This window comes from Marmota flaviventris, chromosome 1 (assembly GCF_047511675.1).
Source record: "Marmota flaviventris isolate mMarFla1 chromosome 1, mMarFla1.hap1, whole genome shotgun sequence".
In the NCBI taxonomy this organism is placed as follows: Eukaryota; Metazoa; Chordata; class Mammalia; order Rodentia; family Sciuridae; genus Marmota; species Marmota flaviventris.
In genome coordinates this window covers 212,799,956-212,872,044 of record NC_092498.1, presented here as the reverse complement: position 1 = coordinate 212,872,044, position 72,089 = coordinate 212,799,956, and the positions used below count along the sequence as shown (strand labels likewise).

The window sequence follows — 72,089 nt, the reverse complement described above, 5'->3', positions numbered from 1 at the left end:
TGGTACTGGTACCAAAACAGGCGGGTGGACCAATGGTACAGAATAGAGGACACAGAGACCAATCCACAAAATTACAACTATCTTATATTTGATAAAGGGGCTAAAAGCATGCAATGGAGGAAGGATAGCATCTTCAACAAATGGTGCTGGGAAAACTGGAAATCCATATGCAACAAAATGACACTGAATCCCTTTCTCTCACCATGCACAAAAGTTAACTCAAAATGGATCAAGGAGCTTGATATCAAATCAGAGACTCTGCGTCTGATAAAAGAAAAAGTTAGCTCCGATCTACATATTGTGGGGTCGGGCTCCAAATTCCTCAATAGGACACCCATAGTACAAGAGTTAATAAATAGAATCAACAAATGGGACTTACTCAAACTAAAAAGTTTTTTCTCAGCAAGAGAAACAATAAGAGAGGTAAATAGGGAGCCTACATCCTGGGAACAAATTTTTACTCATCACACTTCAGATAAAGCTCTAATATCAAGAGTATACAAAGAACTCAAAAAATTAAGCAACAAGAAAACAAATAACCCAAACAACAAATGGGCCAAGGACCTGAACAGAAACTTCTCAGAGGAGGACATACAATCAATCAACAAATACATGAAAAAATGCTCACCATCTCTAGCTGTCAGAGAAATGCAAATCAAAACCACCCTAAGATACCATCTCACTCCAGTAAGATTGGCAGCCATTATGAAGTCAAACAACAAGTGCTGGCGAGGATGTGGGGAAAAGGGTACACTTGTACATTGCTGGTGGGAGTGCAAATTGGTGCGACCAATTTGGAAAGCAGTATGGAGATTTCTTGGAAAGCTGGGAATGGAACCACCATTTGACCCAGCTATCCCCCTTCTCGGTCTATTACCTAAAGACCTAAAAAGAGCATACTACAGGGACACTGCTACATTAATGTTCATAGCAGCACAATTCACAATAGCTAGACTGTGGAACCAATCTAGATGCCCTTCAATAGATGAATGGATAAAAAAAATGTGGCATTTATACACAATGGAGTATTACTCTGCACTAAAGGATGAAAAAATCATGGAATTTGCAGGGAAATGGATGGCATTAGAGCAGATTATGCTAAGTGAAGCTAGCCAATCCCTAAAAAACAAATGCCAAATGTTTTCTTTGATATAAGGAGAGCAACTAAGAACAGAGTAGGGAGGAAGATCATGAGAAGAAGATTAACATTAAACAGGGACGAGAGGGAGGAGGGAAAGGGAGAGAGAAGGGTAATTGCATGGAAATGGAAGGAGACCCTCACCATTATACAAAATTACATACAAGAGGAAGTGAGGGGAAAGGGGAGAAAAAAAAAACAAGGGGGAGATGAATTACAGTAGATGGGGTAGAGAGAGAAGATGGGAGGGGAGGGGAGGGGAGGGGGGATAGTAGAGGATAGGAAAGGCAGCAGAATACAACATACACTAGTATGGCAATATGTAAAACAGTGGATGTGTAACCGATGTGATTCTGCAATCTGTAAAAATGGGAGTTCATAACCCACTTAAATCAAATGTGTGAAATATGATATGTCAAGAACTATGTAATGTATTGAACAAACAATAATAATTTTTAAAAAAAAAAAAGGTCAACTTACAACATTCAAAAGTTTTCCAAGTTATATTGCTAAACTTTCCAAAATTCCTCCTACAGATTCTAAAAAGCTTCAAAAACTTCTGAACCATACAGTCAGGTTAGTCTCAGTAATGACCAACTTCTTGTGCCAATTTCTGTTTTAGTTAGCTTTTTCCTGCTCTGACCAACAAACCTAACAAAATGATTTTAAGGAAAATGTATTTGTTATCCCAAGCCATAACAACTGCCTTAGAATATGTCTTGGCATTTACAAATTTTATAATAAATTAAAAAGACATAAATCATGATCAAGTTGGTTTCATTCCAGAAATACAAAGGTGGTTCACATATGCAAATCAATAAATGTAATACACCACATAAATATAATCAAGGATAAAAAGCAGTCATCTCAATATATATGGGGAAATCTATTGACAAAACTCAATATCCCTTTATGGTAAAATTTCTGAAGAAATTATATAGAAGTATTTTACCATATCATTATAAAACATACATGTGAAAAACCTATAGCCAACAGCATACTAAATGGGAAAAAAACTGAAAACATTTCCTCTAAAATTAGGAATGAGATAAGGATGTCCACTCTTACTACTTCCTATTTGATATGGTTAAGACATGAGGTGTCCCCCCCAAAAGATCATGTGTGAGAAAATACAAGAAAGTTTAGAGGCCAAATCATTGGGTTATGAGAGCCTTAACCTAACCACTAATATGGATTAAGTGGATAGTAACTGTAGTCAGGAAGGGTGTGGCTGAAGGAGGTAGGTCACTGGGGTGTACCTCTGGGGTACATATTTTGTCCCTGGTGAGCAGAATTCTCTCTGTTTCATGGGGCCATGCCCAGAACTGCCTTCTTCTTCCACACGCTTCCACCATGATGTTCTACCTCACCTCAAGCCCAAAGCAATGGAGTTGGCCATGTATGGACTAAGACCTCTGAACCCATGAGTGCCAGATAAATTTTTCCTCCTCTAAAAATGTTCTTGTGAGATATTGGTCACAGTAGTGAAAAGCTAACTGAAACACCATTCAATATAGCACTTGAATTTTAGCCGGAGCATTTAGGCAAGATAGAGAAATAAAATGGATACTAGTAGGAAAGGGAAAAATCAAACTATACCTCTTTTTAGATGATATGATCTTATATTTAGGATATCCTAAAGACTACACTAGAAGACTTTTAGAGATTATAAACAAATTCATCAAAATAACAGGATACAAAACAAACATTAAAAAATTTATAGTTTTTGTATACACCAATAACAAATCTGCTGAGAAAGAAATCAGCAAAATGATTCTATTTGCAATGACTTCAAAAAAATAAAATAAAATACCTAAGAATAAACCGAACCAAAGAAGTGAAAAGACCTGTACAGTGAAAATTACATAACACTGAAGAAAGAGATTAAAGAAGACACTAGATGATGGTAAGTCTTCCCATGTTCATGGATAGGCAGAATTAATATTGTTAAAATTGCCATATTAACCAAAAATGATCTACACATTCAATACAATCTCCATAAAAATACAAATGACATTTTCACAGAACTAGAAAAAACAATCCTAAAATTCATATGGAAATACAGAAAGATCCCAAATAGCTAGGGTAATCCTGAGCAAAAAGAACAATTCTAAAAGCATTACAATAAGCGATTTCAAAATACACATAGCAACAAAAACAGCATGGTACTGACATAAAAACAGACACATAAATCAATGGAATACAATAGTGGACCCAGAGACAGACCCCTAACAATATAGTCATCGGATCCTTGACAATGGCACAAAAAACATACCTTGAAGAAAAGACAGACTCTTCAACAAGATGCTGGGGAAACTGGATATTCATATGTAGAAGAATGAAACTTGAATCCCTATCTCTCACACTATATAAAAGTTAACTCAGAATTAATAAAAGACTTAACTATAGACCCAAAGTGTAAATGTTATAAAAAAAAGAAACACAGGGTAAATGTCAAGACATTGGCATAAGCAATGAGTTCCTGATAATTCAGAAAATAATAAGAAAAATCAACAAATGGGACTGTTTCAAATTAAAAAGTTTCCACATAGCAAAGGAACCAACAGAGTGAAGAAATAGCCTATAGAATGGGAGAAACATTTTATGGGCTACTCTTCCAAAAGGGATTAACATACATACTATATAAAGAACTCAAAAAACTTAATATCAAAAACAGAAACAACCCAATAAATAAATTGGCAAATGCAATGTACACATACTTCTCAATGGAAAAAGTATGTATAGCCAACAATTATGTGAAAAAAAAATGTTCAACACCTTAGCCATGAGGGAAATATAAATCACAACTACACTAATATTTCATCTCATCCCAGTCAGAATAGCTATCACCAAAAATACAAAAAAATAAAAATGCTGGCTAGAACATGAGGATAAAAGTAATCCCTATTCACAGTTTTGGGAATGTAAATTAGTTCAGCTACTTGGAAATCAGTGTGCAATTTCCTCAAAAAACTAAAAATAGAAATACCATGTAATCCATCTATAAGATTTGGGGCATATAACCAAAGAAATTAAAGTCAGCATACTATAAACACATCTGCATACCCATATATATCATGGCACAACTCATAATATCCAATTTATGGGATGAGCCTAAGGGCCTATCAACAGATGACTGGATTAAGAAAATGTGGCATATATACACAGTAAAGAATCATTCAGCCATAAAAAAGAATAAAATCATGTTATTTTGGGTAAAATGGATAAAAGTGTAGATCATAATGTTAACCAAAATAAGCCAGACTCCGAACGGCAAGCGGTATATGTTTTCCCTCCTATGTGGAATCAAGGGTGGGGGACATATGAAAGTAGCAGAGTGATCATTAGAGAAAAGGGAGAGGGAGAAGTGCAAGGGAGGTTAATGAGGAGGTGGGTATTATCAAAGTATGTTATTTGCATGTATGAATATCACACAATGAAGCCATTTATTCTACATAATTAAATGTACTAATAAAAAGAGAAAAGAAGGTATGCCTAAAAAATAAGAAAAGAGAGTGCTGTTGATATTACTATTAATTCACCCTTCTCTTTCCCCAGGTCCAATACAAGTTCAAGACAAAAAAAAACATGGAAAATATTACTTATTTCTACTGTGAATAATACACACCTCTTTATTAAAGTTCAAAAATTTAGCAACATTTGCTTCATACCTAATATTTTATACTGATTTGATAACTGTGTGGGAAATTTGAATTCTGGGCATCTCTGCATGATTAAATTCTTCTACACACCTGTCCCCAAAGGGCAACCACTGTCATGGAATTGATAGGAAGATTTTCCCATCAGTGTTTCCATGTCACTATTGAAATTCACAGTGAATTTCATCTTTATGTATATCTATAAAATACTAATTTAAAAAAGGAACTGTAAATAAATACAAGAAAGACCAGTAGAATAGAGAAGGGGAATGGGGGAGGGAGGAGGAAAGAAAAAGGGAAGCAATGGGGACTGAAGTAGAGCACATTGTAATCCATGCTTATATGATTATGTAAAAGTGAACTCCAATATTACATATATGTCTAATACACTAATAAAGCAGTCATTATGAAAAGAGCAAGTTTATTGATGAATACAATTGTCAAAAGGGACTGGAGCAACTAAACAGACACTTCACAGAAGAAATACAATCAATAAATATATGGAAGAATGTTCAACATCTCTAGCAATTAGAGAAATGCAAATCAAAACTACACTGAGATTCATCTCACTCCAGTCAGAATGGCAATCATCAGGAATACAAGAAACAATAAATGTTGGCAAGGATGTGAGGAAAAAAGGTACACTCCCACACTGTTGGTGGGACTGAAAATTGGTCCAACCACTCTGGAAAGCAGTATGGAGATTCCTCAGAAAACTTGCAATGGAACCACCATTTGACCCAGTTATCCCACTCCTCAGTTTATACCTAAATAACTTAAAATCAGCATACTACAGTAATGCAGCCACATCAACATTTATAGCAGCTCAATCTACAATAGCTAAACTATGAATTAACCTAGATGCCCTTCAACAGATGAATGGATAAAGAAAATGTGGTGTATATACACACAATGGAATATTACTCTGCTTAAAAAAGAATGAAATTATGGCATTTGTGGGTAAATGGATAGAACTGGAGAATATTATGATAAGCAAAATAAGCCAATCCCAAAGAACCAAAGGCTTAATGTTTTCTCTGATATACAAATGCTAATTCACAATAAGGTGCAGGGGGCACAATAGTGGTATTTTGGACTAAACAAAGGGAAGTGAAGGGAGGGGAGGGGACATGGGGGTAGTAATGATAGTTGAATGAATTGGACATTATTACCTTCGGTGCATATGTGACTACATGATCTGTGTAACTCTATATCATGTGCAACCAGACAAATTAGAAGTTATACTCCATTTAAGTATGATGTGTCAAATTCTACTGATATGTATAACTAATTAGAACAAATAAATTTAAAAATATATAAAATAAATAGGCTTAAAGCACACACACAAAAAGGAACTGGAGCCAGAATTATGTGAAAGTCTAAAATGTCTCTAAGTTCAAGAAATAAAATGTACCTGACCCCTTCACTTTCTGCTTGATTTTTTTATATCCCATGAAGATTTCTGCAATGGTCTTGAATAACTGAATGTTACCAATACAATTAAGTGGGATCACAGGCACTGTGTCTCAAATTCTATGGGATATTCCTGAAAGGAAGGAAAGTATAGACAGTCTGGAAAGTGCTCAGTGTACAGAAGCCACACTGATTATGGCCACTGTTTGAACCAAGGAAGGGTATATTCAATGTTTAACAGAGATTTTTATGTTTGATGCCTTCTCTGTGGCAAGTGAAGTGACAGTTCTTGGAAATCAGAAATGAAAGAACCAGTGTGGAAGGAAAGAAACAGTTTGAGTGAGATTTCTGGGACTCCATGACAACCACAACATAAATATTGCAGTCCTCACAGTTGAAATTTCATGTATTTGTATCCTGCCACCTGACCACACAAGCTGCCATTTTTGTCCTGATGATGATTAATAAACATGCCCCTGGCTATCTCCTCTATGCATTCTCTCTCTCAGCATTTACTGGGTTAAGCAGGGACTCTGTGTTTCAAGGACTGCAGGTACCATGTCCCTTGGCTGTATGATGCCCAAAGAAGGTTCAGGCTCCATCCTCAGGGTTGATATTATCAATGTCACAAAAGACTTTCATAATGCAGACAACTAAGAGAGGAGAAGGCACAGGCTTGGAATTCATGGGACTGGAGCCATCAGACCAAAAGTCCCATAGCATAGACTCGTTATTGAATATTATATACCCCTAGAGGCTCAATGCACAGAGTTCATCTTTACCCAGTTTGGCCTAATTTATCCTAAGAATTAAGGACTTGATAATATTAGTGAAGGAAACAGAAGAAGAAGAAGAAGAAGAAGAAGAAGAAGAAGAAGAAGAAGAAGAGGAGGAGGAGGAGGAGGAGGAGGAGGAGGAGGAGGAGGAGGAGGAAGAGGAGGAGGAGGAGGAGAGAGGAGAGGAGGAGGAGGAGGAGGAGGAGGAGAATCAATGACCATGAAAGAATTCGGACTCCTCTACTAATGAGTAAGATCATGCATAATATTTATTCTTTTCTTTCATTTCTTTTTATTTCAAATACCAGTGTGCCTTTTATTGTCATTGTTTGTAACTGTCAAATATACAGAACAAAAAATTGAACATTTTAACCACTGTTAACTATGGAGTTCAGTGGCAAGAATTACACTCATGTGGTTGTGCAACCATCACCACCATCCATCTCCAGAAATTTCTCATCTTCACAAACAGAAAATGTAAAACCCATTTTAAAATCTCTCCTTCCTGTTTTCCACCACTTGTAGCAACTACTATTCTATTATGAAATGTGATAATTAGTCATTAAAGTATAAAAATTTATATATCCAAGGAGGTAGAATCTGCAGACCTAGATATTTGGCTTTGTTGCATTTTCCAAATAAGATTAAAAAATGGATGTCAGAGGTCCTGAGTATAGACTGATCTGCTGTGGATCCTCCTCTGTGAGCTTTTAATGTCCCTGTTCCACAGGCTGTAGATGAAGTGGTTCAGCATAGGGCTGACCACAGTGTACATCATTGAGGCCACTGTGTTGTTTTAGAGGGACTGTGACACAGCTGATCCAAGGTACACTCCAATGCCTGTCCCATAAAATAAGCAAACAACTGACAGATGAGATCCACAGGTGGAGAAGGCTATGTACTTCCCACCTGTTGATGGGATTCCCATAATAGAAGAAATAAGAGAAGAAATTTTTTACAGTAATTTTACAGTAAGAGAAGAAAATTCCAGAGACAGGAAGAAAACCAGACATGGCACCAACAAAATAGATGACTATGTTATTGGTGAAAGTGTCAGAACATGCCAGATTAAGAACTTGAGAAGGATCACAGAAGAAATTGGAAATTTCTACATCCTTGTTGTGGGTAGATTGCAAGGCAATCAAATTATGCAGTTGGGAGTCTAAAAGGCTAAGTTAAAAAGACACCAAAACAAAGAGGGCACAGAGGCGAGGGTTCATAATGACTGAATAGTGCAGGGGGTGACAGATGGCCACAAACTGATCATAGGCCATCACAGTCAGCAGCATACCATCCATACATCCAAAAAGGATAAAAAAGGACATCTGAGTCAGGCACCCCACATAGGAGATGACTCTGCTGTGAGTTAGGATGTTCATAATCATCTTTGGGACCCTGGTGGAGACGAAACCGATGTCAGCAAGGACAGGTTAGAGAGGAAGAAGTACATGGGGGTGTGGAGGTGGGAGTCAGAGCTGATGGCCAGGTTAATGAGCAGGTTCCTAAGTACTGTGACCAAGTACATGGATAGGAACAGTCCAAGGAGAATGGGCTGCAGGTCCAAGATAATCTGAGAGGCCCATGAGATGAAATTCTGAGACATGTGTTAGATTTTGTAGTTCTATGTTGTTTGGACAGCTTTTGAAAATGAAAAGTTAGAGGAAATGAAATAAGTATGTCATCTAGTATTGTGTCTATATTTTGGACAAAGCAATATACAATATACAGACCTTATACCTCTTATACAGACCTCACATTTGACCATACACATTTGACCATAAATCCCATATCCTGGTTTTTCATTTGTTGGGTGTGTGTGTGTGTGTGTGTGTGTGTGTGTGTGTGTCATACCAGGGATTGAACCCACAGGAGTTTAACCACTGAGTCACATCCCCAGCTGTTTTGGAGTTTTTTTTATTTTTATTTTCAATACAGACAGAGTCTCACTGAGTTGCTTAGGGCCTCACTAAGTTGCTGAGGCTGGGTTTGAACTCACAATTCTCCTGCTTCAGACTCCGAGTCACTGGGATTACAAGAGTACGCCACTCCACAAACACTTCATTTTTACATAAAATACAACCAACTCTTTTCAGATTAAAAAAAACGATGTTTACAGCAGCACAGTTCACAATAGCTAAGATATGGAGACAATCTAGGTACCCTTCAACAGATGAATGGATAAAGAAATTACTCAGCCATAAGGAGAAGGATTTTATGACATTTGCCAGTAAATGGATAGATATGAGAACCATCATGTAAGTGAAATAAGCCAATCCCAAAAAACTAAAGGTGGAATGTTTTTGCTGATAGGTGGAAGCTAAACCACAATAAAGTCAGGGAGAAGAAGAGAACTTTAATAGATTAGACAAAGGGGAATGAAGGGAAAGGAGGAGGGATAGGAATAGGAAAGACAGTGCAATCAATCTAACATAATTTTCCTATGTATACATATGAAAATACCTAAGTGAATCCCACCATCATGTATACCCACAAGAATGGGGTCCTAATTAGAATAAGCTATATTCCATCTATATTTAAATAATTATATCATAATGGATTCTACTGTCATAACAAAAAAGAACCAATAAAAATAAATAAATAAATAAAATGGAAAACAAAAATACCCTTCCTTCATTGAGAAAAAAAATCATTCTAATTAAAGGTAATTATCAAACAGTCAAACATGGATTATTTTATTCTAAGACAAAGATATGAATTTCCTGGATGCAGAATATTTATAAAAACTCTGTGAGAGCTAAGACCATGTTATTGGAATTCAAATAAAGTTGAAAGTTCATAATCACACTTTTATTTGCCAGTTAAATTCATGGATTTTCATAATTCTTTTACATTAACATTTCATTCTTTCACAGAAAGAGGGTTTCATTCAAATATGTACATTACCTTTTTTAACTCATTTTATAATCCTACCCTTGGCTTTAGTGGACTTCAAATTTTGATGAATATGCACATAATCATGAAGCATCACTGATCACACACCAGCGTACAGTGCATCTGTCAATAATTCAACAATAAAGAATTTTAATAAACACTTCTGAAATGTTTTGTTTTATACAGTGTTATCTGTATCAACCCCATACAAATATAAGGAAACATCTTATACATAAGAACACTTTTGCTATTTTCCATTTTGGCAGGGTTTTTTGTTTTTAGGTTTTGCTCTTTATTTGTTGTTGTTACTTGGTTTTGCTTTGTTTATTTGTATTCCATAGTGTCCTGGTAATATCAGTTCTTTTTATCATAAATTCTATTATTTACAAATAAAGAATTTAGCACCTCAAGATACGTCTCCATCAGGTTTGAAACTCAGCCTTCTTAACCTAGTTAAAAGAATTTCATGCTAATCTTTCCCATGAAGGCAAGATTCATTGACTAGTACCATGAGGGAGAGGCCTACAGAAGCTAGAATTAGTGTAGGAGAAAAACAGAACTTTGTGAATTCCTGGACTCCATCCCAGAACCAAAACATAAACTTAGTCCTCTAAGCTGAAACTTTGCATATTGATATCATCCCAACTGACATGGTTGCCCCAGTGTTGAGGAAACAATGATGCTGATAGTTCCTCCTCTTTATACCATCTCCCACATAACTTACTGGGTAGTACTTCATTTCTACTGGGGCATTACCAAGGAGTATGGATCCAGTGCTCCTCTCCTGCTTAGTGTGTGATGAAACCTCAGGCTCTGTCCTCAGGACTTGAAAAATGGCTCAAGTTTATGAAGATGCCAATGAAGACAGTAGACAATGCTGTGGAGCCACTGCACTGGAACTGGCAAAGTAAAGGGCTAGAAGCACAGGCTAATTAGTTCAGTTGCGCAACCTTGGAGGCTCAATGCACAAAGTGCCTAATTAGCCAATAGATCCATGATAATTCAATCTATGAGGACTTGTTAATATTAAAGGAAACAGAAAAAGAGAAAAGTAAAAGTACTTGGTTGGACTTCCAAGTTGTTGGATCTTTATGTAAAACTCAGACTACTTTTTCTTCACTATAACAATCAAATATGGGATTTGGTATCTGTCAATTCATTGTATTAATCTGAAAATATATGGAGAATTAGATTTCTTGTTTCAAGAATCTCACACTATTTGCATTCCTATATATTTCTAAGGAGAACTTCATATTTCAATTTATTTTTACCTTTGCTTGGTTTGGTGCTTTACATACTGAAGATATATGGGTTTTTTACTAGTCCAACTGAATCTTGGTTCTTTTTTCTCTAGTGAAAATGCATTGATACATTATAAAACCACTCATGGTTACATAGGTTTTTGATAATATACTGTATTTAAATACTCCAGGAGCAGGGCTTGGGCTGTAGTTCAGTGGCAGAGTGCTTGCCTAGCATGTATTTGATCCTTAGCACCACATAAAACAAATAAAGATACCTGTCCATCTAGAACTACAAAAAATATTTAATAAAATTAAATAAATAAACAAATACTCCAGGAGCAGCAGGAGGAAATTATATTTTAATATTTATTTCTCTTTTTTAACCAATACATAATAATTGTACATATTTAAAATGCCATGTAATATTTGGAATCAGGTACACATTATGTAATGTCAAATCATAGTGAATATATCTCTTCAAACATCTGTCATTTCTTTATGGTGAAAACATTTAAAATTCTTTCCTGTAACTTTAAAAAATTAGAGTATATATTTTATTTGCTATTCTCAAACTAGAAAACTCTGTAATTAATCCTTCCCCATCACTCCCTCCTAATCTTCAAGGCCTCTGATAACTATCATGCTACTGTCAACTTCTGAGACCACCTTTCTGAAAGATATCAGGTAGTACTTGTCTTCACAGTCTGGCTTATGTAATGTCTTCCCCTTCCATCCATTTTGTCTCAAATGGTAGAATGGCATCCTTTTATGGCTGAATAGTATTCATTGTGTGTATGTCCAACATTTTCTGTATCCATTAATCCATTGATGGACAGTTAGTTTATTTCCATTCCTTGGCTAGTATGAATTGTGCTTCAGTAAAAATGGGAGTTCAGATGTCTCTTCAACAGATGTATTTCATTTCCTTTGGGTACATACACAGCAAATGGATTGCAGAATAATACGGTGGTTCCCATCACTTCTTCCATGTTCTCATTGCTGAAAGGGAGTCACTAGCCTCTCCCCACCTCATCTTCTATCAGAACATTGGGCTTGATACAAAGAAAAGTTTAATGCATACATCATGGATATGGGACAAAGTATGCTGTTTAGCTGTACATTGATTAATTATAGAAGAAATAAATAAATTATTTTGAGGGGATCCCAAATGGCAGATATATAGGGATAGATATGAGAGGAAGTAGCTGAGTATATTCAGACATTTAGAATACCTGGTCTGTACAAAATGTATTACTAAACCAAAGTCATTTCATATTAGATGGAGGGATAACATACTAGGGTTATAGCCAAGGATGAATTTACAGCACATGAAAAAATGAACACCAAAGGTAGTTATATTTGCATAGCAAAATGCTTATTTTCACTTCCCCATCCATGTTTACAAAAAAATAGTGATTCATACATGAACTGGGTTTTCACTGGGCTTAATACATTAAAATGACATAATCCAACCCTACTCATGCATTACTTTCAGAGATACAGCACAACTGGAAATAGAGTTGCCATCACGGTGGACATTTCTAAAAAGCAAATGCCTATGGGTGCTCCTGAGCCCTCAAAACAATAATAATAGTAGTAAAAACAAAAGTAACCAACACCACAGTTCTCTAAAAATGGCTGTGTTCTGCACATTGTGGAAAGATAATAAAAATAGCCTTCTAGAGTTTCAATATGCTTCATAACATGGATTTCATCTCCCTTAGTTTGTTTGCGGCCTTCTTGGATCACTTGACTAGAAGCCTGTTTTCATTGCTTCTGTACTAATTGCTGTTGGTCTTTGTAGGCTACATGTTTTAAGCTTCTGTAAAGAACATTACAAGTTATTTGATGTAATTTAATTTTGTACTGAATGTTCTTCAAAGAATTTTATAAACAATACAACATTTTAAGTGAGTCTTCAAATTCTCTTGTTGTGAAACAATATTGTTGCTTTTTCCAACTTCATCTATAAATGATCTAATTCCAGGTGAATTTAAGAGGGATCCAAGAACTGGCATTCTTCTAATAAAGCCAACAACACAGAAAAGAAGCCCCTGAACAAGTTAAGAATCCATAAATTTCAAAGATCCTGCCTCTCAAAGGCCAACCAATAAGAACTACAAATACACCACCTCGGAAAAATCATGTATCTTTCATTTTATGTTTTTGGAAGAAGAATCTGAAGGTTCTTTCTAAACTGATTATAAGAGCCTAGCCAGTCACAAACAAAACATTTCCAATAGCCAGTAGTACTTTGTCAAAAAAAGAGAATCATTCCAAACAACAGGAAAAAACTGTTAATCCCATTTCAACTTTCTGGGTGTCTGTTAAGGAGATCGTGGTTGTAGTGGTGAGGGCAGTGGAGACAGCACCTCAAAATGCCTAGCGTGAAAAGCTGAGTAGGGAAAAAAGAAGACAGGAAGCAGCCCAGGAGAGTGTCACATCTTCTGGAAACATCCACTGTTCATAATTTTAAACCATACATTTCTCTCAAAAGTTGAGAAATTAGAGAACAGGGCATGGAGACACACACCTAGAATCCCAGCAAAAATGGAGGCTAAGGCAGAATCACAAGTTTAAGGGTAGCCTCAGCAATTTAGTGAGGCCCTAGCAATTTAGCCAGAACCTGTCTCCAAATAAAAAGGGCTGGGGATGTCACTCAGTGATTTAGCATCTCTGGGTTCAATCCCTGGTACCAGAAAAAAACATTTGAGAAATTAATCTATGGAAGGTCTGTTGGTCCTAGGAAGAAGTACCATATTGAATATGCATGTAAAATATCTTAAGTTTCTCCTCTGAAACAGTGGATAATTTGCTTGATGTTATATAAGGTAAAAGTGTACCTATCTCTGCCCTACTGTATAAGACTTTGGATATATATATAAATGACATTCAGTTTATGCTTTAAACTGCTTAAGTTTAAAGAAGAATTGTCAATGACATTTCTTAAATTCCCTCTATGAAGAGAGAATAAATTTCATATGTCTCTGAGCAAAACATTTACATTTTAGAGCCATTCAGTATAGCCATTCCAATGACCTTGCTGATCCTCAATTTGAGAAAGCAATGCTCCCAATAGTATCTCCAGCATCTCTGTGTGCCTCCCAACACTCACTCACTGAACTATGCTTCCTTCCTAATGGGGTGGTCTTGCTAATAGGGCTACTGAAATTCATTCCCTCTTCACATCTGATGAGCAGTGAGAACTGAGGATCTTTCCTCATGAATGACAGGACTCATTCCACAGAATCAGGAAGGGGCCTCCTAATACAGATGACTCTGGAAAGAGACAGAGGTGTGATTTCAACTGAACTGGAACCAGCATTCTGAAAAGCTGAAAGAACAGGTTGATATTTACTGTTGTATGGTCTTAAGCATGCTGTGTGATCAAGAATGCTCTTGATGTTGTTCTGTAGGTACCACAAGATTATGGATCTATCCCTCTTCTTTCTAGCAAGTTACACAACCCATCAAATCACCATGTTCTTATCCAAACTTTCCTGTCACATGGGAAGAATTAGCTCCGTATTTGATATTTCAGCAGAAACCACCATGTAGTTCATTTCCATGTAGTATGGAAAAAATGACACTAGTTTCTCTCCTACTAGCAGGATTCCTCCAATGATGTCTCAATACACTGCAATCATTCTGTGTTCAAATTCAACACATGTTCTCATAGATTCTTATTTTTGCTTATCAAGTAATTGCTCATTTCACTTCAGAAATTTTTTTCTTCTGTTTTTTATGGGTGTTACCAGAAAACAAAGTCTTTCTTTTTATTTTAAATAATTTATTTATTTCTTCTATTCTAGGATCCAATCGAAGTTCACATATTCCATTTAGTTATCATGAATCGTGGAACTTCAGTCTGGGACAGTTCTTCAGCCTTTATCTATCACAACCCTGACATTTTTTATGAGTCAGAGTTTATTTTAAAAGGATGTCCATCATTCTGAGCTGTGAAAATATTTTTACTATAATATTTCTAGGGGCTTACACCTTTCAGAATTAAACACACACACACACACACACACACACACACACACACGACACACTTGGCAAGAAATTAAATGAACCCAGAAGCAGTAAACTTCAAGAAGCTCTGATTAGCAAAAACATCAGCATACAAGGCCTGTTTAGCAGATATGGACTGTCTTCTTAAATAATAATTTTCTCCTGATTATAAAAGCAGAAAATGAGCATTAAAGGCCTCTCCCCTGTTGATTGCCTGCACTTTCTCCCATCATAGCAAGAAGGCCACCACCAGAATAAAAGCCCCACCACATGACAAAGTGCTCATTTGCAGTGCCATTTAATGAAATAAACTTTTAGCCACAGAAACATCAATGAGACAATGAAATAGTAAGTGCCAAACATTAATTCCTCCACAGAGACACTAAATTAACAACATATATGGACCAAGTTGCCTTCGTGAGAACTTCAAGAACTAGTTAAGAGATATTAGCACATCATGGAAACACAAATTCAGGAAGAGGTGAATAAAAATGGACAAGAAATTTTGCTGTATTTGCTCATCAAGGACCTAACCCCTCCCAGAAGCAGCATGGCACAATCATGAGAAAATTCCCAAGTTCTGCCCTGAAAGAAGAAGGAGAAGGTGTAATATTCATGTAAAGTTGTATCTTTCTACTAGGCTTATGCCTTGCCTGACTTAGAGCACTAAAGAGAAAGATACACAGAAAAATGTTAAGGCTCATACATTACCAGAGAGACTGTAGTACCACAAACAGATGACAGGTGGGACAAGAGATGATGGGCTCTGAGAACAAAGGCAAACCTCTTTAATGGTGAAAATTACACAAACAAGCCCAGAGAAAATTCAATCTCTGAAAAAGTTTGAGAATTTCTAGGATTTTTTATTGGCAGGGCAGGGGGATGGGGAGAGCCTCTGGGGATTAAATCAAGGTCCTCCCATATGCTGGGCAAATGCTCTATCACTGAGCTACATCCCCAGCCCTAAAATTTCTATTAGTCTGTGGTGAAAGTCTTCCACTACATGAAATCAATCCATTAAAACTGTGAAAAGTAGCTATCTTTTCAAAAGCCAAAAACTCAACAAAGAGAACATGGCATGCAAAAAATTATGTAAACATGGCCCAACCAGAGAAATAAATTAAATATTCTTAAACTTACTGTGAAATATTCTTTAAAGAAATTAGATCTATGATTTATCTGACAAAAATAAAAAACATCCACCTGAAGAATAGTCAGTAAGCTAAAAGAGAACACAGACACAAAATCAGGAAAGCAATGCATGAACAAAATGAGAATATTAGCAAACACCTATAAATTATTAAAAAGCAACAAAAATTTTGGAGTTGGAGAATCAATAAGTAAATTGAAATATTTGATAGGGTCATAATAGACTCAATCAAGCAGAAGGACATAATCAATAAACTTAGGAAGACATCATTTGAAATTATTGAATCAGTGAAGCAAAATAGAAAGGAACAAATAAAAGTGAAGAGATCCTAAGGATTTTAAGGATTTTATGGGAAACTATTAAGCTGAATTTTTTGCATTAGGGGAATGTCAGAAAGGGAATAGGGTGGAAGAGATAGAGATTCAACTTTTAAAATAATGATTGAAATTTTAAATTTCTCAAATTTGAAGAATAGACATACATATCCAAACACCAAATAAACTCTGATAAATCCAAAGACATCCATTATGAGATATATTACACTCAAATCATCAAAATTCACAAAGATTGAACCATGGCAGCATCAAGGAAAAGCAATTCATCATGTACAAGGAAGATCCTAAAGGATTATCAGCAGATTTCTTAGTAAAATCCTTGGGCATCTTAAAAAGTCACAAGCTCAAGTCACACGCCAGTTCAATAAATCAGAATCTCTGGTGGTGAGACTCAGGCATCAATGTTTTTAAAGATCCCTTAGTGCTTCCCATAAAGGCAATCTGGAGGAGCAGTGATACACATCCAAATAGATAACCTGCACAAATAAATTTTTGATAAATGCAAATTTTATATGGTAAAGACACAGAAGCTACTGAAAATATATTAATCATAAGAAATTTTAAGTATATAAAAAGAGAGTTGCTCATCTTTCTGAGATTCTAATAAATAATAAAGTACAGAAGTTTGCATAAGTATAATAGAATTCAGAAATGCATGAGTAAGCTGTACAAAGAATACAGAAACTCCCATAGTTTCACTAAAGACAGTTTTTTTAAAAAAGCAATATTTAGATATGAAATAGGAAGAGGAATGAAAACCAAAAGAGCTTGAAAATAACGTGATGAAAGAGATGAGTTTTGCAGGCCTAGATGTGTAGTTTTGTTGCCTTTGCAAACCAGCACTGCAAATAGATGTCACAGGTCCTGACACTAGACTATTTTTCTGAAGAGCCTCCACATAGCCCTCTTGATGTCCTTGTTTCTAAGGCAGTATATGAAAGGGTTAAGCATAGGGGTGACTACAGTGTATGCTACCGAGGCCACTGCACCCTTCCTAGGAGAAAGTGAGACAGCTGAACTGAGATACACCCCAAGGCCTGTCCCATACAATAAGCAAACAACTGACAGGTGAGACCCACAGGTAGAGAAGGCTTTATATTTCCCACCTGATGATGGAACTCTCAGAATAGAGGAAACTATTTTATAGTAAGAGAAGAAGATTCCTGAGATAGGAAGAAAACAGAGATGGCACCAACAAAATACATGACTATGTTATTGGTAAATGTATCAGAACAGGCAGGGTTGAGGAGCTGAGAAGGGTCACAGAAAAAATGAGAAATCTCCACATTCTTGAAGTAGGTAAGTTGTAACACCATTGAATTATGCAGCTGGGAGACCAAAAGGCTGATGAGAACTGACAACAAAACCAATGAGCCACAAAGGCGAGGGTGCATACTGACCTGGTAGTGTAGTGGATGGCAAAAGGCTACAAACATGTCATAGGCCATTACAATTAGAAGCAGACTATCCAAACATCCAAAAAGCATAAAAACAAGACATCTAAGTCAGGCAGCCTGCAAAGGAGATGACTCTGCTATGTGTTTGGATGTCCACAATCATCTTTGGGACCATGGTAGAGGTGAAACTGATGTCAGCCAAAGACAGGTTGGCGAGGGAGAAGTACATGGGGGTGTGAAAGTGGGAGTCAGAGCTGACAGCCAGGATGATGAGCAGGTTCCCAAGCACTGTGACCAGGTACATGGACAGGAACAGTCCAAAGAGGAGGGGCTGCAGTTCTGGATCCTCTGAGAGGCCCATGAGACAGAATTCTGAAACACATGTTACATTTTGTGATTCTATATTGGAGGGACACCTTTTGAGAAGGGAAAAAAGGTTGAAAAAAGTAAATAAGCAAACCAGCATGCAGCACTGTCTATTATTTTGTATTAAAGCGATTCACTAGTAAAGTCCTTTTGTTAGAGGGCCATATACCCTCAGCAATATTTCTTAGTTGTGACACACCCTAACACCTTAGAAATCTGTCATCGTTTATTTTTTGCGGTATTCATCTTTTTCTATACACATCAATCTTATAGACACTCAACTGAAGTATAGTTTAAAAGCAAAAGCATTAGAGATGAATATGTAATTAAGGTAAAATATTCTTTTAAGAAAAAAACAAAGATAAATATCCTTTCACCTTTAAGAAAAAGACCATTCTAATTAAAAGAAAGTAAAAACTATTTTATTCAAATACAATGCAAGAAATTCTCTTGTTATATAATATTTATAAGCTCTATAAGTGCTAAAACCAAAGTATCTGGATTCTAACTCAAAAACAAATATTCATAATCATAAAGCATTTTATGTGCCAGTTATCATTATGGATTTTCATCCTTTCTTGGCCCTCTGACTTTGCTCCTTTATGGAATTGTGTCACTCAAAACCTTAGGATGTATGTTTTTAATTCTTCTCTAATATAACATCTAACCTTGGCCTGATGTACTTTAAATTTTGACACACATGTTTTGGTTAAATATACCAAATCATACAGCATCACCAATCTCATAGATGTCATCAGTGTATAATAATATACAAATCATTAAATACATAATAATTAGCATTTAAGAAATATTTTCTAATAATTCTCATTTTATTCAGTATTAACTTATCAATCCTACGCAATCTCAAGGAAACATCTGGTATTTCATACTTCTTTGTGTTCTCTCACTCTCTCTGTTTTAATTTTGTGATGGCTTGGTTAAAATACTTAAAGAGATGTCTTTTATTTCATTGACAAAATATAGTCATGTGTTTGGGGAGTATAGAGCGATATTAAGAAATGGGTACAAAGTAATTGGATCAAGTTTAAATGAATTTCTAATCTTAAGCATTTGGAAATGTTGTGTCCTCATGAAATCCAACCTCCTTGCTGACGGTTGAGGAATTTAGGGCCATGGGTGACCCAAACCCAGGCCTGACACCTAGACTTCGTATGCCTAATTAACAGATGTTCACTTCAATCTTTCCTGATACAGAAATTTCAGTTCTCTTTCACCAGCTCCCTGAGGGCAACTGTAGTCCTCATTTCTCTAGGCATATCACAGTATGATTTAATTTCAGAGAAAATACAAAAGGGAAAAAAGAACAGACAGGTGAATGTAATACCTGGAGAATTTCCACACTGTAAAATGAAAATCATAGCTGAACTTACCTTACAGTGATGTGTTTAAGAAATTGGGTGAAATGAAACAAAGTGCTTAGACCAGTGGTCATCAACACTAATGGATCATTATATTTACCTATGGGTATTTAAAATATACTGATGCTCTGCCATAGCTTAGAATGAATTAAGTAATTATCTCTGTAAATATGGTTTTTAGTGGTCCTGGACCAAGAATCAATGTCTCAAAATGCTGCCACACACTAGAAAATGTTCTATTAATAGTATATATGTTATTATCATCATTAACACTTACTACCTATATTAAAAATATAAACAATTCAATATTTGCTTCAGAACTTCTATTTATAGAGATCTGAAATATTACCAATAAAATCTGAGTTTTTTTATATCCATGCATAATCCCATTCTTCTATACATCTGTCTCCCAAATGCAAACACTGTCAGGAATTTGGTAAGTATATTTTGTCCATGATTTTCTAACATTAGTATTGATTTGCTTATGTGTAATTCTCTTGAAAATCTAGGTAACCAATATACTACTCTCTATTACATCTAAAATTTTAATAGAATACTGAATTAAAGTCTTTCTGTGAAGTACATATATTTAGATATAACATTTCAATGCATTATATTGCCTGAAGATTGGATTTCATTTTATTTTTTAATTTCTCATGACAACAATCCTATGAAAATTCTCACACTTCTCTTATCACACAAGTGAGAATTTGTATATGATATGTGCCTGCAGGATAGCTGTTTCGAGTTGTAAAAAAGATGTATATTAATTTTTACTATTTATTGCCTACATTTGTTTTTCCAATAGAAAAAATCAGGTGCTATCAAATACTGTCTTTTATTAAGATATCAAATGAAGCGAAGCTCAGTGGCACACACCTGTAATCCCAGTAACTCAGAAGGCTGAGGTAGGAGGATCACAAATTCAAAGCCAGCCTCAACAAGTGAGGCCCTAAGGAACTTAGTGAGACCCTGTCTCTAAATAAAAATATAAAAACACCCCTGGGTTCATTCCCCAGTACAAAAACAATACAACAACAAAAAAAAGGTATCAAATAAGAAATATTCTTGAAGTCTGTCTAATATAATCACTCCATGAGAGTTCCATGTGAAAATTCTCATCTTATATAGGAAATAATATTTCCATGTCTCAGATGTCCAAACTTGGTTGTAAAAATTCATTATTATTCATTTTAAAAATTTCATACTTATGTCAGAATTGCCTCTATAAACCACAGTTCATGCTGCCACTTCTCAGATGAACTCACTGAATTGCAAGAAAAGAATCAATGCCTCTGCCTTGGTTTGTTGATGTGTGCTCGAGGAGGTTTTACAAGAAAAACTCTAATTTGGCTCACATGAGGAAACAAAGTCCTGAAAGTACAGTCAATAGACCACGGTCTGAGTCCAATTTCTTTTTCTAATACTCACACTGTAGTACGTATAAAGAACTCTCCTCTTCTCTGTACTAGCTTTCCTTGTCTGTAAATGGGGAGAATAATACTAAACTCTAGAGATGTACAGTGCCTAAACTTAAAAAATATTTGTTCATTATTTTGTAAACAGAATTTGAATCATCATTGGAATTTATTCCAGGCTTATTCATAAAGAACAATCCTATACAGTTTTCATGCCCTTTTGTTGTTTATATGGTACAGAAGACAAGTCTCTCAGGTCTCAGGCACTGGAGCCCAAGAGAATTGAAATAGAAAGTTCTATTCCTTTCAAGTAAAAGAACAATAATGTTTTTTACCTGGGAGTGGTCATTGTAGATGAAATTAAGTAAACTATATAGAGTCAGGCACTTGGGAAAGTTTAATAAAGATTCATGACATCATGATTATAGTCATTTTTGTTCTTATCTTCATCCTGACCTTCATGATCATTTTAGAGCACATAAGAGACAGTTTAGAGAGATCCATTTCTTGTGATAATGAGAGAGATACCCACCAGTGCTAGAACTAGTGTGAAAGAGAACAGAACTCCTCTCAGTCTTGGATCCTGATCAGAACCAAGACTATAAACTAGAATAGTGGTCACAGAGGGTGGGAAGGGTAGGGAGAAGTGGGAAAGAGGGAGATGGGATAACAGGTACTAAAATACATTTAGCTAGGAAGAATAATTTTTAGTGTTCTATAGCACAGAAGGGTAGGCAAAGTTTACAGCAATGTATTATATATTTTATAAAGAACTAGAAGAGAGGCATTTGAATGTTCCCAACACAAAGAAATAAGAAATGTTTAAGGAGACATAAATGCTAATTATCCTGGTTTGATCATGAAATATTATATACATGTATCAAATTATCACACTGTGCTCCATAAACATATACAAAATTATTATGTCAATTAATTTTTAATTTAATTTTTTATTTCATAGGCCTCTGAGTTAAAACTATGTATTTGGGGGGCCTCCTATCTGGATACTCCAACTTCTTGTCTGGGTAATGAGGAATTGATGCTCTCTGAGTCCCTTCTGCATCCAGTTTCTTCCACCACACTCACAAGTCAGAGCTGTCATGCCGGGGCATGACCAAGGAGTGATGATCCATTGCCTATCCCCTGCCTGGTGAGTGGTGAGGAATCAGACTCCATCCTCAGAATTGGGAGGAGGACAGACTCAGGCATGGACCTCCAATGTAGACAATGACTCTGGAAAGAGGAGACACACAGAACCAACTGGACTGGGACCAAGAAGCTGCAGGACATAGGCTGATTGTTTATAGTTGTATGGGTGGGTCTGAGAGCTCCATAGGCAGAGCTCATAATTAGCCAAATTGGTTCATGTAATGCTAATCTCTGAAGATAAGTTAACATTAATGGAACAGAAGCATAGGGAAAGTTGGCTACTCCCCTCTTATAACTCTGAAGCTTCATAAATCTCAAACTCACTTTTTAAGTTTAAACAAAATCAAGAGTTTAATCTCATTAAAAGCATGCAAATTACCAAGAAATTTTGAGAAAATTAGATCAGTATTGAGAATCAGATAGCATATCAGATAGCATAATTATCTCAGGTTAATACTTTTGCCTCTAGAATGAACTGACAGAGGTGTATCAAATCTCCAACAATAATCACATTGTTAGACTTCAAGTGTCCAAATCCCCCTTGCAAACACACCCCATAAAGCAAGACATTCCGTGGGACTACTCCTAGTATCTGAGGACAAAGACCGGACTCTCTTGGATAAGGCTAAATTTTCACTACACATATCACAACCTGGGCTTCAAACAAGACTCTCTTAGAGCAAAATGAGCATAGTTGTTGGAACATCTACCTTCAGCATACCTTTTATGTAACAAATAAACCCTATCAGTCTGAGTGTTCCTATAATTTGGAGAAGCCAGTATTGGGTTGAGATAGATTGTTTTAAAAAATAACTAATTTGTGCTGGGTGTGGTGGCATACACCTATAACCCCAGTGACTCAGGAGGCTAAAGCAAACATTGCAAGTTTGTGAGGGCCCTCAGCAATTTAATGAGACCTGGACTCAAAATAAAATTAAAAACGACTAGTGATGTAGCTTAATGGTAAAGTACCCTGAGTTCAAGCCTTAGTAACAAAACAAAACAAAAAAAAAAACTAATCTGTCTAGTAAATACTTTATATACATTTCATTTATTTGTGCTAATGTACTTATCCCTTCCACTTAATTTAATGCTATTTGAACCTGCAATAACTTGTGCAAAACTAACTGAGCTGAAAGTTAACTAAATTCAGTTCTAAGCATTCTAAATCCTGGCACTAAGGTAGTAATGGATTTCCTTCACTAAATAATCCATTTATTCATTAGTATTCCCTCATCTCTTTCTTTCTGTCTTTCCCCCTCCCCCTCACTCCCTGACCTGGCCCACTTTTATTTTTATTCATACTTTTTCACCTTTGGAAGGGACATTAGTTTTGGTCAATATTCTGGTCCAGATTGCCAGCAATAATACTAGTCTAGCAAGTTCCTACCCTTAAGTCCACTCCCATTTATATGGGGGAAAGTTATACAGGTAAAAAATTTGAGAGCTATCATGACAACTAGGCAATAAGGGACAATCACCATGAACCCTAATTTTGTCAGATGGGTGAACACAGGGTTCGCCTACTCAAGCCCTAGGAATTCTGACACAGAGGCCTAAAGCTATGCCTAAAAGTTTTTGCCTTGGAATCACTCCTTCTTCTGTTGCCCAAGGTTTCAACTCTGGTCCTGCCTGGGCTACTGCATTGAGTAAGAAAAAGAAAGTAGAAATAATATGGAGAAGAATTATAGATTTGTGCCAGCATTCTCTCCTTCCCTTCTCCTCTTCTCCAGATCCACAAGAAAAGCAGGTGAATCTATCTAGTTGGGAACAAACCTCAGTGTTGAATGTGAGCTCACATTCGCAAAGGCCCTTCATGCCTTTATCTCTGCCTAATTTAGACAACACAAGTTATTTCAATTGCCCATCCTACTTTTCTATTAGACCTACTGTAGTTTAGGTAAGTGTCCCCCAAAGGCCCATAAAGGCTTAGTCCCCAGAGCAGCACCACTGGGAGGCGGTGGAATCTTTAAGCAGTGGGGTCTAATGGGAGGTCTTCAGAACATGGGGCACATGCTCACAGGGGATAGTTTGACCCCAAACCCTTCTTCTGTTTCCCAATCATGAGGTGAATGGCTTTCCTTGACCACATACCCCTGCCATAATATGCTACTTCCTACAGTCCCAAAAGCAAAAGAATCAACTGATAATGGACTGAAACCTCCAACACTTTGAGCCAAAACCAACTTTTGCTCTTTATAAGGAGCTTGTCATTTGTTATAGTGATGGAAACTAACACAAAACTGTTAGTCTGAGGACGAAAGTGTGTTTTTTGGTATGAGGAATGAGACACAGGGGTCCAAATTGGTGCCTTCTCTTCTGTCCTAGTTCTTTTATGGTACTCTGAACATTCACTTTTACCATCTAGTAAGCAAAGCCCAGTCCAGAGTTAAGTTTCTATTACTGTCAGGATCACTTATGTTCTAAGTTGGACATAAATCCAACCCACCAGCCATGTGCAGGGCCGTCGTCTTAAGGATTCTGTCCCCTAACCATATGCAGCCTCTTTCTCTCTTCTTGGCACACAGAATGTTCATATGGGCACTCTGTATCTCAGAGGTGCAAGAAAAATATGTCTACCTTCAGGTCATATATACACTGCCATTGCCACGTTTTGGTCAGCTTTTTCACTACTGTGACTAAAAGACCCTATCAGAACAATTGTAAAAGAGGAAAAGATTGAGGGCTCATAATTTTAGAGGTCTCACTTTATAAACAGAAGGCTCACTTTCACAAGGCTCAAGGTGTGGCAGGACATCATGGAGGAAGACTATGGAAGAGGGAAAAAGCTCACATGGTGATCAGGAAAGGGGACAGTCCACTCTTCACATCCAAATTATATATGCCATAGCCATGCCCCCAGTGAACCACTTCCTCCAGCCACACCCCACCTGCCTCTAGTTACTACTCACTTTAATCCATCAGGAATCAATTCACTGATTAGGTTAAACCTTTGACCTACACATTTCTCCTCCAAATCTTCTTCCATTGTCCCACACATGTGTTTTGGGGTACACCACATATAAATCATAACTTTCTGCTCCTGGTCTGCAAAAGCTCACTCTCATCTGACAATGCAAAACAGATTTAGTCCACTCCCAAGAGTCCCCATAGTCTCAACTGTTCCAAGATTGCTCAAAGTTCAAGTCCAAAGTATTCTGAAGCTCAAGGAAATCTTGCATTGTATGCTCCTGTAAAATTAAAAGCAATTTACAAGTATCCAATATATAAAGGTATACAGTAAATATAAAAATAGGGGTTAGAAAGAAGGAAGGGGACCAAAGCAAGATAAAAATCCAGCTGGACAAACAAGTCCTCTGGTTCTGTGTTCATCCTCTGGAGTACATATCATGATATTCTCTCCAAAGGGCTTGTCTAGCTCCACCTCTGTGGCCTTGATGGCTGCAGTACAAGCAGCCTTTCTGTTTTCTTGCCTCTGCTCAATTCCTACAGCTTTGCTACATTTTTGACATTTCTTAATCTCAGGGATCTCCACTGCAGCTTCTGCTTCCTCCTCAAATCTCCACACCTTGCCTTCTCAGGGAGCACCTTCAGGGAATCTGACCCTGCTACACTTTGTCTGGCTTCCAAGGCCTTCCTCTGAAATCTTGGCAGAAGCCTCCATGACCCCCTAAATATAGCATCCTGCATTCCTGAGGAACTAGCATTATGGGGTTGACACCAAGGTCTGCCACCATCTTAAGCAGTAGCCAAGCCTCTAGTGACCTGGATTATTATTCCAGCAGACTCTGAGTGTCTGGGTGGATGAACACATTGAAAAAATTTCCTAGGCCCTCTTATGCAAGGATTCCCCACTGGTCCCTTCTCAAGAGAATTTTCACTTTTACTCCCTTGAGCCTGAGATGGGTGTGGTTTTGCCAAGTCCTGAGATGCCCTCAAGCCATCTTTCTTATTGTCTCTGGGCAAAATCTTTAGCATTTCATTAGTGCTAGTGATGTCTTTAACAACTACAACTTCCTTAGCCCCAGTTTTACTCCTCCTTTCAAGTCCAAGTTTTTTTAAATATTTCTGTTCTGCTTTATGCTCCTGAATATCACAATAAACTTGGCTAAAAGCCACCAGCTATTGCTGTATATACCCATGCCGCTTCCTGTATGCTATGTTGCCTAGACATTTGTTCTGCCAGATTAATAAATCCATCACTTTTAAAATCAGCATCACAGAGAGTCTCAGGACACAGACAAATGCAGATAACTTCTTAGCCAGAACATAACAAGAATGACATCTAGTCTAACTATCAATAGAATCCTCCTTTTCCTCTAAGCCCTCTTGAGCCCTGTCTTCACTGTCCTATTGGCATTCTGGTCTTCTGAGCTCCCACCAGAATCAGCCATTAAGCTTTGCTTACAACAACCTAAAGCATTTCCAGTTTACACTGCTAAACATTTCAAAATTCCTCCCACCTATTCAAAATGTTCCAAAAACTTATCAACCACACAGTCAGATTAGTCACTGCAAAGACCCCACACTGCTGTGACTAAAAGACCCCACCAGAACAATTGTAAAGGAGGAAAAGTTTATTTGATGGTTCACAGTTTCAGAGGTCTCAATTCATAGGCAGTAGACACCATTTCTCAGGGATCAAGGTGAGGCAGGATATCATAGAGGAAGAGTGTGGCAGAGGGAAGTAGCTCACATGGTGATCAGAAAACAGAGAGAGAAAGACTTCACTCTCCAGATGCAAAATATATACCCTATAGTCACATCCCTAGTGAACCACTTCCTCCAGCCACACTCCACCTGCCTCCAGTTACCACTCATTTAATCCCATAAATATGGATTCATTGATAAGGTTAAGTCTTTGGCTCAATCATTTCTACTCTAAACCTTCTTGCATTTTCTCACATGAGCCAATGCCACTCATCTCATGACTCAGCTGGACACCTCAAGGGAGCACACCAGAATATCCACTCATTGGTTCCAATCATCTTACACTCCTAGAAAAGGACTTCTGATCAGCACCAACATGTCCTCTATTACTACCTCCCTTAAATCTCCATAGTGATTTATTTCCCAGGGTCATGCCCCACATAAACATACCTGTAATTTGTCAGTTTGGCCCACATAGCTAGGCCATTGGCCAATACCCATGAGGTAGTAAAAATAGAAGTAGATAGGGAAACACCATGCAATTCAGCTCACTGAGATGATTTGTCTCTATCTTCTTCTCAGAGTGGCAGCCTACCATCTGTTCAGCTTGTAATTGCCATCCATAAACCAAGTAGTTAATCAGTTTAGAGCTATCCATAGAGCACTGCCCAAATGACAATGGAAGTAGACATTTACTTGGATGGTTGCAAAGGCTACCTGCTTGTAAGTACTTGCTTGCATTTATCCAGTAATACATTCCTGTATAAATAATTTCCATTTCATTATGGAACCTATCTAGGTACCCACCTCCTCATTTGTGCATTTCTCTGACATACCTAAGACATTATAGATATTTCAGGTTTCAATATTATTGTAAGCACTTTAGCCTTAGGGGTAGTGTGTTAATCTTTTCAGGGTGTTATAAAGAATACCATAAACCAGGTAGCTTATAACCAATAGAAACTTATTTTTCACAGCTCTGGAGACCAGGAGGTCTAATAACAAAGAATCTGATGAAGGTCGCTTTCATAGATTGTGCCTTTTTACTGTGCCCTTACATGGGAGAAAAGGCAAAGCAAATCCCTTGGAGCCTCTTTTATAAGAGCATAATGAAGGCAACACTCTCATACTCTAATCACTTCCCAACAGTACCCTTTCTAAACCCATCACATTGGTGATAAGGTTTCATGATATTAATTTGTAGGAGGATAAACCTTCAGATCATAGTAGACTATTTCAATTAATAACTACAATCAAGAGAGTAATTATCTCTCAAATGGAAGTTTTCAGGACTAAAATTCCTGTGGTCACTACAGGGTGGTGATCACAAGTTTTTGATTTAATTTGTAGTCTGTGCTCCACACAGCACTTTCATACAGATTTGTGCATACCAGTGTCCCGATTTCTTACATGACACTTTTTTTTTCTTTTGCAGTACTGGGTATTGAAACTGGGCATATTATACCACCAAGCTACATCCCCATCCCTTTTTCATTTTTTATTGAGACACGGTCTCACTAAGTTTTCCAGGCAGACCTCAAGCTTGTAATGCCTTAGCCTCCTGGGTAGCTGGGATTACAGATATGCACTATCATGCCCAAAGTAGTAATCTCTTTTTGTCTACCCAGATATTATATGCCTGAACATGGATTTTAGCTTTATGAAGGCAAGGATTTTTTTCATTGCTATATTCTTACCACCTAGAACACCCTGGTACACTATAGATGTCCAATACATATTGCCAAATGAATGAATTTAACAAGAACTAACAATGATTGTTGGTAAAAATGAACTATTTAAAGTTTTATCCAAGAGTCTCTGAGTTGATACTTGAATGGTTGTATAGACCTATAGGAATGCAAACATCAAGTTGAGATGTAGTGATGTAAAATGTAAAAGGAGGAGAGGTGGGGTATACAACTGAGGGTAACAGAGTGATCACCACAAAAGTTTCAGACAAAGAACTCACAGGGATATTTTGATTAAAGACAGAGAAACAGAGTGGATGACGGGTGAAAGCCTATATAATTTAGAGGCAGAATTTCTTGATGAAGAATTTCTTTTGCTTGTACTTTTGCCAGCTCAAGAGCCCAGGACCAGTATTCTTGTCACTGAACATAAAATGTTCTGCCAAGAAGTTTCTTCAGGGCCCTCTTAATGTATGTATTCCTCAAGCTATAGATGAAGGGTTTCAGCATGGGGGTGACCACAGTATACATCATGGAGGCCATCATGCCCTTCCAGGAAGATGATGATGCTTCAGAAATGAGGTATACACCAAGACCTGTCACATAGAATAAAGAAACCACAGATAGATGAGACCCACAGGTAGAAAAAGCTTTATATTTTCCATAAGTTGATGGAATTCTCAGGATGGAAGAGATAATCTGGGTATAAGAGAATAGGATCCCTGAAAAGGGAACAAATCCAAGAAGGCCAGTCACCATGTAGAGTATTATGTGATTGATCACTGTGTCTGAACAAGCTAGTATGGGGGCCTGAGAAAGTTCACAGTAGAAGTGTCGAATTTCCCAATTGGTACAGAATGATAGATGCAGCACAAAAAGACTATGGATCAGAGAATATGACAAGGTGATTAACCAGGATGTAAGAACCTGGAGGCCACACAGATGGGAGTTCATGATGACTGGATAGTGTAGGGGATGACAGATGGCTACAAACCGGTCATAAGCCATCACAGTGAGAAGGAAGGTATCCATGCCTCCAAAACCATTAAAAAATACATCTGGGTGATGCAGCCTGCATAGGTGATGGATCTGCTCTGTGTCTGGATGTTCAACAGCATCTTTGGGATGGTTGTAGGGATGAAACCAATGTCAGCAAAGGACAGATTGAAGACAAAGAAGTACATGGGTATATGAAAATGGGAATCCGAGACAATGGCTATGATGATGAACAAGTTCCCAAGGAAGATGACTATAAATATGGATAGGAACAATCCAAATAACATCAGTTGATGCCCTGAGTCTTGGAAAAATCCCAGGAGTATAAATTCTAAAGCATTTGTTTGATTTCCTAGTCCCATGTTGTTGACACATCAGCTAGACAATTAAAGAGAAAGAACATTAAATAGACACCAGACAGACTATCTTGGATTCTTTATTTCTTGAGGTAAAAAAAATGGGCATGAAATCCTTAGTATTATAGAATCTAGAAAACCTACATTCTCTCATTCATTATAGGCAATATTTCATGATATTGACAAATCCATGTCTATTGGCCTATGGGAGACTCGCCCATTCCCTTTGTCTCTGCCTTAGAATTAATAACTACAGAAAGTTAGAAGGAATTTTAGATCTTAGGGATAAAACAATCCACACCTGCTCCAATACACATGGGGCCCAGAGATCTAAAGAAAGGTCTGAGTTATCTTCCTTGTGTGTGGCAGGACTGGGACTCAGAGGAGGGTCAGATGACTCTGAGCAATAAGAAAATTTTAGACAAGGGGAAATATCTGAATATTTGAGACAAGGGGAAATATCTGAAATATCTGAAAAAATACTTCAGGATGAGCAGGATGAGTAAGATTTTATTATTTTATTTTCAACAAATAATAAACCATGTTAACAAATGACTAGTAGGAAGTGTACCTGTGACCCTCAACATTCTACAGAAACAAGTGTTTTCTGCACATTTGCTACATGCTATTATACAGGTGCTCTTCACCTATAATAAATCAACTGATTGGTCAAACAGGCAAGGGAAACATAATTATCAGGGTTTAAAACATTGCAATACCATAGGAAAACACATGGAAAAGGTCACAAAGAGATGTGGGGATTTCAGTTTGGCCCTCGTTTTGATTTTTTATTTTGGTTTGGTTTTCATTTTGGTTTTGGGAGTTTGGGGGTGAGTAGTTGTTGTTATTGTTTGGGGTATTTTACTGTTCTTGTTTTGTTTTGCTTGCTTCTATTAAGTATCAAACACAGGGACTCACACATGCTAACATTGAGCTACAACCCCAGCCCTCTTTATTTTTTGTTTTGATACAAGGTCTCAATAAGTTGCCCAGGCTGCCAATATTTCTAAAATGAAAAACTGGTTATTTTATTTCCCTGCCTGAAATTTTTAGATGTCTTTCTGATGCTGTTCGGGATGATACAACAAAATATCACAACTCCATGGTTAACAAACAACAGAAATTTATTTTTCTCTCTGTTCTGATGACTGGAAATTCCACCATTAAAGCAATGAGGGACCCAGTGTCTTATGGGAGCCCATTTTCTTTGTTCATAGATGGCACTATCTTGATGTGTCCTCACATGGTGGGAGAGGGTGAAAATGCTCCTTTGAGCCTATTCTATAAGGACACTGATCCCATTCATGCAGCTTCACTCTCAAGTTGTAATTATCTGCCAAGAGGTCCCATCTCCTAATACCATGGCCTTGAGGATTAGGATTTCAACATGTGAATTTTTTTTTTTCAGGCCAGTCATTCTGAAAATATCTGGAATTCTTGATCTATCATGGGTCCACTCTGATCCTACAGCCTCATTTCTCAGCACTTCTCAACTGTTACTCTAAATTCTGAACATATTGAAAACCTTCCTTGTATCAAAATGGGACAGAGCCTCTTATATAACCATGATTTTCAAGCACTCTTCCCTCTAATTTCTTCCTGTATTTCTATACTTGACACAGGTCTCCCCTGTTTAGGCTATTTCCAACCCCATCCATCCTCAATTACATTTGATTTCTTGGCATAGAGGATAACTCATATTGTTTGGGGCTAAATTAATGAATGATGAGCTCACAATTTTTTTCCATTGCTGTGACTCATCTAGTATACCCTGTATGTCACTTCAAAATCTTCAGCAACCCTTGCCCCCAAGGGAGTTAATATACAGAGATGTGATAAAAGGTATCAAAGGTTTTCGAAAAAGGAAAGAAAGAGGAAAGAGGGAATATGTTTTTACTCATTAAATAACCGGGCCCTCCTCTCAAGCCTAGGCATGATATATCCCCAAGTTAGCACGTCTCAAGACACAACAGTGTAGCCAGCATATCTTCTCTTGTCCTTCTACTTACTCTCTCACCAGGAATCCTTTCCCAGAGATGCATCAGCAACTTCCTCTCCACAAGCTTTGTCTGAGTCACTTACATACATGTCCCTGGGTTTCTGTCCTCTTTTACATGAAAACAAAAGGAAGAATAAATAGAGGAATCACACATTTACATGCAATTCACTGAAAGAGCAGGGAGACAGAGCCAGGCATATGGTATGGGGTCTGGCTGACTTCTTCTGGAGAAGGCATGAATGTCTTAGCCTGGCACTTAAAGGTCTTGGTAACTATCAGCTGATGAGTTTCAAGTTGCATGCTGGAGGCTGTATCCCCACTGAAGTTCATTAAACAAATTGATCAATGGTATGTTCCTTCCTTGATCAGTTTGGCTCCAGAAGGGCAGGAATACACAGGAAGACGTCTCTAACTCATCAATTCCTTATTCCAGGTCCATCAGGATTCCTCTCTCCTGTGTTCCTCTCCTCTGGGAAGAGTCACTAGTCTTGCTAGATTCCCTCTTGGAGACAAATGTCACCATTTTCCACTTACAGTTTCCTAATCAGGCAGATGGCTGAGTAGCAAAGGGTCTCAGGATTCATTATGGTAGGGATTCTCAAAATTTGGCCTACACCAGGATGACCATGAGGACTTGTTTAAATTGAGAGTAATGAGACCCACTCACTGCCAGTTTCTGTCTCAGTAGGTCTAACTTTGAGTCTGATAATTTGCATTTTGGGAAAGTTTCAATTTTTATATCCCCAAGACAGTCTTTTTTTTATTAAAGAGAGAGAGAGAATTTTTTAATATTTATTTTTCAGTTTTCGTTGGACACAACATCTTTATTTTATTTTCATGTGGTGCTGAGGATTGAACCTAGCACCCTGCACATGCCAGGGGAACACACTACTGCTTGAGCCACATCCCCAGCCCCCAATACAGTCTTTGAGAAACACTTCCTAGGATTTAGGTTTCTCAAAAGCATCAACTTGGGCTTTGCTAATATACAGCCTCCTACTCTATCCAAGACTTACTTTGTCAATATCTTCAGGGAAAGATCTCAGAATCTACTTTTTAAATATTTCAAGTGGTTTTTAATCTTTTTATTAATTTTTATTGTGGTAAAATATAAATAGCAAAACATGCCAAAAATTGTCATGATTTTTCAGTGCATGGTTCAGTGGCACCATATGTATTCACAATGCTGTGCGGCAGCACCTCTGTCCATTTCCCAGGCTTTTAATCATCCAAACATAACTTTTATTTCCATTAAACAGTAACTCACCATACTCCTCCACCTCCAGCCCCTGGCAACCACTATGGCTCTTTCTATGCTTATGAATTCCCTCTTCTAGGTTTCTCCATCTAAAAGGTGAATACATGGAGGTAGCCTTTTTATTGCCTAATGATGTTCATCATGTGGCACATAATCAGGAAAAGAACAAATTTTAAAAGGAAGAATTGAATCTTTATTTTACCATAGAGTGTAATATTTTAGTTTTCATATGCAATATTATCTAACCTCAGTATTGGAAGCAACATCAAATCAATGTATGTTCCTTCCTTGATCAGTTTGGCTCCTTGGATCTACCTATCATAATTTCAATTTGATATTACATTTTGAGGGATCTAACCATAATTATTTCAATTTGATATTATACTTTTTGCTACTGATCCAGCATTCTAAATTTTCTCATTATTCAATCTCTTCCTTTCCAGCCAACCTCTAAAACACATGCCACTTGGTCACTTGTTCTCCCAAAATTACTCTCTGTCATTTACCCACACATACACACACCATCCTTTCTTGTATATCCATTGTAATTGGGTATGGATTTGAGTTTTCCTCATGTCAGTTAATGACAAACTAATCTCTCTGTCCTCAGCACAGAAATATCCCAGTCAAGAGGGCTGCATATCACCTCTAATTATCAGAGAAATGCAAATCAAAAGCAATACACCATAATTCTCATATATTCCACTTGATCAACTATATAAAATACTCAGAGGTAAAGAGCACATTTATTGTAGACATCATGAACTGCAAATATGAACAAATATAATGCAAGTATATTCTAGAGTTACATGAGTCTTTGTAACTAAGCAGAAGTGAGAATTCACTGGGACATTTATTGAGTTCAGGCACAGAATAACTATGACTGAGACTGAATGATGGGGGACTCTAGAGGTAGTGGAAGAGAAACTAGATAGATTCTTCTAACTACATGCAGAAAAATGAAACTGGACCCTTATCTCACACCATATATAAAAATGTCCTCAAAATGAATTAAACATTTAATCCTAAGACCTGAAACTGTAAAGCTACTAGAAGAAAAAACACTTGACACTGGTCTAGGAAAATGGTTTTGCTTGATTTTTTTATTAGGGATTGAACCAGGGGCATTTAAACCCTAAGCTACATTCCAGCCCTTTTTGTTTTTTATTTCAAGATAGGGTCTTGCTAAGTTGCTGAGTCTGGCTTTGAAATCACAATTCACCTACCTCCATCTCCCAAATTGCTGGGATTACAGCTGTGTGCACAGTACCCTGTAGAAAATGTTTTTAAGGTATACAGGCAAATGAGATTACATCTAACTAAAAACAATTTGCATAGCAAAGAAAACAATCAGTGATGATATAACCTACAGAATAGGAAAATAATTTGCAAACCATTTATCTGACAGGAAGTTAAGATACAAAATGCATAAGGAACACAAAAAACTCAATAGCAAAAATAAATAAATAAGTCAATTAAAAATAGACAAAAGGCCTAAAGACATTTCTCGAAGAAGACATGAAATGGCAAACAGGTATATGAAAAATATTCAACATCTCTAATTGTCAACTAAATGCAAATCAAAACCATGTAAGTCACATCTTTTATAATGGTTATTCACAAAAAGTCAAAATATAACAAATGTTGGTACAGGTATGGAGAAAAGGAAACCTATGTACTTTGTTTGTGGGAATGTAAACTGGTGGAATATCCATTATAGAATGCCATATGGAAGTTCCTAAAAATAAACACACACACATACACACACACACACACACACACACACACACACACACACACACAATCATGTGATTCAGCAATTCCTTTTGAGTGTATATCCCAGGAATAAAATATTTAGCACTTTTACACTAACTTCAGCATTATTCAAAATAGCCAAAATATAAAGCAACGTGTCTGTTGACACATCAATGGATAAGGAAAATGAGATACACACACACACAGTACCCAAGGTGTGGAAACAACCCAAGTATTCTTCAAAAGATGAATCAATAAACAAAAGATAATGTATACATACAAGGGAATATTATTTAGCCTTGAAATTCTGGAAATTCTGACACATACTACAACATGGATGAACCTTGAAGACATTATGATGAGTGAAATTATCCAGTCACAAAAGGACAAATACTGTATGACTCTACTCATGTGATATCCCTAGAGCAGTCAAATTCACAGAGACAAAAAATAGAGTGGTCATTGTTAAGGTCTGAGGTAGGTGGAAATGGGTAGTTATTGTTGAATATGTACAGAATTTCACATAGGGAAGATGAAAAAAGGTCTGGAGATAGTGGAGATGGCTGTACAACATTGTGAAGGAATTTAATGCCACTAAATTATGTACTTAAAAATGGCTAAAATAGGTATTTCTTATATTGTATACCATAATTATAAAATAATAAGGAAACATTACCTTTGCAAATTCCAAGACTTTTGGCAATCACTTACTTTTGTTTCAGAGTAGATCAGACACCAAAGTGTCTTATTGCAGTTTCTTAGAGACAGTGAATCAGAACTCTAATTTAGCCATTTTTTATGAGAGTATCTCTTATCACTGGCTGGTATGACTTCTTCTCTGTAAACAGCATTCCCTTCTCTGATATCAGTACTGAGGAGTGAAGTTGGTAGACAACTTAGCTTAATAGCAAAAAGACAAATAAAAATAAAGTATTCATTGATTAAGATCAAATAACTTGGCTGGGGTTGTAGCTCAATTGGTAGGGTGCTTGCCTTTCATGAATGAGTCCCTGGGTTTAATCCTCAGCACAACATAAAAATAAATAAATAAAAATAAAGACATTGTGTCCATCTACAACTAAAAAAAATATTTTAAAAAAGATATCAAATAACTACCTCAGAAACTATACACAACAACTCTAAAAGCAAAATGAATTCCCCTATAGTGGATGCAGACCAAACATCAAAGACAGTTCTTTCCAACAGAAGAGATAAAAAAGCAATGTTCAAAAGTGAAGTTCTAAAGATACTGTTATTAATGAAAGGAAAAAGCTTCCATTTGCTGAGGTAAGTATAAAATGGTGAATGTGGGGCAAGATAATATTTTATTAATCAGCAGAGATGACCAGCTATGTTGTTGGAGGACAGTATAGGTAATTAAATAATATAAATAGTTATAGGTAAATAAACATTATTTGCCTACATTAGAAATATTTGGTAAAATCACATTTTCTGTTGCTAAGGTAAGCTTTTTTAATATTTATTTTTGGTTTTAGGTGGACATAAAATCTTTATTTTACATTTATGTGGTTCTGAGGATGGAACCCAGTGCCTAGTGCATGCTAGGCAAGCACTCTACCACTGAGCCACAACCCCCACCCGCTAAGGTGAGCTTTTTTAACAACCTCTCCTCTTGTGGGCTCACATCACTTTAAAGTCTTCAGTGTTTCTGTAATCCTAGCAGTTTAGGAGGCTGAGGTAGGAGGATTATGAGTTCAAAGCCAGCCTCAGTAACTCAATGAGAGTCTGTCTCTAAATAAAATATAAAAAGGGGCTGGGAGCCAGGTGCAGTACCATACACCTGTAATCCCAGCAGCTCAGGAGCCTGAAGCAGGAAGATCACAAGTTCAAAGCCAGCCTCAGCAATGGTGAAGCACTAAACAACTCAGTGAGACCCTGTCTCTAAATAAAATAGAAAATAGGGCTGGAGATGTGGCTCAGTGGTTGAGGGCCCCAAGTTCAATCCCCAGTACCAAAATAAAAGATAAAAATTAGAGGGCATATGGGGTTAGAACTGATAGTGGAATGTGATGGACATCATTAACCAAAGTACATGTATGAAGACATGAATTGGTGTGAATATACTTTGTATACAACCAGAGATATGAAAAATTTTTGCTCTATATGTGTAATATGAATTGGAATACATTCTGCTGTCATATATAAATTTAAAAATTAATTAAAAAAGAAAAATAATAATAAATAAAAATTAAAAAGTGCGGGGGATGTGGCTCATGAGTACAAAAAGCAAAAAAAAATTCCCAGTACCAAAAAAAAGATCTTTAGTTATGCTCACTAGTAAAAGACTCAAACACAATAATCATCTTTGAACTAGTCATGGGGTTAGAGCAATAGTTCTCAACCTTGGTGGCACATTAAAACAACCTGCATCTCATAAAAATCTTCATGCTAAGCCACACTATAGTCCAATTAATCAGAATTTGCAGTGAGATACAATGATCAATATTTTTAAGTCTCCCCAAGTGACTGCAACATGAAGACAAATGTATTCTTGCATTTTCTGTGGCCATAACAAAACACCTGATACAGGTACAGTGGCACCCACCTGTAATCCCAGTGACTCCAGAGGCTGAGGCAAGGGAATCACAAATTTAAGGCCAACCTCAGCAACTTAGTGACACCTTATCTCAAAACAAAAAATAAAAAATAACTGGGGATGTAGCTCAGTAGTAAAGCACCAATGGGTTTAATCCCCAGCATAAAAAAATTAATACCTGAAGCTAGGTACTTTATAAAGTAGAGATTTATGTAGTTTAGTATGAAGGCAGAAAGTCCAAATAGCATGACATCGGCTCTGTAGAGAGCTTCCCTTGACTATGTTACATCATAGCAGGTGGCATCATGTGGAAAGCACACAGAAAGGGAATGATAACATGGTAAGCAGGACCCCAGGGAGCAGGGAGGGGCCAGCCTTGCTCCTTTATAACAAACCACTCTCATGAGAACTAACTTATTCCTTGAGACCAGCATTAATCACTTTCAAGGACACTCCCCAATAACATATTTAATTTCTGGTACCCCACCGCTCAAAGGTTCCACCACCTCCTATATCCCCACTCTGAGGACCAAGCTACCAACACATGGAGTTTTGAGTCACTGTAACCAAACCAGAGCACCCAGGCTGAGGACCAGTTATGTTCATCCTTACACATAACATACCTAAATATATCTAAAAGACATGAAAGTAGTATAGAAAAGAGGTATGAATTTTTGAAAGGGATGAAGATTGAAATTACTTTTCCAAAACATTTGTGCATTTCTCCAAGATGCTCGGGCCATAGATGAAAAATAAAGAAGGCTATATAGATGTTGCAGAATTCAGTTACACAGTGACTCTAATGGAGACAACATCCCATAATACTCCATCAATCCCATTACAGATGTACCAAAAGAAGCAGTGTTCATATAGGAGATATTGAGAAAATTGAAAGACATAAGAGCTACAAAAACTACAGAACCAGATGGACAGAGTTGGGGGTTCCACAAGTTTGGTTTCACTGGCTTATCCAATATGAACACTGTACTTCTGAGGAACCTCCCTCTTGATGTCCCTGTTCCTCAGGCTATATATGAAGGGGTTGAGCATGGGAATGACTGTGGGGTACATCACTGAAGTCAAATAAATAAATATACTTTACAGAAAAAAAATTGAGTGAAGAAACTACCCAAAGACTGGAAAAGGTTATCTGATATAAAATATATGCATTTTTATGAACATATATACAATACGTATATATGTGTGTGTATGTGTGTGTTAATACAGATAGATTGGTGGATGTGTATGTATCAAGATACAAAGATACATATAACATATACATACAATTAGACAAGTAACCAGAAGGAAAGCATTCAAATTTTTTAAAAAGAGAGAGGACAGTAAATGGGTGAATTGCTTCAAAAAGTGCCTTCATAAAGATGTCCAAATAACCAATAAGCACACAAAAAAAGTACTCTAAACCATTACATATCAGAAAAATGCATAATATCACTACAGACTCCAATGAATGGCTAAAGTTTCTAAGCGTGGGCCAGGTGTGTGAAACTGCTAAAACTTACATGCTGTTGGGGATTACAGCTGAAACCAACATTTTTTAAAAACTAAAGCACCTACCAAAACTATACATGAAGTCTGCCCTATCATTCAGTAATTGCATTACCTCCCATATAGCATATACCAAGAGAAGTAAGTATGTAAGTCTACCAAAAGACCAACTAAAGGACAAACCAGGCATTATGTTGAGTTAAAGAAGCCAAACAAATAACTGTACATATTATAGTTTAACATTGATCTAAAAGCAAGAACAATCAAACCAAATCAAGTATAGTAAGAGTCAAAATTGGGTTTCCTCTTTGGTGTGATTATTGAGAAAGGGGAGAAATGAACTTCCTGGAATCCTAGAAATGTGTCCACCAGGATGTATACATCCACGTGAAATTTCATCAAGCTGTACATAGATTGGCACTTCATGCACATTAGTGTATGTATATATTGATAAAAGAGTAAAAAAGTAATTAAGGGAAATGGTGTAGTTATACTTTTAGAAATAAAGTATAATTTTTTTTAAAGTACCCAATAAAAAGAAATGACCAGATATGATGGCACATACCTAAAATCCAAGCCATGAGAGACTAAGGCAGGAGGATCACCAAGTTCAAAGCCAGCCTCAACAACTTAATGAGGCGCTAAGCAACATAGCAAGACTCTGTCTCAAAATAAAAACAAAAAGGACTGGAATTTGGCTCAGTGGTTAAGTTCCCCTGGGTTCAATTCCTGGTACCAAGAAAAAAATCTAAATACAAAGAATGAATTCCAAGTGATGATGACATATCAACATAGGTCCATTAATTATTTTAAAAAATTACCATTCTGGTGAGGCTATCCATTTTGGGGAGTAGAAAAATCTCTCTACCTTCCATTCAATTTTGCTATTAACTAAAACTTCATCTAAAAATAGTTTGAATCTTTTCAAAAAAAAAATATCCACCTAGAACCTTAGAATGTTTCCTTATACGGAAACAAGGTCTTTGTCAATATAGTAAAGTTAAGATGAGGTTATTCTGGATTAATATGGACCCTAAATCCAATGACTGATGTCCCTATATGGACAGAGATTAGAAACAGATACACAGGGAAGGTAATGGTGGAGGCAGAGACTGGAGTGATACATCTATAAACAAAAAGGTCTGCCAGCAACCACCAGAAGCTAGAAAGAGACAGGGAAAGACTTTTTCCTTAGCATCTTCAGAAAAAATATAGCTCTGCTGACACCTTGTTTAACACTCCCAGATGCCAGAAATATGAAAGAATAAATTTCTATACATTTTACCCACCAGTTTGTGGTACTTGTTCACAGAGGGCCTAAGAAACCAATATAATCTACCCCATAGACTCATCTCTAAATCATCCGAAAATCACAAATTCTCTAATAGGTACTTTCTAATACCCTCTTACTAAAATGCCCCTCGACTCCCCATGGGTATGTTCTCCCATGACTGCAAAATAAACCCCACTTGTTTAACTTACAGGTGTGCTCCTGTGGTCTCTGGTTAAAGGGCATTCACAGCATTCACAGCAATAGACTCTTCAAAGGTCTCAAATCACAAACTCTCCCTGTGCCCCAGAGAAGCCCCTCAAGGCCCACACATTCAACACTTAATAAGCCTCAAGGCTTTCAACCACAAAAAGAAAAAGAAAAAACAAGTTTAACATGCCCGTGTTCATTTTCATGAAGAAGCCTCCAGATCGTAAGCACCCTGTGGTCAGTGACCACTTTTGTCTTATTTACCAAGCACTCCCACTCCTCAGCACAGATCCTGGAACAAGGTCAACTAGTAGATAAAATTGTTTTCTAAACCACTACATGGACAACATTGCTAATCTTACCTAGTGAGACCAGGTTCTGGAAGGTTTCCAGCATCACATCTCTGTAGAGGCTCCTCTGAGCAAGATCCAGCAAAGCCCACTCCTGCTGGGTAAAGTCCACAGCCACATCCTCAAAGGTCACCGAGTCCTAAAAGATGTCACAAATTCTGTTCACTAAAGTTCAATTCCTCCAGTGTGTGCGAGAAGATGGGTGAGGCTGACAGAACTGGGGACCTGAGAATCAATTCAGGGGAGGCTCAGAAGATTCTGTGGTCTCCCTGAATCTATGTCAGGATTCAGCAAGCAGATCTCTTTCACTTTCTACCAACATATACTTTCTGGTTGATCAAATTCTGTCTGATAGACTTATCAATTCTAAAAAAATAAATTTATCTCTTCACAGTATAATTATAATGAGGTCACACACAATTACTCTTATACAGTCACCTAATTTAACACAGAATACTTCTGATACAAGATGTCAGGGGGATCTGCACACATAAAGCAGTCCATCAGATATCCACTGGGTATCTGATAATTCAATAAAACTATTTTACCATCCAGCTGGAGATACTGTCATTCCACAGGTTGAGGACTCAGTCCCACAATACTTTCCCAAGTCCAGAAGCCAGTCACAGGTAGTAGGTTGTCACATACACCTCTGACCAGCTGGCTACCTCCTCCTTGAGGGACTGATTTGCTGGGACCACTCAAAGAATGCAAAGAAATACTTCTCTGTGTTTACTAGTTTCTTGTAAAGAATATTACAAAGTATAGATGGATGGCCAGATAAAGAGATGGATAGGACAAAATATGATGGGAAATGTGCAGAGCTTACATGCCCCAAAACATCAACATGTTCAGCTATCCTGAAGCTCCCCAAACCCACTCTTCTGGGTTTCTCATAGAGGCTTTACTTGTAGCCACTGGTTATCAACTTAAACCTATGTCTCCCTTCCTAGAGTTTGACGAGTGGGAGTGTGAAAGTTCCAATCCTTTAATCATGCCTCCATCTTTCTGGACCAGCCATGATCCTTAGATTATCTAGAGACTACCAGCCATTAGTCATCTTATGAGCATACAAAGCTATTTTTATCACTCCAGACATTCCACAGGTCTTAGAAACTCTGTACCAAGACACTGGATTAAGACCAAATACAGACCACACAATATCACACTTGGTGACCAATTCTAGTTCCATATTGCTCCATAAAAAGTAGCAGAAATGAGAGAAATACTCTAAATGAAATAATTTCCACAATGATACAATCACTTCCTTGTAGCAGAAACAATTTCATCTGCTACATTAGTTACATCATAGCAAATCTGCACAACATGAAACCCAAGATTAAATGAGTTTTTGTTTGTTTGTTCCTTCTCCACCTTGCTGAGGATTGAATCCAGAAGCACTCTACTCCTGAGCTACATCCACAGCCCTTTTCATATTTTAATTTGAGACAGGGTCTTCCTAAATTGCCTATGCCCTTAAACTCAGAACCTCCTTCCTCAGTCTTCCAAGTAGTTGGCATTACAGGCACATGATGAGGTTTTAATGAATAAAAACACACTGAGGGAAAAAGAATTTTTCTGTTTTTCCCCCTCACAAATCTGAGAGGCCTATGAGCCTGCACAGCACATCTTTATGGCAGGCCCACAAGTAGCAAATTTTCTTTATTCTAGGCCAGGATTTGGCAAAATACGCATGAGCTAATCAGTACTCTGTTTGTGTACATCAGTTTGACGGGAACACAACAAAACATTTCTTTATAAGCTTTCCCTTAGTGCTTCTGTACTAAAATGAGAATTTCCTTGCAATAGAAATTCTCTGGCCTTCAAAACCTAAAATATTTCCTATATGATCCAATAAAGAAACAGACGGCCAACCTGTATTCTAAAACAGCTAGGCAATACCCATCACAAGACACATTGTGATAGCAAGAACCAGAATTAGTTGTTCCTCGCTGCCTAGAACATATGAACCTTTGAATATCTGATGAATGAAAACTGTTAATGGATGGATGAATGAAATCTAATCTGTGAAGCCAACTATGTAAATCTGGAACCTCTTTTCTGTGAGACCTTTGTAATCACGTTCATGTTCCATTGAACGCCATATATTCCTTTTAAATAAATACATAAAACAGCTAGAAAGCCAGACACAGTGGTACACACCTATAACCCCAGTTACTTGAGAGGCTGAGGCAGGAGGATTACTATTACAAAACTACTAAGCCAGAGTATGACAAGTCTACTTGTCTTCAAAGCCTAAATGCCTCAATACATTTCTGGACACATGCCTTACAATTTAATTGTTATTAGAGTTCTTTTTCCCTATTATCAGAACTTAACCTAGAACACTGTTGGGCACTATAGTGTCAGAGGAAAGACTTTATTCAAATGTGCTATCTCTAAGCTACTCTTCCAAGCCATTGGCCTTGGGCAAGGATATTTTTCTTAATACCCACACCATCTACTCTTTAATATCATTTTACTTAGGTAATATTTGTGCTCACCCTACCACATGCAGTCATGAGTGTTAGTTATGGAAAATGAAAAACCCCAAGATAGTGCAGCCTGGGAAAAGGGAGTGAAAAAGAAAGCCATACATTGATAGCCTTCATCTCTTGTAAGATAAATCCTTTTCAGACGCTGGCCACAAGTGGGGAGAAAGTGTTTCATCAAACCTAAAATGATAATCTCTGGGAAGCTTTTAATCTCTTTCAAGATGAATCCTCTCCAGGTGCTGGCCACAGACCCCACAACCCCAAAACGCAAAATTCCTGAGTGCCCAAACTGACATGCTCACTAAATCACCTGTCAGTATGACCTATTTAAGCCCAAGTACTTTGGCCAGTGACTCATTTCCACCAGGACAGTGAGTCCACTGAAGGTATAATACCATTCCTGAATAAATAAAGCTGATGAGAGCTGGGAAGGCGCTCAGTGGTCAAGTGCTTGCCTCACCATGTGTGAGGCACTAGGTTCAATCCTCAGCACCACATAAAAATAAATAAGACACTGTGTTCATCTACAACTAAAAACATATTTTAAATTGAAAAAAAAAAATACTGAAATGATCATGAAGTTTGCATCCGGCCTAGTCTTTTTGTGCTAACAATGGGAAATAAAGCACCAAATAGAAAAATCTTGAAGTGCCAAGCACAGTGCTGCACACCTCTAAACCCAGCTACTAGGAAGGCTGAAGCAGGAAGATCACAAATTGCAGGCCAGCCTGGCCACCGAGAACCCAGTCTCAAAATTTAAAAATAAGTTAAAAAAAAAAATGCTGGGGATCTAGCGCAGGGGTAGAACATTCCTGAGCATGGGTGAGGCCCTTGGCCTGGTCTCCAGCACCACAAAACAAACAAGGACATTTAATCACTGGTTAGTAATATTCACAGCATTAATAGTAAAAAGATTGTCTGGTTCGTCCCCTTGGTCATGACACAGTGACAAATCTATTTGAACATAGGAGGCTGGGCGACTACAATTTAGCCCGCTAGAAAGGAAGGGACTGCGCGGAGACCCTCTCCAGGCTCCTGTCCGGAACCCGACGCCAGCCCAGCTTCAGCTCTCTGCAGAGAGGCCGCGGGTGGAGACCAGAAACGCTTCAGGACTCTCCAGCTCCCACCTACGGGAAACGCTCCAGCCACCGCCACAGGAGCAGCCCTGAGTCCCCGCTGCGGTCACCAGGGAGCCAGGGGCGGGAGGAGCCCACCTGGGTCTAGGGCCACCCAGCTGAGGGAAGCCCGGGCTACAAGTCGGGGATGCGCCCCAGGACAGCTGGGAAACCGACTGAGGGAACCCCTTGTAAAGGAGGAGTGCCTGTGAGGAACCACCTGACCAGGAGACCCCAAGGCACCGGTGTAGAGGCGTACTTCCGCTTCCGGTTCCTGCATGGGGGAGGCGGGCACACCAAGCAAGGGGCGGGGCCTCGGGGGCTGGGATTTGGGGTGGTACATCCCAGCAGGATTGAGGCCTGCTTGGGTGCTCTCCGAAAATGATGGGTTTTGCAGGGGCTGAGGGTAAAGAAAGAATAATCAGGTCTGTGGAAAAGCAGAGCATGATGGCGACTATCCTCTGGCGGTGATACCAAGTTGAATAGCTATGCGCACTCTCAGCTACCTTTGCAAGAGCTGAGGAAATCAATGCACCCCTGGTAGGCTGAGGCCAGAAGGTCAAAAACAGTCTGGGCAACTTAGTAACACCCTGTCTTAAGATAAAAACTTCCAACCTGGAGCACACCTGAAATCCCAGCAGCTCAGGAGGCTTAGGCAGGAGGATCACGAGTTCAAAGCCAGCCTCAGCAAGGGCAAGGCCCTAAGCAACTCAGCGAGACCCTGTCTCTAAGTAAAATTCAAAAAATAGGGATGTGGCTCATTGGTCGCGTGCCCCTGAGTTAAGTCCTCAGTACCTAAATAAATAATTTCCAAAAAGGGCTGGGGATTTAGCTCACTAGTGGAGCATTTGCCTAGCCTGGGTTCCTTCCCAAGTAGGAAGGCAGGGGATGTTAAGGAAACCCATAGTGCCTGCTGTTACTAGAACAAAAACAAACAAACAAAAAAAGATGTTTGAAGAGGATACAAAAAGAGTTGCCATCCTCCTCCAGCTCTAAGCAGCTCAGCATGGAGAGACACTTTCCACCTAGGCATGGGAGAAAGAAATAAGTCTAGGCCTTAGATTTCAAACCCTTTACCAGGCCTGGGTAAAAACAGCTGCCATGCTGGCAGGTGGCAGAGCCTGTAAACCCTGTAATCCCAGCAATTTGAAAGGCTGAGGCAGGAGGCTTGAGAGTTCAAAGCATCCTCAGCAACTCAGCCAAGACTCTGTCTCTAAATAAAATAAAACGGATGGGGACTGGGGTTGTAGTTCAGTGGTAGATCAGTTGCCTTGCATGCATGAGGCACTGGGTTTGAATCTCAGCACCACATTAAAAATAGAGATATTGTGTCCATCTACAACTAAAAAAAATATATATATATATATATATATATATATATATATATATATATATATATATATATATATATATTAAAAAGGCTGGAGATTGGCTCAGTGGTTAAGTGTTCCTGAGTTTAATCCCCAGTACAAAAAAAAAAAAAAAAAAAAAAAACACCACCACCTATGGCCATGCACAGTCCCACAACCTCCAATACTAGCTCAGTGAGCTTGCTGCTGGAACTGTGTTTGCCAGGGCACAGAACTTCTCCATCACACTTCCCCCAAGAGTGGGCAGCTGAGGGAGGAGCAGGACTACCTCCACAGGAGAGCAGATCATGAAAGCTAGTAGGGGTCTTTGTCTTGGTGCCAGGCCTGCAACTGTGAGACTGAGCAGATTAGAGACCAAGGCCCCTGTGTAGGCCCAAGCTCACAGATGGAGCCTCCAGACATGAACCAGCAACCCCAAAATTGTATCTGTCCTCTGGATGTGAGATTCAAATGTGACCAGCTTAGTGTCAGTCTTGGGGTCCATTTCTACCACCAGTCACCCAGTCTCAGGCAGCACAGCTATTGAGAGGCCAGTACTTACAGATGAGGCTCTAGAACTTCTTCAGCACCAGAGACCTATGGGATGAACTAATTTTTCCACCTTCATTACCACCAGCTTCAATTTTGGAAGTGTGAGAACTGGGCATGATCCAGTTAAATACCAGCCTGGGTGGACAAGGGGCTGCCTTTGTTATTGGAGATAGGATCTTCTGGCTTGGAAATAGGAATGAGACCGTGTCCTATATTGTGGGCACTCAGAGGCAAGCCTTTAATTAGGGCTTCACCAAAGGTGGACAGCACTGATTGAGGAATTAGGCTGTTTCACCAAGGCAAGATGTGGAAACTTTTATTGGATTTCTGGGGTGAGGCAAAGTCCAATAATTTCCAATAACCAGGGGCATGATTCCAAAAGATTTTTTTTTTTCTTGCAAAAAACTAGAATACTGGGCCAACAGGAGGTTAAAGAAGAATAAAATAAAGAAAAAGCGGGGGGGTGGGGGGAAGAGGGGCAAGCCAGGCACAGGGGCACACACCTGTAATTCCAGCAACTTGGGAGCCTGAGAAAGAATTGTAAGTTCAAGGTTCAAGGCCAGCCTGATCAACTTAGCAAGACCCATCTCAAAATAAAAAGGGCTGGATATGTGCCTCAGTGGTAGAGTTTCCCTGGGTTCAATCCCCAGTACCAAAAACAAGAACAAGAACCAAGAAAAAAAAAATCATATATATATTTTGATAAATCATAAAACAAACACCAATATAAATACAGACATGATTTTTTAAAGTAGCATGTTGAACCTAGCAAAATGAAAAGGCTAACAGACCAAAATGTACAAATTTAATTTATTCCAGTAATACATGTTGTTTTACCATCCAAAAATCAAAGAATGTATAGTTCATTTTGTTAACAGAATTAAGGATTTTTTTAAAGACCCTGATACATGAAGCAAAGGCACTGGATATAATCCAATATCAATTTGTGATTTTTAAAAACATTTGACAATCCAGGAACAAAACAGAATTCCCTTAATTTGATAAAAGTTATCTATGAAAATTTACAAGTAGCGTTATATTTAATGGTGAGATGTTGACTACTCTTTCATACAGGAACAAGGAAAAGATATTCATTTTCATGACCTCTATTCATTAAATAAGACAACAAAAATAGAAGTTTTAGAAACCAGGTGAGAATTATTTGAGTGAGTTAAATTTATCTCACTAGCTATAAAGCTGATGTAAGAAAGATATTGTAAAGGTATGTACTAATTCAAAAATTAAAAATAAAAAAATTTACCAAGCAAAACACACCACGTATCTAGAAACAAATTAAACAAAGGCATTCAAGACCTCTACAATTAAACTACAAAATGCCTTCAGAAAAGTTAAAGACAACCTAGGTAAATGGATTGTTGCATCATGTTCATCAATTGAAAGATGCAATTCTGTAAAGATGTCAATTTTCCTTAGGTTATTCTATAAAATAGACCCTGAATATTTTTATAAAAATTAATAAATTCTAAAATGAGAATTTATTACTAGATTTCCAAAAATACTAAAAAGCAATACAAATTAAGATAGTATGGTGCTGCTGCAAGAAAAGACAAACAAACCAAAAGACATAGATTGCCTACCTAAGCAGAGGGAAAACATGATCTAGTGGATAAATCTGTACACATACACCTGAATCCCACCTCACACCCTATCAAACAAACAAAAATACTTGAAATGGATCACCAACCTAAATACAAGAAGTCAAACAATGAAGGGTCTAGAAGAAAACATAAAATATATTCATTATCTTGGTCTAGGCAAATACTTCATAAAGAACACTCAGATCTCTACTTATTTTTATGTTCTGTAAAGACTGAGAGCAATTTTTAGCAATCTAAAAGACATATGGCATCTGACATTCTAAAAGGATTTCTAGGAACAAACACTAGGTAAGTTCCTAGGCTTTGTATTTCCCTAAGTCAGCATAAGGTACAATATTGCCCCTATTTTGAGCCCCCACCTGCTCACAGCTGCCTCTCTCTCCTCTCCATGTGCATCATAACTGCCAGGGCTCTATGATTTAGGGGTACAAATTCTAACCTCAGTTTCTCAATGAGAAACTGGGAGCTGGTCCTAAACAAATCAGAGTATTAACATTCCCCTGGCCATGGTGGACAAATAAGCCATTAATCAGATTCCATTTTTTTTTTTCATTTTTTTATTATTAGTTGTTCAAAACATTACATAGCTCTTGACATATCATTTTCCTATATTTGATTCAAGTGGGTTATAAACTCCCATTTTTACCCCATATACAGATTGCAGAATCACATCGGTTACTCATCCACGTTTTTACATACTGCCATACTAGTGTCTGTTGTATTCTGTTGCTTTTCCTATCCTGTACTATCCCCCCCTCCCCTCCTCAGATTCCACTTTGATAATTATATTTGAACTGTTCAAAAAAGATGTCACTCTTCTCCCTGAAGCATTATCTTGGGAAGAAAGCAGCACAGAACTTCTGAAGCCTACTGTGAAGAAAACATCCCAGCTGGAAGAAAAGACAATGCAAAAGGATGCACAGCCAAGACACGGAGACAGACAAATGCACATCTTTTAGCCTCAGGATCCAGATTGAAGCTTAGTTATAGCCAAGGACTTTTTAGCAGCAAGGAAACACTTCAAAAGAAAAAAGGAAATAAAAATGGGTGAAATGCTTCAAAAGGTAGCCTAATAAAGATATCCAAATAACCAATAAGCACACCAAAAAGTACTCAATATCAGGAAAATGCATATTTCAACAACAAAAAACACATATCACCACACACTCTGCTGAAGAGCTAAAGTTAGAAAGTGTGGGCCCACTATGCAGAATAGCCAACACTCACATGCACTGTTGGGGACTTACTGGTGGAACCAACATTTTTGAAAATCTAAAGTATCTACCAAAACTACAATTCAAGTCTACCCTATCATTCAGTAATTGCATTCCCCACATATAGCATATACCAAGAGAAATAAGAGCAACCAACTGACAAACCAGACATTATGTTGAGTAAAAGAAGCCAAACATGTAACATGTTGTAGTTTTAACATTTATTTGAAAAGTGAGAAAAAGCACACCAAATCAAGCATAATAAGAGTTAAAATCCAATTTCCTCTGTGGAGTGATTATTGAGAAAGAGATGAATGAACTTCCTGGAATCCTGGAAATGTGTCCACCAGGATGTATACATCTATGTGAAATTACATCAAGCTGTACACAGCTTGCACATTAGTGTATGTATACCTTGATAAACAGTAAAAAGTGATTAAGGGAAATGCTATAGTTATTCTTCTAAGAGAAAATATAATTTTTAAAAATATTTTTAGTTGTTAATAGACCTTCATTTTATTCATTTATTTATATGCCATGCTGAGAATCGAACACAGTGCCTCATACATGCTAGGCAAATGCTCTACCACTGAGCCACAACACCACCCCTTAAAATACAATGTTTTAAAAAAAGGGAAGAGGTAGCAAAATGTACCTGAACCAGCTCATAGCATTCCTCCTCTCACATAAAGGCAGTAAAATCTTCCCTGTCTGAAGGTATCAAATATAAATCCTCCTCTACCAAAATAGGATGACACTTATCTGAGGCTTGCCTCAATTACAGTCAGGATAACTTCATTAGCCACAGCTCTACTCACTTTTGGGACCACGGTAGGCTTGTATAGACATCAATACCATAAGCAGAGTGAAGGATGGGACTGGACTGTGAGCATGATGACAATCCTTCTGCAAACTGGTCAACTCTAACAGGGCAGTGAAAGTGCCAGAGGAACTGCAATGAGAAGCAAAAATGCCAAAATGGCAACACCAGAGCTTGCCAGAGAAATCTAAGTTGTGTTTGGCCAGGATACAGGAGTTAATGGAGATGTTTGTGGAGGTGCAGCCCCTGAGGAGACTGAGGTCAAGCACTTAACATTCAGTTTTGAGCAAGTATGGATCAGGGCGTTCAATACTCAGAAAAATGAGCTGAAAACTGGGGCCCACAGGGTCCCTACTCATCTGTCTACCTATATTGTGGTCCTAAAAAGCAGGCAATTGTAGCTCCTTCCCTAAAGCCTTTCAAACTTCTTGCAAAGTTATTTGAGAAAACTATCACCTAGGATTAGAAGTGATTTTGGGAAATGTAGTCCTCAGCTATATCCAAATTAATATAACACACTTTATTAACTTAAAACATTAGATCAAAATTCCAGCCATGAGGGCTGGGGTTCTGGCTCAGTAGTCGAGTGCTTACCTAGCGTGTATGAGACACTGGGTTCGATTCTCAGCACCACATATAAATAAATAAAATAAAGATCCATCAACAACTTAAACAAATTAAATTTAAAAAGATTCCAGTCGTGAACAAACACAAAGAATAAAACACAAAACAGCAATCAGATGAGACTATACTCTTTCAAGGCCTTTGTACTAATTAATTTCTACTAAAAATTTTATTACACATGAAAAGCTTTTGATAGTAAACACTGATATTCTCAAAAACAGTTGGTACTCTTGAAGAAAAGGGGGTAATTATTGGGTAGGCAACTTTCAGTATCCAGACAAAGAAAAAGGTGAAGGCAAAGACGAAGACAAAGACGAAGAAGAAAAAGGTGCCCATGCTGTGAGTTCAAACTTAAACAATTAAAAAAAAAAAAAAAAAAAACACCACTTTCCTGCCTGCCCAAAAAAAAAAAAAAAAAAATGCACTTGAGCCAGACTCAATGATATATGCCTGAAATCCCAAACTTAGGAGGCTAAAGCAGAAGTCCAGGAGTTACAAGCCTGGACAACATAGCCAGGCGCTGTCTCATGGAGAAGCATACACACATGTACACAATCTCCCAAGAGTCCAAAAGACTTTGTAATGGAAATAACATTTACATCTCAGCTAAAGAAACTCGCCTCATACTCAAAAGTATGTCATACAAGCTGAAAAGGGAAACATATAACCTTAAATCTTCCTATTAGAAAACATTGGAAATCAATGACCCTCTAGAAGTCCACTTTAATGAGGCACTGATCTCCTTTTCTAGCTCAAATTTTGAATTCTCTTATACAAGAGTTGAGAGCCACCGCCAAGTCAAGATGGCACCTGACAATTTGCCAGGAGGAGTGGTTTGAGAAGTAATGCCAGTGAGCTACTAAGAGGATGAGGATTCCTTAATGACTGACTGCTGTATCTAGATGATGTTAACTGAGTTAAGCTGTGCCTAATTATTAAGATGATGAGGATTCCTTAATGACTGATTGCTGTAACTGGATAATGTTAATTGAGATAAGCTGTCTGTATTTACTTGGGTATATATAACTCTGCTGGTCTGAATACAGTGGCTCCCACTGTTTCAACTTTCACAAGTTGCTTGTGGCCCCCTGGCTACTTTGCACAGCCCAGCCAGACTGCGGCACAAGTTATGTTCAAAATCAAAAGGCTTTACCATATAGCTTACAAACACAGGGTTTCTCTCAGTTGTCCTCAACTATTCAAAAGAATAAGTGATAATCTTCTACTTTCTCACATATTATACTGTCTCCACAGTATGAGACTTCACAAAATGAGACTTCACAAATTGCATTAGTTCAGAAAAAGTCTTGCAGAGATACTGTTACTCCTTACATTTATATGTTGTCCCTTGTGTGAACTTTCAAATGGCTTCGAAAGTAGACTGGAAAATAAAGGCTTTCCCACATTCTGTACATTAATATGGTTTCTCTCCAGTATGGCTTCTCACATGCATCCCATAGGATGAGGGAGAACTGAAAGCTATTCCACACTCAAGACATTGAAAGGGTTTTTCGCCAGTGTGCATTCTTCCATGTATAGTAAGGGATGAATAATGTCGAAATGCCTTCCCACATTCCTTACATTCATAAGGTTTTTCCTCAGTGTGGGTTCTTACGTGGCTACTAAGACCTGAAAAACAAATAAAGGCTTTCCCACATTTTTTACATTCATAAGGTTTTTCTCCAGTGTGAGTTCTTCTATGTACTTTAAGATAGGAAGAACAAATGAAGGCTTTCCCACATTCCTTACATTCATATGGTTTCTCTCCAGTATGGCTTCTCACATGTATCCCAAAGGATGAGGCAGAACTGAAAGATCTTTCACACTCCAGACATTCAAAGGGTTTTTCTCCAGTGTGCATTCTTGCATGTATAGTAAGGGATGAAGAATGTCGAAATGCCTTCCCACATTCCTTACATTCATAGGGTTTTTCCTCAGTGTGGATTCTCATGTGGATACTAAGAGCTGAGAAACAAATAAATGCTTTCCCACATTTTTTACATTCATAAGGTTTCTCTCCAGTGTGAGTTCTTCTATGTACTGTAAGATAGGAAGAACTAATGAAGGCTTTCCCACATTCCTTACATTCATATGGTTTCTGTCCAGTATGGTTTTTCACATGTCTCCCAAAGGATGAGGGAGAACTGAAAGCTCTTCCACACTCCAGACATTCAAAGGGTTTTTCTCCAGTGTGCATTCTTGCATGTATAGTAAGGGATGAAGAATGTCGAAATGCCTTCCCACATTCCTTACATTCATAGGGTTTTTCCTCAGTGTGGGTTCTCATGTGGCTACTAAGACCTGACAAACGAATAAAGGCTTTCCCACATTTTTTACATTCATAAGGTTTCTCTCCAGTGTGAGTTCTTCTATGTACTGTAAGATAGGAAGAACTAATGAAGGCCTTCCCACATTCCTTACACTCATAAGGCTTTTCTCCACTGTGAGTTCTTAGGTGTTCAGTGAGGGATGAGGAATGACGATAGGCCTTCCCACACTCCTTACATTCATATTGCACATTACCATTGTGATCTCTCACGTGTGCTTTAAAGGATGAGGGACAACTGAAGGCCTTCCCACATTCCTTACATTCATAGGGTTTCTCTCTACTTTGATTGTTCACATATGTGTTCAGGAAAGTGGGAAGACAGAAGGCTTTTCCACATTCCAGACATTCATAAGGTTTCTGTCCAGTGTGTTTTCTCAAGTGGATACTTAAGGAGGAGGGGCAATAGTAGGCTTTCCCACATTCCTTACATTTATAGGGTTTCTCTCCGGTGTGTGTCCTCACATGTATAGTGAGTTTTGAGGAGTCACTAAAGGCCTTCCCACACTCTTTACATTCATAGGGCTTCTCTCCTGTGTGAATTCTTATATGTCTTTTAAGATGAGAGGAAGAGCTAAAGGCCTTCCCACATTCCTTACATTCATATGGCTTATCTCCACTATGAATTCTTTTGTGTTTGGAAAGTGATGAGGAACAACTAAAGGCCTCCCCACATTCCTTACATTCATAGGGCTTATCTCCACTGTGAATTCTTTTGTGTTCTGTGAGGTGGGAAGAACTACTGAAGGTTTTCCCACATTCCTTACATTCATACTTTGCCTTTTCACTATGAATTTTCATATGTGCTCTGAACAGGGAGGAACAACTGAAGGCCTTTATACATTCCTTACATTCATATGGTTTTTCTTCAGTAGGAGTTTTCATATGCTTCTTAAAACCACCAAGAAAATGGAAGGCTTTCCCACATTCCTCACACTGATAGGGTTTGTTTCCAGCATGAGATCTGGTGTGATTCTTAAGTGATGAATGAAACAGGAAGGACTTTCCACACTCATAGCATTCAAAGGATTTGACTTCAGTAGTTCTCTGGGGCATAAGATTTGAAATTTGTCCACATTGATTTTCTTCATTGTATTCACAGATGTTCTCTACCACTTGACTTTTAAAAATAAAAGACAGATTATTAGTAAAAAAATTTACCATTTTCAGTAAATATGTATGAGTTCTGCCCCATCAATTTATAAGCTAAAAGTTCTCAAGAACGCTCTTCCACAGCCAACATTGTCACTGAGCTTTTGACTTGTATGATTTTTCTGATAAATCTGTCAAACCAATCTATGTGTCAAACCTTCAATATCTCAGTATCATTTGTAGGAAAAACTACCTAGACAAAATTCTTGTGAAAGTACAATTTTTTTTTTTTAAGTTTGAATTTGAATCTTTATTTCTCTTTTTAAATTTATTTTTTATTTGCATGTATTCCATTAGTTATACATGATACCAGAATGCATTTTCATACACCATACATTAATGGAGTATAATTTCTCATTCTCCTGGTTATATAGGATGTTGAGTTACACTGGTCATGTAATCATATATGCACGTGGGATAATAATGTCCAATTAATACTACTATTATTCCCACACCCCCTCCCTTCCCCTCACTCCCCTCTGTCTAATCCAAAGTACCTCTATTCTTCTCAATCCCCCCCCCCCCCCCCCCGCGCATTGTAAATTAGCATCCACCTATCAGAGAAAACACTTCGCCTTTTGTTCTTTGCACCAGCTTCATCCATTTACTGGCAAATGCCATGATTTCATTCTTATGAAAGCATAATTTTTGACCTAGGTTTATGTTGAAAATATGTTTCTTTTTAAAAAATATTTTTTAGTTATAGATGCATGCAATATCTTTATTTCATTTATTCATTTTTATGTGATGCTAAGGATCGAACCCAGTCCTCACATGTGGGAGGCAAGCACTCTGCCTGCCACTGAGCCACAACCCCAGCCCCAAAATATGTTTCTTAAATCTCAAAATTGTTTCCTGATGCACTACCTTCTCTTATATGAAGGGCACTCACCTTAAACCTTTCTCATGGCTTTTGTTCCAATCATCCACACCATGGAACTCCTGGTTTTCATGTGAAATAGAGGAGCAGGAACCATTTCTTTTGAATCGCACTATTCTCTGTTCATTGGATATTTTTTCTCCATTGTTATCTTGAAGAGCAACTAATTCCTTAGTATTAAGTAGAGACTCAAAACCTGAAACGAAAAAAATTAAATAAAGTTACCTATGAGCAAAAAACTTTGAGCAGTGCAGCTGTTTCAGGACTTCATTATTAATAGGCACAAGGGTCAAAAGTAAAACAGTTCACTAAAAAATATTTCCATGAAACCATAGTATGGTAACATTACCATAGTATGGTAACACATGCTTGTAATCCCAGCTACTTGGGAGGCTGAGGTAGGAGGTTCACAAGTTCCAGCACAGCCTCAACAACTTAGACCCGGTCTCAAAATTAAAAAGGGTATGGGATATAGCTCAGTGGTAAAGCACTCCTGGGTTCCCCAGTGCTGAAAAATAAAAAATAGTTCTATGAAGAATGACAGTGATGGTAACATGACCAGTAGAAATTATTGGGACCAGAAACATGAAAAATTGGGCTTCATATGAATCAAAATGCATTCTGCTATCATGTATAACAAAGTAGAACAAATAAATAAATATTTTTTTTAATAAAAAGAAAGTTTATGTTAAAATTTTTCTGTTAACTTGATATTTCATATTAGTATAGAAAATATATTAAAAATGTTGATTAATAATTTTTTAACAATTAGTAGGAGAGGAAAACAGAAAGGATCAAATACACATACCAAAAACAAACTTTAAAAAAGCAAATACGGAGATCTTTGCCAAGAACAAGGAAAGTATGAGAGGACAGATAAACTGTCAAAATAGTCCTCTGAGGCATCTGTGGATAATGAGCCTCCTCAGACAAAACAAACTTTTGCTTCATTTCTATTTTATTTTTTTCTCCTCCCAGGCCAGTTTCTCCCAGGGATTCTTGCCTTCCTGGTGCTGCTCCGTACAGATGCCCTGGATAAGTTCTGTCTTCACTGTCTGCAGTTCCTCCGCTTGTCCCCACTGGGAGATCAGACTGGGTGTGAGTAGTGGGTACCCTGCACACGAGGAAAAGAATATCATGAGGGAAAGCAATGAAGAATCACAAATTCCATAAGATTGGGTCAAACTTTGGTCTTCTGATAATCTAAAAACAGAGAAGGATGAGTTTAACTGAAACAAAATGTCAAATCCATTGAAGAAAAAAAAAAAGGCAAAGGAAGGAGGGAGAGGAAAGAAGAAAGAAAAGAAAAATAGAGAAGATAAAAGAAAAAAAGCGGAGATGTGGGGGGAAAGGCAGCCTCTAATGTGAAAAACTGATCTGAATCAGACATAGTGACACAAGCCTATAATCCCAGGGTGGGATTGGGAGGCTGGAGAATCATGAAGTCAAGGCCAACCTCAGCAACTTAGCAAGATCCTGTTTCAAAGCAAAGAAAAACAAAATTTTAAAGGATTGGGGATGTAGCTCTTGGTAAAGTGCCCCTAGGTGTTCAATTCCCAGCACAGAAAGACAAAGAAAAAAACATTAATCTGGGCTGGGATTGTAGTTCAGTGGTAGAGCACTTGCCTAGCATGTGCAAGGTGCTGAGATTGATCCTCAGCACCACATAAAAATAAATAAAGGTCTAAAAAATTATAAAAAAAAAAAAAAAAAATGAAAGATTGACCTAAATTCACAGTGGAACCTCAATATTCTTATAAGCTGATCTGACACAGACAGGTCCAAATATATCAATGAAACAGAGTAGAGAGCACAGATACAGATCTACATAATTTGGGCCTCTATATCTGTGAATTCAACAACCATGGATAGAAAATACAATAGGAAAAAATTACATCTCTATTAAACATACTTTTTTTGTGCTTATGTCCAAATCAATAGAGTACAAAAGTAATTATGAATAAGATAGGATAGATAGTAAAACAGAAAGACAGTTAAGAAAATGCACTCCCCCATACAAAAAAAAAAAAAAAAAAAAACAGAGAGAGAGAGAGAGACTTTAAATGAAGAGGCTATTTCACAAAACTAACCTATAGAAAACATTACAGCCAACTTCTTTGTCCCAGGTGGCAGGAAAAAGGAGGTAGAGCCGACCTGAGTGAAGACTACAGACTCAAGGCCTAACTAATCAGAATGTCACAGACCAAACCAAGAGCCTTGGCACTTCTCCAATACTGGTTTAGCATAGGAGTTAACCAACAGTATTGGCACTTTTTTGAGACATGATTAGCATAGATACTGACCAACACCCTTAGTATCTTTCCAAGACCTGATTAGCACAGATATTGATGAATGCCTCATCCAGTAGCTATTTAAGTCCCTAGACTAGTACACTTAAGTGGAAACCTACTCTCAGGTTCCCCTCTCAGCCCCAGAGAGTTCTGCTTCTTTTCTTTTCAGTTATAGAAATACTACACCTTCACTCTTGCCTTCTGTTGTCTATGGATTTGTCTTCAAATTTGTGAATACGAACCTAGAAAAAAAAAAAAAATGACAGCCAGCTTCTGAGGTCTGCCATTGAGAGCTACAACACACTGCCCAGTAATACTGAAGAAGAGTCAGGTTCTGCCAGCTCTGACCCATGGAGCTGACCAGACAGGCTTTTCCCTACTGTGATTAGTTGCAATACTAAAATGGGCTCTCTTAGCCGCAGAGGCATATAACTTATGTGGACCTACAGACCAGCAGAGTGGAGAATCTGGTTTCATTTCAAACTCCAGTTTCAATTACATAGCACTTACATTTTGTCAGGCACTAAACATAATCAAGAGAAGATGTAAAGTATATGAGAGCTTAGGCTGTATACCAGGGAATTTTAATTAAGAGATTTTGACCATCCACAGATGTAGGTCTCTAGGAAGATACTAGTACCAAATCCCTACAGACCAAGCAAGAACTATGTAGTCAACTGACCTTTGACAAAGAATTGACAGCAATACAATAGAGAAAAGATAGCCTTTTCCACAAATGCTGTTAGAACACTGGACATACCCACATAAAATAATGAATCTATGCCCTTCACAAACATTAATTTAAAATGGATCATAGATCTAAATGTAAAACGTAAAACTAGAAAAATTGTACAAGATAGAAGGAGAAAATCTAGATGACTGGATTTGGCTATGACTTTTTTGATACTATATCAAAGGTATGATCGATGAGAAAGAGATTGATACAATACACCCCATTAAAATTAAAATTCCTGCTCTGTGAAACATAATATCTAGAGAAAGAAAAGATAAACTATGCCTAAAAGAAGACATTTGCAAGAAATTTCTCTAGTAAAAGGATGTTTCACAGAGATTTATCTGGTAAGAAACTATTTTCCTGTTCTTTACACAAAGAATGCTTTTAAAGAAAAACATTTATTTCTTAGTTGCACACAATACCTTTTTTGTTTATTTATTTTTAATGTAGTTCTGGGGATCGAATCTGGACCTCGCACGTGTGAAGCGAGCGTTCTACCACTGAGCAACAACCCCAGCCCAGAATGTTTTTTTTTTTTTTTTACATATTTTTATTAGTGTATTATCACATACATAATATTGCAATTCATTTTGACACAACCATACATGCATGGAATTAACGTGCTCCATTTCAATTCCCAGCACTTCTCCTTTCCTTTCCCTCCTCCCTTCCCCTGTCCCCTTCCTCTCCTCTACTGGTCTTCCTTCTATTTACCTATTGTTTAATCCCTGCTTTATAGACACACACAATAGTGAAAGTCACTGTGGTATATTCCTATATGTGCACAGCACAGTTTGGCCAGGTGCACTTTGCAGTCCCCTCTTTACCTCTTCCTGCTTCCTTCCCATCTGCCCCCTACCTATCCTACCCTTTTGATTTTCATGGGCTCCCTCTGCCCGTTTCCCTCGTATTTTGCTCAAGCTTCCACACACAAGAGAAAACATTGGACGCTTGGCTTTCTGAATATGGGTTATTTCACTTAACATGATATTTTCCATTTCCATCCATTTACCAGCAAATGCCATAATTTCATTCTTCTTTATGACAGAATAAAAACCCATGTGTCAATTGCTGCTGCCTCTGATTCTACTGCTGCCAGCCTGAGGTCACCTGGAGGTCTTCTTTCTGGGCTGCTACAGAAGCCAATGTTGTGCCCAGAGGTCTCTTTTCTGGAAATTGCCTGGTTACCCCTGACTTGATTCTGATGCTAACTCCATGGTTGCTGCCGCTGAATCGGAAGTCTGTTACTCAACCTCCACCTGCACCACCACCGCCACTGCTGTTGCGTCTGATTTCCCTACTGCTAGACTGAGTTCACCTGGAGGTGTTCTTTCTGGGTGCTGCTGCCACAGAAAAAACTATGGATGCAACTGAAGCCCACACTCCTGCTGACCCCTGGAGATCACCTGGTGACGTTGCCCCCAAAGCTGCAGTTGTAACTGCCAATGCAGCCGCCACTACTGCTGCTACCACAGCCTAGAGGACTGCTGCAGGGGAGATTCCAGGTTTGGTTGCATGTGGTGGCACCCATTTTGGGATACCAGCCAGGGCCTGGGACCTGGGTGCCAGCAGGTTTACCACCACAAGTCCCTCTGTCTGGGGACTCCAATCAGGACCTGCAGGTCCAGTGTTGGGGTACCTGTGGGTGTGGAGGACCCTGGGGTCTTCCTACTGAGAGTGTTAGTGGCCTGGGTATTGCTGCTGCATCTCTTGCTGTTGCTTGTTTGCATGAGTGTATTCCTGGTGGTCTCACTGCAAGTAGGAACAGCACTGAGATCTTGGGACTACAAATGGCAGAGCCTGAGGTATTTGAAACCCAGGTTTGTAGGCTAGAGACTAGGTTTGCAAGGGCTGATCTGGGTTTGGTGATCCCGAGAGACGTCACAGTCAGAGCTGAGAAACTGTTGAACACTGACAGAGACAGTTTGACTTTCCAGCAAGATTTATTTTATTTTTAGATTCACTAATCTCTCTACCATATTTGGAACAGGATGCTTTTTATGCTATTTTCTTTCCAACTTCTCTCCAATCAAAAGCCAATCTCTGTCGGATCCTCTTCCACTCTTCTTGTGAATTTTTACTTCTAGCTTCTCTCTTCCTCCCTTACAAATATTACATACTACACTACTCTGTTCTCTCATCCACCCTTTGAAATTGTAAACCATTTTAACAAAATTTCTGTTTATACTATAGATAGTTATTAAATTCATCATTTTGGTTTAATGCCAGAAAGCAGTAGTTGCCTTAGTGGGAGCAATTAGGTTTAAGGCTACATATTATATGCTGAGTAATATTGATATTGGTCTCACCATTAAAGGTGAGGCTCTGGAAACCTTCAGACACCTAGACACTATAAGTCTACAGGGTAGATTTTATGCTGCCTTAGATCCATACTTCTAGATGGGAAAACACACTAACAACATGAAAAAAACAAGGAAATAAAGAGCCCCAAACAAACCAAGATGCTTCAACAACAGAAGCCGCTGATAACACAGTAGAAAAAATGTCCAAGAAGGAGTTCAGATTGCATATAGTTAAATTGATATGTGAAATAAAAGGTAGTATGAGGAGTGAAATCAAAGAACATACAGTAAGTGAAGGACTATTTCAATAAAGAGTTAGAGATCATTAAAAAAAAAAAAAAAAACAAGCAGAAATCCTTAAAATGAAGGAATCAGTAAACCAAATTATAAATTCAATAAAAAGCATCACCAACAGAATAGATCACTTGGAAGACAGAACCTCAGACAATGAAGAAAAAATATATAATCTTAAAAGTAGAGTTGCCCATGAAGAGAAGATGGTAAGAAACCATGAACAGAACATCCAAGAATTATGGAATAACATGAAAAAAACAGATTTAAGAGTTATTGGAATAGATGAAGGAGCAGAGATACAAACCAAAGGAATGCATAATTTTTAAATGATATAATAGTAAACAATTGCCCAATCTAAAGAATGGAACGGAAAAATCAAATACAAGAGCCTTGTAGGACCCCCAAATGTACAAAATTACAGCAGACCCACACCAAGACACATTATGCTGGAATGACTAACACAGAGAATAAAGATAAAACCTTAAAGGCATGAGAGAAAAAAATCAAATTACATATAGAGGGAAACCAATTCAGATCTCAACTGATTTTTCAGCCCAGAACCTGAAAGCTAGGAGGTCCTGGAATAATATATTTCAAGCTCTGAAAGAAAATGGATGCCAACCAATAATTATATGTCGAACAAAATTAAGTTTCAGATTTGAAGATGAAATTAACACATTCCATAATAAACAAAAATTAAAAGAATTCACAATTAGAAAGTCTATATTACAGCGCATTCTCAACAAAATATTCCATGAGGATGAAGTGGGGAAAAAAAAGTGAAAACCAGCAAAGGGAGGATCTACACTAAAACAACACTCAACCAAATGAGAATCTAAGACAAATCAAAAACCAGAAAAAAATCAAAATGATAGGGAATACAAAATCAGATCATAATAATAACCTCGAATGTTAATGGCCTAAACTCATCTATCCAAAGACATAGACTGGCAGATTTTATTAAAAAGCAAGACCCAACAATATGCTGTCTTCAAGAGACTCACCTCATGAGCAAAGACATCCACAGGCTGAAGGTTCAAAGGATGGGGGAAAACCTTACCACTCAAATGGATTGTATAAACAAGCAGAGGTTTCCATTCTCATCTCAGATAATTAGACTTCAAACCAAAGTTAATCAGAAGAGATTATATATACTTCCCTTAAGAGAACATTTCATACCTCTTAAGGAAAGTATATATAAGAAGGATATAACAATTACAAATATGTATGCCCCAAACAATGGAACATCTATGTACATCAAACAAATGCTTCTCAATTTAAAGAGTCAAATAGACCACAATACAGTAATATGGGTGACCTTAACATACCTCTTTCACTATGGGACAGATCTTCCAAAACAAAAACTAAATAAGGAAACTATAGAACTAAATAATACAATCAATAATTTAGACTTAACAGACATATGTAGAATATTTCATCCATCAACGAGCTAATATACTTTCTTCTCAGCAGCATATGGCTCATTCTCTAAAACAGACTATAGCTTATGCCACAAAGCAAATCTTAGTAAATCCAAAAAAAAAAAGAGATAATATCTTGCATTCTATGAGACCACATGGAATGAAATTAGAAATCAACAATAAAATAAAAATAGAAGTAATAAATGGAGACTAAATAATACACAATTGAATGATGATGTATAGTAGAAGAAATCAAGAATGAAATAAAAAAATTCTTAGAGGTAAATGAGAACACTGATAATCATATCAAAATCTCTGTAACACTATGAAGTCAGTATTCAGAGGAAAGTTCATTGCATCAAGCGCATTCATTAAAAGAATGAAAAGTCAACAAATAAATCACCTAACACTACATCTCAAAGCCCTAGGAAAAGAAAAACAAATCAACACCAAAAGCAGTAGAAGACAGGAAATAATTAAAATCAGAGCTGAAATTAATGAAATTGAAACAACTGGAAAAACTGACAAAACATAAAGTTGGTTCTTTGAAAAAATAAATAAAATAGATAAACCCCTGGCCATGCTAACAAAGAGAAAACTCCAAATTACTAAAATACAAGATGAAGAAGCAAATATCACAATGGACACATCTGAAATACAGAAGACAATTACAAACTATTTTGAAAATTTATACTCTAATAAAATAGAAGATATTAAAGATATCAACAAACTTCTAACGATATGTGACCTACCCAAACTGAATGATGAGGTCATACATGCTTTAAATAGATCAATTTTCAAGTAATAAAATAGAAAACACCATCAAAAGCCTACTAACCAAGAAAAGCCCAGACCAGATGGACACTCAGCTGAGTTCTACAAGACTTTTGAAGAAGAATGAATACTAATACTCTTCAAAGTATTCCATGAAATAGATAAGGAGGGAACCCTTCCAAACTCATTCTATGAGGCCAATATCACCCTGACACCAAAACCAGACAAAGACACACCAAGGAAAGAAAACTTCAGACCAATATCCCTGATGAACATAGATGCAAAAGTTCTCAAAAAATTCTGGCAAATCACATACAAAAACATATTTAAAAGATAGTGCACCACGATCAAATGGGATTCATCCGAGAGATGCAAGGTTTGTTCCATATACAGAAATCCATAAATGTAATTCATTATATTAATATACTTAAAAACAAGAATCATATGATCATCTCAATAGATGCAGAAAAAGCATTTGACAAAATATAGCACACTTTCATGCTCAAAACACTAGAAAAACTAGAGATAGTAGGAACATATGTCAACATTGTAAAAGCTATATATGCTAAACCCAAGGCCAACATCATTCTAAATGGAGAAAAATTGAAAGCATTCCCACTAAAAACTGGAGCAAGACAAGGATGTCCTCTTTCACCACTTCTATTCAACATCATCCTTGAAACTCTAGCCAGAGCAATTAGATAAAAGAAAGAAATTAAAGAAATACAAATAGATAAAGAAGAACTATCACTATTTGTTGATGACATAATTCTATATCTAGAAGATCAAAGAAATTTACTAGAAAAATTCTAGAATAAGTGAATTCAGCAAAGCAGCAGGATATAAAATCAACACCCATAAGTCACACACATTCCTATACATCATCAAGAATCCACTGAAAGAGAAATTAGGAAAACTAACCTATTCACAATAGCCCCCCCCCCCAAAAAAAAAAAAAAACTGGGAATCAATCTAACAAAAGACCTCTACCATGAAAGCCATAGAACACTAAAGAAAGAAATTGAAGAAAATTTCAGCAGATGAAAAGATCTCCCATGCTCCTAGACAGGCAGATTAATATTGTCAAAATGGCCTTACTACCAAAAGCATTATTCAGATTCAATGCAATTCCTATTAAAATCCCAGTGACATTCTTCATAGAAATAGAAAAAGCAATCATGAAATTTATTTGGAAAAATAAGAGATCCAGAATAGCTAAAGCAATCATTAGCAAGAAAAGTGAAGCAGGTGGCATCACAATACCAGATCTTAAACTATACTACACAGCTATAGTAACAAAAAGCAGCAGGGTATTGGCACCAAAATAGACTTGAATCAACCAATGATACAGAATAGAGGACACAGAGACAAACCCACATAAATACAGTTATCTCCTACTAGACAAGAATGTCAAAAACAATCACTGGGGAAAAGATAGCCTATTCAACAAATGATACGGCAAACACTGGAAATCCATATGTAGCAAAATGAAATTAAACCTCTTATCTCTCACCCTGCACAAAAAATCAACTCAAAGTAGATAAAAAAAAACTTAGGCACTAGAACAGAGACCCTATGCCTAATAGAAGAAAAAAATAGGCCCAAATATTCACCACATTGGATTAGGATCTAACTTCCTTAACAAGACTCCTAAAATGCAAGAAGCAAAGTCAAAATAATCAATAAATGGGATGGATTAAAATTTAAAAGCTTCTTCTATCAAAGGAAACAATTAATAACGTGAAGAGAAAGCCTACAGATTGGGAGAAAATTTTTACCACATTCAACTCCAATAAAGCATTAATCTCTACAATATATAAAGAACTCAAAAAACTTGACAGCAAAAAAACAAATAACCCAATCAACAAATGGGCTAAGGAACTGAATAGACACTTCACAGAAGAAGAAATACAATCAATCAAAAATTTGCATTTCTTCTTTTTTTTTAACAAATAATCTTTTTTTTTAATATATTTATTTTATTTATTTATTTTTACGTGGTGCTGAGGATCCAAACCAGGGCCTCGCACGTGCTAGGTGAGCTCTCTACTGTGCTAGGCGAGCTCTCTACCGCTGAACCACAATCCCAGCCCACATTTCTTCTTTTGAAAAATCTGTTTAGTCCCTTTTGCCCATTTCTTGACTGGGTTATTTGGTTTTTGTTTGCTTTGGGATTTTTGTTTGTTTGTTTGTTTGTTTTGTTCTGCTGTTGAATTTTTTTGTTCCTTGTATATTCTGGATGTTAATCCCCTGTCAGAGGAGTAGGTGGAAAAGATTTTCTCTCATCCTGAAGGCTGTCTCTTCGCACTTTATCATTTCTTTGGCTGCGTTATACAAAGAAATCTTAAAGATCAATAATAAGAGAACAAAAAAATACCATAAAAATATAGCCAAAGACCTAAACAAACACTTAAACATATACAGACAAATGGCAAGTAAAAAAGTAAAAGTACGCTCCACATCCTAAAATCACCCAGGAAAAACAAAACAGTGACACACCTCTACACGCCTTTTTGAACAGCCAAAATCCAGAAAATTGACAATGCCGAATATTGGCAAAAATGTAGAGAAACTGGAACTCTCATTCATTCCAAACTGGAATGCAAAATGGTACAGCTACTTATGAAGACAATCTGGTGGTTTCTTATAAAATTAAAAATACGCTTACCATGGGGCTGGGGCTAGCGCTCGCCAAGCACATGTGAGGAGCTGGGTTCAATACTCAGCACCACATAAAAATAAATAAATAAAGATATTGTGTCCATCTTAAAAATAAATACTAAAAAAAAACACCCTCTTCCTACCATATGATCCAGCAATTAAATTGTGTCCCTTGGCATTCATCCAAGAAGTCAAAACTGCACACAAAAGGCTACACATGTTTACAAGAGCATAATTCATAGTTGTCAAAACCTGAAAGCATCCAAGATGCCCTTTAGTAAATGGGATGATAAATAAACTATGGCACATCTATACTACATAATGTTATTCAACAGTAAAAGAAAAATCATAAAAAGACATGAACGAAACTTAAATGCACATTACCGAGTGAAATAGGCCAATCTGAACAAGCTACATACTATATAAATTCCAACTTTATGACATTCCACAAAAGATAAAAAATATACAGATGATACAAAGACCAGTGGCTGCCAAAGGGTTAAGAGAGAGTAAGGGATTAAAAAGTGAGAGCACAGAAAATTTTTAGGGGAATAAAACTACTCTATATATTACTATGATGGTACATGTCATTGCACATTTGCGCAAAGCCATGCAATGTACAACACCACAAATGAACCTTAATATAGGCTATGGACTCTAGTTAATGATGAAGATGTGTCAATGTACATTCATTATTTGTAAATTAAACATGGACCATTCTGGTGGAAGATGTTCATAGTGAAACAAGCTGTCTGTGTTGTGAGGACAGTAGTTGTTAGAAATCTCTCTACCTTCCACTTAATTTTGCTTTCAAACTGAAACTGCTCTAAAAATTAAAGCTTGTTACTCTGGGGCATGGTGGTGCACACCTATAACTCCAGCTATTCAGGAGGCTGAGGCAGGAAGATCCCAAATTTGAAGCCAACTTGGGCAACTTAGCAAGACCTTTTCACAAAATAAAAAAGAGCTGGGGATTTCGCTCAGTGGTAGAGAGCCCCTAGGTTAAATTCTCAGTACCACATAAACACACATATATATACATACATATGTGCAGACGTACAAATGTACATACACACATACATTTTTTTAAAGCCTATTTTGAAAATGTTCACCCATATTCAGAATGTTGCCTTATATGGAAACAAGGTCTTTGTCAATATAGTAAAGTTAAGATGAGGTTATTCTAGATTAAGATGGACCCTGAATCCAATGACTGATGTCCCTATATGGACAGAGATTAGAAATAGGTACACAGGGAAGGTAATTGTGGAGACAGAGACTGGAGTGATACATCTATAAACAAAAAGGACTGCCAGCAACCACCAGAAGCTAGAAAGAGACAGGGAGGGACTTTTTCCTTAGAGCCTTTAGAAAGAATATAGCTGTGCTGACACCTGGTTTCAAACTCCAAGATGCCAGAAACATGAAAGAATAAAAATTTCTATACTTTTTACCCACCAGTTTATGGTACTTGTTCATAGAGAGCCTAAGTAACCAATATAATCTACCCCATAGACTCATCTCTAAATCATCCAAAAAGCACAAATTCTCTAATAGGTACTTTCTAACGCCCTCTTATTAAGACGCCCCTCGACTCCCCATGGGTATGTTCTCCCATGACTCCAAAATAAACCCCGCTTATTTAACTTACAGGTGTACTCCTGGTGGTCTCTGGGTAAAGGGCATTCACAGCAGTAGAATCTTCAAAGGTCTCAAATCACAAACTCTCCCTGTGCCCCAGAGAAGCCCCTCAATGCCCACACATTCAATACTTAATAAGTCTCAAGGCTTTCAACCACAAAAAGAAAAAGAAAAAAACAAGTTTAATATGCCCGTGTTCATTTTCATGAAAAAGCCTCCAGATCGTAAGCACCCTGTGGTCAGTGACCACTTTTGTCTTATTTACTAAGTACTCCCACTCCTCAGCACAAATCCTGGACAAGGTCAACTAGTAGATAAAATTGTTTTCTAAACCACTACATGAACCAATATTGCCAATCTTACCTAGTGAGACCAGGTTCTGGAAGGTTTCCAGCATCACATCTCTGTAGAGGCTCCTCTGAGCAAGATCCAGCAAAGCCCACTCCTGCTGGGTAAAGTCCACAGCCACATCCTCAAAGGTCACCGAGTCCTAAAAGATGCCACAAATTCTCTTCAGAAAGGTACAATTCCTCCAGTGTGTGCGAGGTGATGGGTGAGGCTGACAGCACTGGGGACCTGAGAATCAATTCAGGGGAGGTTCAGAAGATTCTGTGGTCTCCCCGAATCTATGTCAGGACTCCGTCAGCAGATCTCTTTCCCTTTCTACTCACACATACTTAGAGACTGAACAAATCCTGTCTAAAAGCCAAAATACTTCTAAAATACTACATTAGTTTCTTTGCAGTTGATGGTAATGAAATAAGAAAAAAAAAAATCAAAGTTATTTTCCTTCGAACCTGCACAGAACACTGGATATTAGGTATGTGGGTAATTTTCCACAAACATCAAGCAGTTCTCCAACAGACACTAGCTAGGTTTCCTGTTATTCAATAACATTCTTACACTATCTACATGGACAGCTTCATCCCACAGGTTGAGGGCTCAGTCCCACAAAACTTCCCTATACTTCAAGCAACATAACAACTAGTACATTGTCATTTATACTTCTGACCAAATGGCTACATCTCAGGGTCCCCACTGTACCCTCCTTCAGTTGGCTAATATGCTGGGATGGCTTACAGAATCTCAGCAAACACTTCCTTGTGCTTATGGTTTGTTATAAATACAAAGAACTATCCAGATAAAGAAATATATATGGCATAGCAGGGTAGGAAAAGCTGCAGAACTTCCATGCCTATTGGGGTGCCTCGTACCAGGAACCTCTATACATTCAGCTATACAGAAGCTCCCTAAATTCATTCTTTTTGGGTTCTCACAGAGGCTTTACTAGAAAGCATGGCTGATTTAAATTAGCAATTTAAATAATCAATTTAACCTTCAGTACCTCTCAACTTCAAGGTTAGTGGATAGGGCTGAAGAGTCAAGCATACCTTAGTTCTTCTGGACCAGCAGTCATCCTGAGGCTATCTGTCCTGGTCACCAGTCATCATACAAAGCTACTCTTATCACTCCAGACATTTGAAGGGTTTTAGGAACTCTATGCCAGGATATGGGACCAAGACCACATATTGGACAATATCATATTATTCTTTATTCAGAAATTCTTCCTTATTCAAGAATAACTTCACCTGCTACTTTATTCCTATTAAGGCATTGAGCACAACATCAAACTCAGGTTTAAATCTTGATGAGGTTTTAATGAATGAAAACACAAAGAGTGAATGGGAACTTTTCCTTTTTCCCCCCTCACAATCCTGAGAGGCCCAAGAGCCTGCACATCTTTCAACTCAGGCCCATAGCTGGCTCGGTTTTATAGTATTGTGGCCAGGGCTCACCAAACTATAGCACATGCACTTACTCTAGCATATCACCTACTTAAAGTAAAGTTTTATTGCAATACAATAAAACATTTATTTATGTTCCTCTAGGAATATTTTTTGTATTAAAATGACAATTTCCTGTAACAGAAATTCTATGACCTTCAAAACCTAAAATACTTACCATGTGATCCAAAAAAAAAGAAGCAGATTGCTAACCTGTGCTCTAAAATAGCAGCAGGATATCAAATGAAATAGAAATATTCTTTTAGAGCATTATACCTTTTACTTACCTGCATCATACTCTTCTGTAATCCAACACTTATTCTTTCTTCCTCCATGTCACCTTCATAAAGAAAAGTAAGACACTGAGAAGTTATAGGTAAGACAGAAGCTGACATGGGAATCCAACCCTCCAGAGAATTCCCATACTCATGAGCCTGGATATTGTAGCACATCAATTACCAGTGACAACTCAAAACACATACCATGACTCCCAAGTAAATACAAACTGAACTTGTATGAAACTGAAACAATCCTTTCTCCCCTAGAGAAACACTCTTACCCTTGTCAATGACACAAAAGAGGTTAATAGTAACATTTTATTAGTAAATTAACTCAAGTCTTAAGAACATCTGGCTGTTCATTTCCCCATAACAAAAAGCATAAAATGTATCAAGTGGTGCCTTCAACCCTAAGAATATATATTCCCTGACTCATATCTAAGAAACCACTAATTTATTTAAACACTAGGCTTCTTGGGGCTCCTTGACCAACATTTTTACTTGTTTACCATTTTACAGGATAATAGGCATTACTACAAACCCCTGAACACTGCTGTCATCCCAACCCCACCCAATGGGCACCACAAAACCTAATTTCTGAGAAAGAGAATCAACCTATTTGTTATGGTTTGAATCTGGGATGTCTTTCAAAGCCTCCTGTGTTGAAGGCTTGGTCTCCAGTGCTGCAGTGTTCAGAGTTTGGGCTTGGGGGAAGTGATTGGATTATAAGGGGTCTGACTTCATCAGTGGATTAAACCATTTTATGGATTAAGAGTTTGAATGGACTACTGGGAGGTAACAGGAACTACAAGAGGTAGAATCTAGAAGAGATGAGAAAGAGGAAAAGGAAGAAGTAGTGGAGGTGGTGGAAGTGGTGGTGGTGGTGGGTGGTGAAGGTAGTGGTAGAAGAGGGGGAGGAGGAAGAAGAAAATTTCATTGTATCCAGTCATTAAAAGAATCATAATTAAAACATGCACAAGGAAACAGAAGTTGCAAATTGTTTTACAGAAATTTTCACAAAATAAGTGGGAAACTCATAATTCCAGTGTACAGAGGGAAGGTAATTTCCTACTTTCAACACCAGAAGGGTACAACTAAAAAATATGCCAGATCACAAACAAAGTACAAATAATACAAAAGTATTGGTAAGAGTTGAGAAATGAACAATAAGTATAAATCACAATTTAAGTTCATTTCATCCTAGGAATGACGGATGCTTAAAAACTGAATCACAAAAAAAAATAATAATAATAATAATAATAAAACTGAATCACTGGGACTCAGTGGTACGGTGCCTTACTAGTGTTGAGTCCTTGGATTCAATCCTAGCACCACAAGAATAAAATAAACAAAAATTGAATCACTGATTAATGAAATTCACAGTATTCATAGAAAGGTTATTTGACATATTCCCTTAGACACAAAGCAATGACTAATCTATTTCAGTGTACATTGCTAATAATAACTTAGGCCATTAGAAAGGATTAGATTTTATACGTTAAAAAATGCAAACATTCTATTTAATAGTGAAATACTGATTAATTTTCTCTGAAATCAGGAACAAGGCAAGAATGAAAATTATATGCTAATCTCCATTCAGCTGGGAGTCCTGGCAAGTGCAGTAATTAGAAACAAAAAAAAAAAAAATGGAAAACACAAAGATTTAGGAGGAAAAAAATTCAAACTGGCACATTTTCTGTGCAAAATTGAAAGAATCTATAAATAAGTGACCAAGCTTTTTTTTTTTTTCCCCTCCCTGCATTTTGCAGTACTAGGGATTGAACCCAGGGGCACTCTACCACTGAAGTACACCCCTGGTCATTCTAATTTTTTGTGTAGAGATAGGGCCTGCCTAAATTGCTCAGACTGCCCTTGAACTTGGGATCAAGTTCTACCTCAGCCCCAAGTAGCTGGGATTACAGGCGTACACCACCGCGCCAGGCTAAAATGTATCACTTTATTAAGGATGAAATGCACTTGCCTAGGAGGCGGGTTAAAAGTATTTTAAAATCAGCTCCCTCTTGTGTACCTGAATGCAATGTGTCAAACATGCCCCAGGCCCCTGGGGAACTCTCAGACCCGCGCTAGACAGTGAGCGAGGCCCAGGGGCAGCGGGCCGAGCTCACCCCACGCTGGGTGTGTGCAGACCAGCAGACTCGCACGAGGCTCCGGACCGGGACCCGGACGCAGGCTAGGCCTCTGCTCTCCGCAGGGAGAGGTCGCGGGGCTCTCCAGCTCCGGCCGGCAGGAGACGCGCCCGACGCTGGCGAAGCCCGGAATCCCCGATGCGGTCACCGGGACGAGCTAGGCGCCGGCGGAGCCGACCGGACTCTGGGCCGCGCGGCTGAAGGGGGCCCTGGGACAGCGAACGAGAGGAAGCCAGCCTTCCGCTTCCCGCGGCCCATACCTGGATGGCGCGGGGCCGGGACGGATAGGATGCGGCGGCGGAAGAGAAGAAACCAGCCTTCCGCCTCCCGCGGACCATACCTGGATGGCGCGGGGCTGGGACGGATAGGATGCGGACTGAGGCAAGAATATATCTCTCACGCGGGCTGCAGCCTAAAGTGTCATGGCGGCCTCAAGCACACAGTGAGCTACCTCGCGCGTGCGCAGACGCGCTCTTCTGCCTCCCGCTACCCCCTCCCCATTCTGAGAAACGCTCTGCGTAAGGGGCGGGGCTTCGGGAGCTGGGCGGGCCCCGGCTCAATCCATCAGCGCGTAGAACGAGCTAATTTTCCCTGGGCTTGTAGGTAAAAAGAGAACCAGAACCGTGGACGAGGCTGGGGAGGGACCAGGCTAGGCCGGCCGAGTGGACTCAGGTGAGACCAGATCAAGGGTCCTGGCTTTTAATATTCCAGAGGTTGGGTCTAAGAT

General features: G+C 37.9%; 1 protein-coding gene and 4 pseudogenes across 3 annotated transcripts; all 5 read right to left on the bottom strand.

Annotated features, from left to right (window-relative positions):
- Positions 1-7,644: 7,644 nt before the first annotated feature.
- Positions 7,645-8,635, bottom strand: LOC114107681 (olfactory receptor 7E178-like; annotated as a pseudogene).
- Positions 8,636-12,999: 4,364 nt separating this feature from the next.
- Positions 13,000-14,298, bottom strand: LOC114107682 (vesicle transport protein GOT1B pseudogene; annotated as a pseudogene).
- A 3,193-nt stretch (positions 14,299-17,491) lies between these two features.
- On the bottom strand, positions 17,492-25,319 carry LOC114107868 (olfactory receptor 7E178-like; annotated as a pseudogene).
- Positions 25,320-29,049: 3,730 nt separating this feature from the next.
- Positions 29,050-29,987, bottom strand: LOC114107906 (olfactory receptor 7C1-like; annotated as a pseudogene).
- A 17,206-nt stretch (positions 29,988-47,193) lies between these two features.
- LOC114082260 (zinc finger protein 699-like) lies at positions 47,194-71,812 on the bottom strand. Of its 3 annotated transcripts, none has more exons than XM_071603015.1 (6): positions 71,623-71,812; positions 69,225-69,277; positions 67,517-67,643; positions 56,036-56,146; positions 55,045-55,228; positions 47,194-54,120 (listed from the first exon to the last, which is right to left on the bottom strand). In XM_071603015.1, the coding sequence occupies exons 2-6, from the start codon at positions 69,270-69,272 to the stop codon at positions 52,089-52,091; spliced, it is 2,502 nt and encodes an 833-aa protein (XP_071459116.1). In that variant the 5' UTR covers positions 69,273-69,277; positions 71,623-71,812; the 3' UTR covers positions 47,194-52,088. The 3 variants fall into 3 exon arrangements, with proteins under 3 accessions (XP_071459116.1, XP_071459115.1, XP_071459111.1); XM_071603014.1 differs by having other exon boundaries at positions 71,703-71,812; XM_071603010.1 differs by lacking the exon at positions 71,623-71,812 and having other exon boundaries at positions 69,225-69,476.
- Positions 71,813-72,089: the final 277 nt, after the last annotated feature.

Bases quoted from the DNA above. Each gene is read 5' to 3' on its own strand.
- LOC114082260 (XM_071603010.1), bottom strand. From the start codon at position 69,389: ATGTGCTACAATATCCAGGCTCATGAGTATGGGAATTCTCTGGAGGGT. The intron at 55,229-56,035 runs GCAAGAATCCCT...TTTTCGTTTCAG, and splicing joins TACGGAGCAGCACCAGGAAG to GTTTTGAGTCTCTACTTAAT. The intron at 54,121-55,044 runs GTGAGTGCCCTT...TATTTTTAAAAG, and splicing joins AGCCATGAGAAAGGTTTAAG to TCAAGTGGTAGAGAACATCT.